The 70,492-nt window shown below is 54.8% G+C and overlaps 1 protein-coding gene across 7 annotated transcripts; it reads right to left on the bottom strand.

The window, feature by feature from the left end:
* Positions 1-21,292: 21,292 nt before the first annotated feature.
* LOC106839652 (serine/arginine repetitive matrix protein 1-like) lies at positions 21,293-56,250 on the bottom strand. 7 transcript variants are annotated; one of them, XR_006530414.2, is made up of 7 exons: positions 56,126-56,250; positions 53,501-53,603; positions 52,569-53,284; positions 46,291-50,901; positions 46,029-46,197; positions 37,347-37,422; positions 21,293-21,664 (listed from the first exon to the last, which is right to left on the bottom strand). XR_006530414.2 is itself a non-coding variant. In XM_070514330.1 (6 exons), the coding sequence occupies exons 3-6, from the start codon at positions 46,337-46,339 to the stop codon at positions 21,545-21,547; spliced, it is 414 nt and encodes a 137-aa protein (XP_070370431.1). In that variant the 5' UTR covers positions 46,340-53,284; positions 53,501-53,603; positions 56,126-56,250; the 3' UTR covers positions 21,293-21,544. The 7 variants fall into 7 exon arrangements, 2 of the variants coding, with proteins under 2 accessions (XP_070370431.1, XP_070370432.1); XR_011504796.1 differs by having other exon boundaries at positions 50,788-50,901; XR_011504794.1 differs by having other exon boundaries at positions 46,291-53,284; positions 53,463-53,603.
* Between the last annotated feature and the right edge of the window lie 14,242 nt (positions 56,251-70,492).

Genomic DNA, 70,492 nt, shown 5'->3' with positions numbered 1-70,492 from the left:
CGTACCCCTGGGCTTCTCTCACCCCCACCTACCCCCTGCTGACTGGCTGCACACCCCTCTCCCAGGCTCAGTTTCCTCATCTGTGGCTCGAACCCCTCAGGGCTGCTGTGAGGACTCAAAGGGTCAGGAAGGAAGAGCTCGGCGCAATCAGCCCTCAGGCTCCTGTCCTCCACCTCCACCCCTGCATGGACTGCTCAGACCTCTGGTTCAGGATCAACTTGGGGAAACCAAGGCCCCAAGAGGGCAGGCAATCTGCTGGTGGCCACCAAGCAGTGAGGAACAGAACCACGACTGGGGCCCGTCCTGCTGACCTCTGCCCTCTCACCCTGGGCCACTCAACCCCTGCCACGCCCACTCTGCACACCTATGGCTGCAGGACCCAGGAACGACCCCCACATACACCTTACTGTGGCCCCGGAGCCCAGGGCACACATCTGTCTGTCTGTCCACCTAGCAGCAGCCCCAAGAGACCAAGGGCAGGTCCCATGGGTCAGCGGCTCAGCTGCAAGAACGCTTAGTAGTCCCAAACCCAACCTGCTGGGTGACCCTGGCTGGTGGCTGTCGGGCACGCTTTCCCATCGTCAAATGGGGACATGGTGAAAGGAAAGAGAAGTCTCGGGGGCGACAGGACACAACCTCCAAGGGCCCCTGGTTCCTAAAAATTCCTTCGTTTCCAGATGGCATTGTCTGCGGGGGCTCCCAAATCCAGATGTCACTCTTGGCGTGAACTCCTTTGTGGTGGAGCCTGGAGTCATGATGGGGAGGCCGCTCCCAGCACTGGCCCCTTGCTCAGGCCACCTGGGGGTCCCACAGGCTAGACCTCCAGGGCCAACCTGTGTGCCTGCTTGGCAGGGGCTACCCTGGGCGACTGGAGGATGGACGGAGGACCCCTTGTGTCCCAGCACCTGCCAGGCCAGTGCCAGTGGAGGGGCAATGGGACGACCTCTCAGCTAAGGCCAAATGGAGAATTCATCACCAAACAATCTGCCTGCCCTACAGCAGGGACTCCAAAGGCCCATGACGGCGCACACGCTCACGCACAGTCAACACGCACACACATGCCTCACGGGGTCCCCCGCCCCAATCCAACCAGAGGTCCTTTATCTCCATTGACAGGGAAGAGAGGCAGCCCCCAGGCTGAGGAGAATGACCATCAATGCTGTCCCCACCTTCCTAGAAAGAGTTTAAAAAAACATAATACAAACCTTTTTTCTTCTGAAAGAAAAAAGAGAAACTTAGTATTAAATGACATACTGGGTTATGACATCACGCCACAAAAAAGGTGAAAGATCAAGACAAGCACCTAGTTCCTCTGGACAGCAGGGTCCCCGGACACAGGCACACGGCCCACTCCAGGCCGCCGCTGAGCGGTCCCCGCATCCACTTCCTCCCCACCCCCAAGATCACCGGCATCCGGGGAGCTCTGATGGCGTCCAGGGACCGGGTCAGCCCCGAGTTCCAGCCCAGGTGAGGCTGTCAACCCCTCTCCCACCTCCCTTCCCCGCCCGGCCCACCCCCACAGATGCCCCTAGCGCTCCAGCCCCCAGGCCTGGCGCACGCTGGGCCTGTTTCTGGGCCATGCAACACTCCCAGGCAGCTGACGGCTACTCACCACTCAGGTCCGGGTGTGTCCATCCCTCCCGCCGGCGGCCGCAGGTCCAATTAGGGGCCTCTGATGCAGCCCCCCGCCATGCTGCCCCACCCTGTGCTAGGGGGTGTGGGGGGAGCTAGGCTAGCAGAAACCTGAAGTCTCCCCCTCGCCCACCGGGGCGCCATTCCCACACCCCCCACACCCTGCCCCCCACACCCAGGCCCTGCTGCCGGGCCAATGGGCACCACTAAGAGGTGCTCTGGGCCCTAACTGGGACCCTCATCCTGGCCCCTACGCAGGGTCTTCCACAACAGAGGATACATTTCTGAAACGCCTTCAACCTAAGATTTCAACAGCTACCCAGGCAGCCAAAGCCCAAGGGTAAAGAAGAGCAGCCCCAGAAAAGAGAGGACAGAGCAAGCGTGGCCGGCCTCGGCGGCGGCGGGCCAGCAGGTTAATGGAGGCAGGAGCACGGAGAGGGCAGCACCTTGTTCCGACCACTTCCTACAGGCGCTTCTCAAAGCGCGGCCCTGGGCAGTCACTGGGGAGCTTGTCGAACATGGAGATTCAGGGCCCTGGTGCCCGGGAGGCTGGAGAACCACCGCCAACCGTGTGTCACATACTGTCCACCCCTCGGAGCTCTTATATATCCCCAAGGGCATTCCTGAGTAGGTGAAAGGCCTTCCTTTGGCTGACACTGAGGCCTCCCAGGACCTCAGTCTTCCCTGTGTCATGTCTTGTTCTGACCCACTTGCCCCAACAAGGGCACACACAACATACTCCCACCACTCCTGAAGTCCCCCTGCCTTTGTTCAAGCTATTCCCTGCTCAGAAAGGCCTTCCTGAACAACAAGGACCTCCTGATGCTGTGAAGGATAAAAGGTATGAAGATGGGCAGAGGGGGGAGGTGCAGGACCGGGGTGGGGGATGGGGGGTAAAGAAGGGGTCAAGAGTTAGGAGGCAGGGGAAGGGAGACGGAAATCCAGCCCCTCCTGTCCCACTCTAAGGGCATCACGCTGTGGGCAAGGCCTCCCCCTACGCTGCCACCCCATGCGTGTGCCTGGGCTGGCTGCCATGGCTGGTCAATGGGTTAATGATTCCAGTAGCACAGGGGCTTGGCACAGGTCACCTCCCACCATGCACAGGACCTGAGTTAGTGGGGGACACAAAAGACGAGGGCCATGGCACAGGGGGACACTGGTCTAGTGCCCTCAGGCACCCAGCCTGGGCAGGGCAGGACAAGGGGAAGAAGGGGGCACCTGCTGACAGCCTCTGGCTCAGGGAGGCCGGACCCAGAGTCGGGAATCCATGGGAAGCTGGGAGTGTCTCCAGACCCGGTTTAGGGAGAGAGTAAGCAGCCGCCTGTGAGGGGCCTCAGCCTCCTGGTCATGAAAGAATCCTGGGTAGAGGCTAAGGCCCCTCAAGGAGACCCTCCTCCTGTGGCAGTGGGAAGGGTCAGCCTGCTCTGTCCAAGCCGCGCCCCCCAGTCCTGGGAACAAAGGGCACGTCCCTGCAAAGCCTGCCCATGTGTCCTGGGAGCTGGGTCCCCTCAGAGGGCTGCCTATGGGAGCACAGCCGCAGCCCCATCAACAGCAGGCAAAAGCCCCAGGGCCGGCCCTATCTCCATCTCTGGCCTGTCTGCTCATGGCCACCAAGTGCCCAGCCCTGGGGAGTATCCCACAGGGGACCCAGCCTTCCCTCTGAGAGGGGGGCCTCAGAGACGGCCCGGGGGCTCCGGCCCTCACCTCCAGGAGCTGGGGAGCTGCAGAAGAGAGAGAGAGGAGCTCGCCAGGTGGAGGCGGGGCAGCAGCAAGCTCGAAGACGTACCCCTGTGCAGCCGGGGGTGCAGAGGAGGGCCCGGGGGCTGCGCGAGGTGAAGGGGTGAGGAAAGGCATCTCATAGGAGCTGGGTAACTGCGCATCAGCTCCTGTATGAAGCCGTTCTCACCCCCCACCTACTGACTACGGCCGCGACCCTCCTCCCGGAAGCATTGTGTGCACCCTGGATGGCAGGTGGGACCTGCCACTAGCAGCTGCTCTTGGTTACAGCAGTGACGGTATGGGACAGCCAGCCCAGGCGGCACTGCCCGCCGCTGGGGACCTGCAGCACGGTGGTGCCTGCGCGCCTCGCCCGGCCGCGGCCTGTCGCTGCCTCCTCTGGCCAGGGCCTGGGTCTCCCTTAGCTGGGCTCCACAGGGAGGCCCCAGGAGGCTGTGGAGACAGGCTAGGGCATGGAGCCTGGGGACCCCAGGGGCAGCAGACCTGAGCTGGCACAGGAGCTGTGAGTGGGCATCAGGGGCTCGGATTTCCCCCCTCTGCAGCTTTCTACTCCCGGGCACTTTTCCTGCCTCACCGTCTGTGTCAGGACACCTCTGGGAAGCTAGTGAGGTGTCACTGAGCCCAAGAGGAGCTTAGTTTCCCTGAGACAAAAAGCAGCCAGGGGTTGCTCAGGGTCGGAGGACGGGGGAGGGGGAGATGGGGTGACAGGTAAAGGCTACAGGATAAATGACAGAACGACTCTAAAACCGAATTGCTGACGGTTGCCTGTATCTGTGAATAAACTGAAACCACGGACATGTGCACTTCAGGGGCTGGACTGCGTGCATGCAGATATCCAATAAAGTTGTTTTTAAAAAATAAAGAGCTTCCCTGGTCCCTGCCCATCTTTCTTGACCACCGTGCCCGCCTTCCCCTGCTGCAGGCCTCGCCACAGACTCAGCAGCCACCAGCACCATCAACACACTCTCCCACAGATGCATGGCCTGGCACACGGTAGGTGGTCAATAAAACCGTTATTGCTGAATTAATGACTTAATGACAGAAGATCCCCTAAACAGCACATGGAAGAAAAGCTCCAGGGTGCGGAGTTCTGGCCCTAAGGGACAGGAGGGGGGAAGGCAAGGGAGGGGGCGAAGGGCTCCATGTGACACGTGGTGGGGAAGGGGCTCCATGTGACACGTGGTGGGGGAGAGGCTCCATGTGACACATGGTGGGGAAGGGGCTCCATGTGACACGTGGTGGGGAAGGGGCTCCATGTGACACGTGGTGGGGCGAAGGGCTCCATGCGACACGTGGTGGGCGAAGGGCTCCATGTGACACGTGGTGGGGAAGGGGCTCCATGTGACACATGGTGGGGAAGGGCTCCATGCGACACGTGGTGGGGGAGGGGCTCCATGTGACACATGGTGGGGAAGGGGCTCCATGTGACACGTGGTGGGGGAGGGGCTCCATGTGACACATGGTGGGGAAGGGGCTCCATGTGACACGTGGTGGGGCGAAGGGCTCCATGCGACACGTGGTGGGGGAGGGGCTCCATGTGACACATGGTGGGGAAGGGCTCCATGTGACACGTGGTGGGGAAGGGGCTCCATGTGACACATGGCTGGGGGAGGGGCTCCATGTGACACACGGTAGAGAATGGCTCCATGTGACACGCAGGCATTGGAGTGGCTCCATGCGACACACTTAAGGGAGAGCCTCCACGTGACACGTGAGTGAGGAGGGCTCCATGTGACACATGGGTGGGGAAGGGACTCCATATGACACAAGGGTAACGGAGTGGCTCCATGCAATACACATAGGGGAGGCCCTCCATGTAACATGTGTTGGGGGAGGGCTCCACGTGACACATGGGTGGATGAGGAGCTGCATGTGACACATGGGTAAGAGAGGAGCTCCATGCAACATATGTAGGGGAGGGCCTCCATGTGACACGTGAGTGGAGACGGCTCCATGTGACACAAGGGTGGGGAGGGGCTCCATGTAACACATGAGTGGGGGAGGGGCTCCATATAACAACTGAGTAAGGAGGGACTCAGTGTGACACACGGGTACAGGGTTTAGTGTGACAAATGGGTTGAGCAGAGGCTCTATGTGACACGAGTCGGGGTAATAAGTGTAGCACATGAGTGAGGCAGGGACTCAGTGTGACAGGAGTGGGACAGAGGTTCTATACGGCACATGAGTGGGAGAGGGACTCCATGTGACACATGAGGACGGGAGGGGCTCAGTGTGACACATGAGGGAGGGAGGGGCTCTGTATGACACTTGAGTAAGAAAGGGACTCCATACGATACATGAATAGAGAAGGAGATCAACGTGACACATGGGTGAGGGAGGGGCGCGTTGTGACAGGGGTGTGGGAGGGACTCAGTGTGACACATGAGTTAGTGAGGGGCTCTGTATGACACAGCGGGAGAGGGAATCCATATGATACGTGATGAGGGGAGGGGCTCAGTGTGACACACGAGTGAGGGAGGGGCATATTGTGACAGGGGTGTGGGAGGGGTTCAGGGTGACACATGAGGGAGGGAGGGGCGTGTTCTGACACAGGGGTGTGGGAGGGGCTCAGTGTGACACATGGGTGAGGGAGGGGCTCTATATGACACAGTGGGAGAGGGAATCCATATGACACATGATGAGGGGAGGGGCTCTGTGTGACACACGAGTGAGGGAGGGGCGTGTTGTGACACGGGGTCTGGGAGGGACTCAGTGTGACACGTGAGTGAGGGAAGGGCTCTATATGACACAGTGGGAGAGGGAATCCATATGACATGATGAGGGGAGGGGCTCAGAGTGACACATGAGTGAGGGAGGGGCGTGTTGTGACACAAGGGTGTGGGAGGGATTCAGTGTGACACATGAGTGAGGGAGGGGCGTGTTGTCACAAAAGGGTGTGGGAGGGGCCCAGTGTGACACAGGGACGTGGGAGGGGCCTGTTGTGACACAGGGGTGTGGGAAGGGTTCAGTGTGACACAGGAGTGAGGGAGGGGCTCTATTTGACACAGTGGGAGAGGGAATCCACATGACACATGACTAGGGGAGGGGCTCAGTGTGACACGTTGTGTAAGGGAGGGGCATACTGTGACACAAGGTTGTGGGCCACACTCAGTGTGACACATGAGTGGAGGAGAGGCTCTATATTCCACATGAGTGGGAGAGGGACTCTATGTGACACATGAGTAGGAGAGGGCATGTTGTGACACAAGGATATGGGAGTGACACATGAGAGAGAGAGGCTCAGTGTGACATACTGGCGTCAGAGGGGATCTATATGACACAAGTGGGGGAGGGGCTTAGTGTAATGCATAGCTGGTGAGGGGGCTAATGTGACAAATGAATGGGGGAGGGATTCGGTAAGACACATGATGGGGGACAGTGGGAACACGTGAATGAGTGGGGGATCTGGCGTTACAAATAGGTGGGGGGGTCTTGGTGTAACACATGAGTAGGATAAGGGCTCAGTGACACATGACTGGGGGAGTGTCTCTATGTGACACATGAATGGGGGAGGTACTAGGTGTTGCAATGAGAACGGGGCTCATTGTGGCACACAGGTTGCGGGAGGGGCTTCACGTAACACCAGTGAGGGAGGGGTTCCATGTGACAAATGAGCAGTGGGACTTGGTGGGACTTGGTGAGCCAGGTGAGTGAGAGAGGGGCTATACGCGACATATGGGTGGGCGAAGGACTCAGTGTGACACATGAGTAGGGGAGAGACTGTAACACATGGGTAGAGTAAGGACTTAGTGTGACACATGAGTGTGGAACTCAGTGTGACACAGGGGTGTTGGAGGGGCTGAGTGTGACACATGGGTGAAAAAGGTATTCTATGTGATACACGAGCGCAGGAGGGAGTCTGTGTGACACATGAGTGGGTGAGGGACCCCATGATACCTAAGCTGGTGAGGGTCAAGGTGACACAAGACTGAGGAGGGACTGAGTGTGATGCATGAGTGGAGGAGGGAGCCCCAGTGTGACACACTGAATGTGACACATAGACGGGGGGCAGATCAGTGTGACATGTGGGTGCAGAAGGGGCTCAGTGTGATGTAAAAATGGTGGGATTCAGTGTGACACAACTGGGGAAAGTCTCTATGTGACACGAGTAGAAAGGGACTCCGTATGATACCTAAGAGGAGGAGGGACTCAGTGGGACACAGGAGGGAGGGAGGAAGGGAGGGGTCAGTGTGACACATGAATTGCGGGGCTCAGTTTGACACATGGGTAGAATAGGGGTTCTAAGAGACACGTGTGGAGAAACATGAGTGGGAGGGAGTCAGTGTCACACACAGCTTGGGGAGGAGCTCAGAGTGACACATGAGTGGAGCAAGGACTCAGTGTAGGACATGGGTGAGGGGGCCTGTGTGTGACACGAATGGGGAGCTGTGTGTGACACAAATGAGACATGAATGGGGAGGGATTTTCAGTGTGACGCAGGAGTGGGGGAGGTGCTCAGTATAACGCATGGGTGGGGGAGAGACTTCATATGGCACATTGGTTGGGGGGTCTAGATGAGACATGAGTCAGGGAGGGGATCCATGTGATACACGAATAGGGGACGGACTCTGCAGAACACATGGGTGGAGGAGAAGCTCTATGTGACACGAATAGGGAAAGGACTTGGTGTGACACAAAGGTGGGAGGACAGACTCTGTGTGACACATGAATGGGGGAGGGACTCAATGTAACACAGGTGGGGAGGAGCTCCATATAACACATGAACGAGTGAGGGACTTAGTATGACACATAGAGTACAGGGTCTAACGCATGGGTGGAGGATGGGCTCCATGTGAGCCATGAGTGGAGAAGTGATCCAGTGTGACACATGAGTGAGGGAAGGGGCTCAGTGTGACATATGAATAGGGGAGGGGCTCTGTGTGACACATGGGCAGAGAAAGGACTCCATGTGACACGTAAGTAGGAAAGGGACTCAGTGTGACACATGAGTGGGGAGTTTGGTGTGTCACATGCATTAAGGAGGTGCTCTGAGACACACGAGTAGAAGTGGGCACAGTGTGATACATGAGTGGGGAGAGGATCATCTGACATATGAGTGGGGGCTCAGTGTGACACATGAGTGGGGAAGGGCTCCAGACGACACATGAGTAGAGGAGGGGCTCAGGATAACACATGAATGAGGGAGGTGCTCACTGTAACACATGGCTGAGGAAAGCGGCTCAGTGCGACACATCAGAGTGGAAGAGGGGCTCAATGTGACACAGGAGTGAGGGAGGGAGTCGGGGTGGCATATGGGTGGGAGAAGGACTCCATATGATACGTGAGTGGCAGAGGTCTCAGTGTGACACTGAGGGGGGATTCAGTGTGACACGTGATTAGATAGGGACTCAGTATGACACGAATAGGAGGGGGACTGTATGATTGGAGGCAGAGGTTTAGCATGACACATGAGTCAGGGAGGATTCAGTGTGACATGGGTGCAGAAGGGGCTCAGTGTGGCCCATGAATGGCAGGTCTCAGTGTGACACTGAGTGGCAGAGGGACTCAGTGTGACAGAGGAGTCAGGTAGGAGTTCCATATGAGACATGAGTTGGTGAGGGGCTCAGTATGCACATGAATGGGGGAGAAACCCAGTGTGATACACAGTAGGGAAGGGATTTAGTATAAAACATGAGCGAGGGTACTTGGTGTGACACATGGGTGAAACAGGGGCTCTATGTGACAGAGGGTCTCTATGTGACACATGAGTGGCGAAGAGGCTCAATGTAATGTGACATAAGTGGGGAAGGGACTCAGTGAGACACACAGGTTAGGGGGTTTCAGTGTGACACATGAGTGGAACAGGGACTAGGTGTGGCACATAGGTGGGGGAGGGGGCTCTGTGTGACATGAGTCGGGGAGAGGCTCCATGTGACACATGAATGAGTGAGAGACTAGGTATGACACATGAATAGGGGAGGTGGTCAGTGTAACACATGAGTGAAAGACAGACTTAGTTTAATAGATAAGTAGGGGGAGGGGCTCAGTGTTACACATGGTGGAAGAAAGACTGGATGTGGCACAATAGTGAGGAACATACGTGTGACATGAGTGGAGTAGGGGCCCCATGACACATGAGTAGGGGACAGACTCAGTGTTGCACATGGGGGGAGGAAGGGCTCAGGGTGTCATGAGTGGGGGGACTTCATGTGACACATGGGTGGAGGAGGAGCTCAATGTGACACACGGAAGGGAGGAGCAGATCAGTATGACACAAGTGCAGTAAGGGGCTTAGTGTGACACGAGTGAGAAAGGAGCTCTATGTGACATGAGTTGGGAAAGGGACTCCATGATACATGAGTAGGGGAGGGGCTCAATGTGACACATGAGAGAGGGAGGGACTCCATATGATACGTGAGTGGGGGATGGGGTCAGTGCGACACATGAGTGAGGAGTGCTCAGTGTGACACATGGATGTCACAGGAGCTCAGTGTGACACACAGGGGGAGGGACTTGATGTGACACATGGGTGGGGGAGGGGCTCCATATGACATATGAGTAGAGGATGGGCTCAGTTGACACATGAAGAGGTGAGGGACTCAGTATGACATCTGGGTGCTGGAGGGGCAGTGTGACACATGAGTAGGGGAGGGGTTCAGTGTGGCCTATGGATGGGAAAGGGACTAAGTGTAATGCTTGAATGCAAAGGCTCGGTATAACACATGGGTGGAAGAGGGGCACCATCGGTGGGGAAGGGCTCAGTCCTCCTCATGACTAGGGGGAGGGGCTCTGTGTTATGTATGACACATGAGTGTGGAAGAGGTTCAGTGTGACACATGAGTGGAGGAGGAGCCCCATGGGACACATGAGAAGAGGAGGGGCTCAGTGACATGAGTGGAGGAGGGGCTCATATAATGCATGAGGGGAAGGGCACAGGGTGACACATGAGTTGGGGGGTGGGTGTGACACATGGGTAGACGAGGGGCTCCATGTGACACATGAGAGGAGGAGGGGCTCAAAGTAACACATGGCGGAGGAAGGGGCTCAGTGTGACACATGAAATGGGAGTGACTTCATAATGATGCATGAGTGAAGGGCTCAAGATGACACAAGGGTGGGAAAGGGTCTTAGCATGACACATGAGTGGGGCTCTTGGTGGACACACAAGTGAAGGGTCTCCACGGGACACAAGTGAGGAAGGGACTAAGTGTGACACACAGGTTAGTGGAAGGGCTCAGAGTGACATATGAGTGGAGAGTCTTGGTGAGACACATGGGTGACGGAGGTGCTGTATGAGACAAGTGTGGTGGAGGAACTCTGCGACACATGAGTAGGCAAGGGACTCCATATGATGCATGAGTAGGGGAAGGGCTCAGTGTGACACATGGGTCTCACAGGGGCTCAGTAAAACACATAGGTGGGGGAGGGATTTCATGTGACACAGAAGTGGGGGAGGGGCTCAACATAACACATGGATTCAGTGTGACCCATGAGTGAGGGAGCAGCTCAGTATGACATAAGGGTGCTGGAGGGGCTATATGTGACCCATGAACCTGGGAAGGGCTCAGTGTGACACACAAGTGGAGACGGAGCAGTGTGGCACACGGGTGGGAGATGGACTCAAGTGTGACACCTGAGTGAGGGGGCTCAGTATAACACATCGGTGGAGGCACTAGAGGGGCACCATGAGACACAGGAGTGAGGGAAGACAGTGCTACTCATGAGCAGGGAGAGGGCTCAGGGTGACACACGAGTAGGGAATGGACACAGGTGTGACACATGAGTGGAGGAGGAGCTCAGTGTAATACATGAGTGAGGAGGGGCTCCATGGGACACAAGTAGAGGAGGGGCTCAGTGTGACACATGTTCAAGGAGGGGCTTGGTTGACACATGAACCTAGCAGTGGTTTTCACCCTCAGGAACATCCCATGAACATCCCACTGAGAGTGATGGGCATCCTGGGGTGAAGGTGGGACACCCAGGGGGCCACCTCATCCTACCAGACCCCAAGGCAGTCTGCACACACCACGCTAATTCTGATTCAGAATCTAATTAAAACAGGCAACTAAACAATCCCAAAAGTTACAGAAGTTCATGCACCAAAAGTACAATTCCAATTAGCTAACCTGAAACTTCTCCTGAAGACCACCAAGGTCCCCTAAAATTGAGTCTACTCCAATCCGTGAAGGGGACCATTAAGACAGCTGAGGCACCGTCAAACCCAACAAGTCCACACCCCCTCTCCCTAGAACATCCACAGGGTCTTCATGGACACTAGAGGGTCCCATATCTGGGCTCTCCAAGACCTAGAAATTTCCAAAATGGTTATCTGACAACCAACACTTGGCCAACCAAAAACATTAAATCTGATAGACAAAGCAATTCCCATCCTTGACCACCATCATTTTAGAGAACAGAAGTTCACTGTAATAGCCCCAAAGTAGAAAAGACATAGCTCAGATTCTTACAATGGAATAAATTTTGCTTTACACAAAATTCACTGGCTTGTCCGCTATGTTCTGATTTTACCCCAGAAGCATGAACACTCCTTCACAGACTGGGCCCACCCCTTCCTCCCCAGCAACTCTTCCTCCAATGTGGTCTGACTCTGCATTGAAACCACTCCAGGCCTGAACAATGAGAAGTAAGGTCCTCTTCTCCCCAAACTTGCCCTCTTTCATGTCACGTCATTCATTCATTCATTTCAACTTTGATGGGAAGAGCACAAAATTTGTTCCTTACCCTCCATCTGCATTCTGACATGTGACACTCAGGGACCCTGTCTGAGCATCAGTTTTACTCGTCTAGAAAGGGAATGACATCAAAGGATCTGGGTAGGACTGGATGATCTCAAACAAGGGGACAGCAAGAAGACTGACCCAGAGCATGGGGTGCAGAGTGCAAGCAGCCAGGCTCTGGAGGGGCAGGAACCTGTCAGGGGTTCAGGGGCAAGGTCCCAGTGGGCAAGCTGGGAGGCCCTAGGCTCCTGGCCCCATTTCTGAGATGTCAGCTACCAGCAGGTAAGAAAGAGGGCACATGTGACCTCTCCTTCCAGACCCCACTCAGCAGGACCTTGACCGAGCACCACCACCCCCTGCCCCCATGCAGTCAGATTTGCCCTTCTCTGCACCATGTCTGCAAGTCACCCTGGGCCAGGCTCTCTGCCATCCGCCGGCTCTTGTGCGTCTCCCCGAGGCGTGCGTTCCCAAGGGCAACGTCCATTTACTTGATGCCTGGCACAGAGCCTGGCACACGGGAGACCTTCACCGAATGTGCAAACGAATGAATGAAAGCCTACCATGTACAAGGCCCTGGAGGCCAGAGGGAGCCCCGAAGCGAGGATGACGGAGGTGAGGCAGATGATGGATGGGTGATGCCCAGGTCCACCGTGATAGAGATGAGATGCTGTGCCCAGGATGACACAGACTGGACGGACGTGATGGGAGCCAGAGATGACCAGCCCAGGGGGAAGGATGGACCAGGTCCTGGGACCCAGTAGTTGCAGGTGACGGTGAAGCAATGCTGGGTGATGGAAGCCATGATGATGGAGCCCATGGTGACAGACATGCATGAGATGGACCCCCAAAGTCTAGAGGGAGAAAAAGAGGGACCCAGGACCCACGAGCTGGGCCTGGACACCTCTGAGGGTCAAGGGGAGACATAAATCAAGAGCCTTTACAGTCGCAGCCCAGCCCAGCATCCAGCTCAACACCCCCACCCTGCCCACTTGCATTAACAGAATATCCAGAACATAACAGAATAACATGTGCGAAGCTCAGAGAACAACTACCAAGCCCGAGAACCTTGCCAGCGAGGAAGCGTGGATGCCCCAGAACAGGGGCAGCAAACATCTGTGCTTGCACATCCCATACAGGAATTCTGAAAAGCCACCCACCTCCCCCTCCTACAGTCCATTTTTTAATAGGCAACAAAGCTCTCATATCAAGCTTAAAGAGTTGCAATGATACAGCCTCCTGCATATCATAATACATATGTGACATGTAAAACTGTCTACTTTTGTCAAAACCTCAGAGCTGCAGATGAAGCTCACTCGATTTGTCCACTCTCAACCTCGCTGGCAAACCAAGTGAACGTGACAGAGTTTCATCAGAGAAAGTCTGACGCCATTTGGGGCACTTTTCAATCCAATCCATCCGTGCCTATGCATTTCAAAGACCAACGGTGGGAACTGACCTGGATCAGGCAGCACCTGGGCCGAGCGCCATCGGGAGCACAGGCTTCCTCCAGGTCCGAGGTTCTGTCGTCGGTGTGGTCCTGAGGTCTCCGGCCATCGTCACCAGCTAAGAGATGCCCCAGGCAGCAGCGAGGGAGGCTGGGGAGGCTGGGCACAAGGACCCTCGCTCAACCCATTCTTGTCCCTCTCCATGAGGTGGCTGAGCTTCTACTGGGAGCTGCCCCAGAAGCTGGGGTCTAAGGGCTGGGGCAGGGCTGGTTGGAATCCCAGGGAAGAGGGTAGGAGATGGGGGGCCATGGGAGGGGAAGGCTCCACTCCAGACACAGGACGGGGTAGACCAGACAGAGCTGCTGAGAGGGGGTGTCGGCAGCGCGAGGGGGCAAGATCCCCTACCTGTGACAGCATTGCCAAAGAGAGGAAATGGGGATGGGGGTGGACAGTAAAGGGTAGAGGGTTGGGAACCAAGGCTGCCACTCTTCTGCCCAATGCGGCAGAGCTGGACACAAAGATGGGCTGGAGCACAAACTACGGGGGGCTTGTGGCAGAGGTGACTACGGGGAGCGGGTCTCAGGAGAAGCAGAGGTGAATCCGTGCTCAGGGCGTCTGGGGTCAGAAAGAAACCCACTCTGTCTCTCACTTCCAGTCGCTCTCCACCAGCTGCCTCTCCCACACACGCATGCACACACAGGCGCAGACTGCACGTGCATGCACACTCACACACGCACACACACACAGGTATGCACACCCATGCACATCCAGGCAGGCACAGGCACACAGCCACCCCCTGACCCAGGCCAGGGACACCCGTCCCACTGAGCCCTTCCTGGGCCAGGACAACACCGGAGCCTAACCTGGGCCAATCACCCAACACCAACATCAGGCATCTACCTGGTACTGGGGGCTATGTGGCAGCCGTGGTGAAGGGGTGCAGATTAATCCCTGGTCCAGGGGTCCCAAGCTGCAGAAACCCTCTGGAAGCCTTATGCTTGCAGGCGACATGAGTACAAGCTGCCGCGGTGGGGGGGGGGCGGGGGTTGGGCTAAGGCCTGGCCCTTTGGAGTCACAGTCAATTCTAGGTGAAGGGAGGCAAGTTCCAGCCCCAGTAATAATCCCAGGAGGCCGGGTCTGGGGTGCACCAGGGGGCTTTCCTCCTAGCAGTGTGGCCTCTGCTTCCTGGGCATTGAGGCCCTGGACCATGGTATCAAGGAAAGGCCCCTCTTGGCCCCAGGAGGCTGAATCCCAGAACCCCATGGGCATACGAATGTCCCCAGAATGGCCTCTGACCCGCTCCGAGCCCAGGGTCTCCTCCTCCGACATGGGGTGACTGACGAGCCCCCAGACTCACCGACAGGCACACTTTCATCCATTCCTTGCACCATCAGCCGACACCAAGCAAACATAAAGTGCTTTGTAAAGTGCAGGTATATAGGCAATGTTCCACAACACCCTGCCAGCCCCCACCCTGCCCCCCACCCAGCCCACCCCAGGACAATTTGAGAACCCTCAGTGCAGGTGAAGGCAGCTAGGGAGCTGTGGGCTGTCTGGGAAATGCACAGCTATCAAATCAGCCTAATGTCTCCCAGGGATGGGGGGGTCCCCCTCTGCTGACTATTCCAGTAACATCTGGCTTGAATTTGGCCTGACTCTCTGGGCCAGTTGGCTGCTGTCCTGCCCCCCACTGCCCTACCCATCCATCTTCCCACCCACCTCCGGGTGGGCTCAGCCCCCACAGAGGGCCTTGCTGCTATTGGGACTGGCTTCCCCAGGGGCCCTACATGATTGCTGGCTCAGGGGCAGGGCAGAACCCAAAGTGTCCCCCTAGAAGCACAGGGAGGCACTGTCTCCCATGGCTGGCTCACGAGAACAACCCTCTGGTGAGGAGAGCTGGAGAGCAAGCTTTCCACAGCCCGCCCGCCTCGGCCTCACTCCAGCCCCCAGCTCCCAAATGGCGGCCATGGGTGAGGCCAAGAGGGGAAAATAACAGTCATCCGGAGAAAACTGCAGCCCAAGGCATCTCTCTTCCCAGCTTCCTCTAAGAGCTGAGCTGGGAGTGTCAGGGAAATTTGGGGCCCACTCAGCCCCTCCTAGGAATGAAGAAGACCATGATTTTCCTCCCCTCACTGATTGCCCCCTCCCTGCCACTGATCCATTTTGCCAAGTGGCAGGTACTCACAAAGCGTGAGTGGTGCCCCCATCAGAGAAGGTCCCTCCAACAAACAGGAGGACAACAAAGTGAGTGATGGGGAAAATGAGGCCCTGAGGGGGAGAGTCAGAGACAAACTGGCTGGGCCTTGCTCCCCAGACTCCCAGGTAAGGTCCCTCCTGCCACCTCACCCCCACACCCTCCAGAGCATCCTTGCTCCCTCTGATCTGGTCTTCTAGCATGGCGCTGGGGCTGGACTGGGCTCCTGGCAAATGGGTACCACCACAGTCTGCACACGGAGGCAGGAGCTCTGGTGCCAAGCCTTCCCACTTCTGCTGTCTTGACGGGTGACCGCAGGCAATCCTCTCAGCCGTCCTGGCTCTTCTTCAATCTCGGTAAAATCGGAAGCAGCCTGGAGTAGGGAATAGTGCCGTGGCCTCCAGAGAGAGGTCTGGTCTTAATGGGCATCAAGGAACCAACCTATCTCTCGACCTCAGTGTCCACATCTGTAAAATGGGAGAGCCAACTGGGAGACCACTTCGGGCCCTATGCTGCCACCACAGCAGCCCCACCTGGAACTTAGTCTTTCTTACTTGGAGGGCAGGGGCTGGATCGAATTCAGCTTTTCCTCCTGGGTCTCAGCACAATGCCTAGCACATGTCAGAAACATGTGAGAGCTCGACGACCTTCCTGGAAGGGGCTGGAGAACAACCTCTGACCTATCTCACTCAAGTCAGGGGGCTCTGCCTGACGATCCAGAAGTTCCGTCCTATCCTTCCTGCCACTCCTGTGGCTCTGCTTTGAGCCTAGCTCCCTGAGGCTGATGTCTTTACAGAGCAGAACTCACACTTTCTTCACACACATCACAAGCCCAGCTCACCCGTTTTGCATTTGGCCTCAGAGTTTGTTGTGAGGGCTTCTAGGAAATCAGCAATGAGTGAGTCTAATAATTGCTTGTTCTTGGAAATCTCCTAAAATAACTTGGCCAAATGAGGGTGGGGCGAGGCAGGCCAGGCAGTCCTCTAAGATGAATTTCTCCTCCATCCCACCCCAGGTCTCGAGTTCCAGTTACTCATCAAAGAAGTTTTTGTGTGCATAGTTCCAAATTCTAATGAATTTCCAGGAAATGTCACCAAAATGATGTTGGCATTGCTAGGATGTGTTTTTCAAGAACTCTTGTTAGCTGCTCCCTTTTCCTGCAGATTCCAACTGCATAAACTAAGTCAGTTTCTGGGATGTATTATTGTAGCTGTGTGCCTGAATGGCATAACTGATGATATCGGATTCTCAGAACCTCCTGGTCTCGAGATTTCAGAGTCAGTACATCCAGAATAATACTCAGCAGCCTCTCCTCCAAAAGTCTATACTTTTCATCGCTTTGACGCTAGCTACCCATGACCTTCTTATGGTTTCCGAGCAAGTCAATATATTTGGCCTTATTTCTTTAATTGTTATCTCTGTCTGGCTTAGTGGATGGTCTGGTGTCAACCAAGTTCCTGAAAGACCACAGGTACAGTCAAGGTGCTTGGGGCAGGGTCCCAGCCCAAGACGCGGCTGCATCTCGGAAGCTGCCATTTTGTCCCCATTTATTTGAGGGCCTCCTTTGCCGTCCGTACCATCTTCACACATGTCGCAATGGCCTGGCCCTCTCCCAGTCCCAACCTCGATGAACTTCCGTTGCTGGAAAGAGGCAACCAGACCTGAGCAGCCCCAAGGTCGCGGCTTCACGCCGGGCTGGCGAGTGGGCGGTTAGCACCTTCCCCTGGGAGAGGAGCTAAGCCGCAGAAACAAGCTTGGGTTACATTCCAGGGTCCAGCCAATTGGCAGCCCCGTGGATCAAGGCTGGTGTGCAGCCAGTCATGAGTCCAGCACAACTAAAAGGCATAAAACAGCACTCTGCTACAGAGAAACATACTCATGCACAGGCTTCATCAGCGATGCCCCACCCACAATCCACGACTGTGCTCTCCCTAAGACTCTTCCCTCCAGCCAAGAGTCCCCACTCCACATTGTTCCTTATGTATCTAGAACCCAGCCTCATGCAGGGGTCAAATGCTACCTCCGGGGATGCTAGTCAGGAGCACTGCAGGCCATGGGTGGAGAGCAGTGTCCTCTGCCATCTCCACTCTCAAGTCAAACCTCAGCCACACCCAGTACGGTCCAGCCAAGTCCACGGTCTTGAGGCTGTCTCAGCAGTTCTGCATGTCTGAGCTTCATCTGAGGCTGGAGCTGGGGTCTCAGCTCTGGAACATCAAGAAGGCCTCTCATCATGGACATTGGAGCTTCACTGGAGGCTGGAGCTTGGGTCTCGGCTCTGGAACATTAAGGAGGCCTCTCATCACGGACATCAGAGCTTCACCAGAGGCTGGAGCTGGGGTCTCAGCTCTGGAACATCAAGGAGGCCTCTCATCACGGACATCGGAGCTTCACTGGAGGTCAGAGCTGGGGTCTCGGCTTTGGAACATCAAGAAGGCCTCTCACCATGGACATCTGAGCTTCACCAGAGGCCAGAGCTGGGGTCTCGGCTCCGGAACATCAAGGAGGCCTCTCATCATGGACATCTGAGCTTTACCAGAGGCTGGAGCTAGGGTCTCGGCTCTGGAACTTCAAGGAGGTCTCTCATCATGAACATCTGAGCTTCACCAGAGGCTGGAGTTGGGGTCTTGGCTCTAGAACATCAAGTAGGCCTCTCATCATGGCCATGTGAGCTTCACTGGAAGCTGGAGTTGGGTTCTCGGCTCTGGAACATCAAGGAGGCCTCTCATCATGGACATCTGAGGTTCACCAGTGGCTGGAGCTGGGATCTTGGCTCTGGAACATCAAGGAGGCCTCTCATCATGGACATCTGAGCTTCACCGGAGACTGGAGCTGGAGTCTTGGCTCTAGAACATCAAGGAGGCCTCTCATCATGGACATCTGAGCTTCACCGTAGGCTGGAGCTGGGGTCTTGGCTCTAGAACATCAAGGAGACCTCTCATCATGGACATCTGAGCTTCACCGGAGGCTGGAGCTGGAGTCTCGGCTCTGGAACATCACGGAGGCTCTCATCATGGACATCTAAGCTTCACCGGAGGCCGCAGCTGGCGTCTCGGCTCTGAAACATCAAGGAAGTCTCTCATCGTGGACATTGGAGCTTCACCAGAGGCTGGAGCTGGGGTCTTGGCTCTAGACCATCAAGGAGGCCTCTCATCACGGACATCAGAGCTTCACCGGAGGCTGGAGCTGGAGTCTCAGCTCTGGAACATCAAGGAGGCCTCTCATCATGGACATCTGAGCTTCACCAGTGGCTGGAGCTGGGATCTTGGCTCTGGAACATCAAGGAGGCCTCTCCATCATGGACATCTGACTTTCACTGGAGGCTGGAGCTGGGATCTCAGCTATGGAAGATCAAGGAAGCCTCTCATCACGGACATCAGAGCTTCACCGGAGGCCGCAGCTGGAGTCTCGGCTCTGGAACATCAAGGAGGCCTCTCATCATGGACATCTGAGCTTCATTGGAGGCTGGAGCTGGAGTCTTGGCTCTGGAACATCAAGGAGGCCTCTCATCATGGAGATCAGAGCTTCACCGGAGGCTGGAGCTGGAGTCTCGGCTCTGGAACATCAAGGAAGCCTCTCATCATGGACATCAGAGCTTCACCGGAGGCTGGAGCTGGAGTCTCGGCTCTGGAACATCAAGGAGGCCTCTCATCATGGACATCTGAGCTTCACCGGAGGCTGGAGCTGGAGTCTCGGCTCTGGAACATCAAGGAGGCCTCTCATCATGGACATCAGAGCTTCACCAGAGGCTGGAGCTGGGGTCTCGGCTCTGGAACATCAAGGAGGCCTCTCATCATGGACATCAGAGCTTCACCGGAGGCTGGAGCTGGAGTCTCGGCTCTGGAACATCAAGGAGGCCTCTCATCATGGACATCAGAGCTTCACCGGAGGCTGGAGCTGGAGTCTCGGCTCTGGGAAATCAAGGAGGCCTCTCATCATAGACATCTGAGCTTCACCAGAGGCCGGAGCTGGAGTCTCAGCTCTGGAACATCAAGGAGGCCTCCCACCATGGACATCAGAGCTTCACCGGAGGCTGGAGCTGGGGTCTTGGCTCTAGAACATCAAGCAGGCCTCTTATGATGGACAGCTGGGCTTCACTGGAGGCTGGAGCTGGGGTCTTGGCTCTAGAACATCAAGGAGGCCTCTCATCATGGCCATGTGAGCTTCACTGGAGGCTGGAGCTGGGGTCTCGGCTCTGAAACATCAAGGAGGCCTCTCATCATGGACATCTGAGCTTCACCAGAGGCCGGAGCTGTGGTCTTGGCTCTGGGACTTTGAGAGAACCCTCATTCTGGATGTCCAAGTTTCATCAAGGGCTGGAGCTGGGACCTCAGCTCTGGAACTTCAAGGGGGCCCTCATTCTGGATGCCTGAGCTTCATGAGAGGCCCGGGGTCTGCCCACCAGAGTCAGGACTTTCCTGTACCCTCAGCACCATCTTGGCTGAGCATGGACTTATCTGGGTGGGGCACACTCTGGAGGCCCTCTCCTCATCTCACTGCCTCCTGGACCATCACTCAGCACCATAACATCTCCAACTCCATCAGGGCTGAGGTCAGGCCTCCTTGGCTGGACATGGCCATGGTCCTCAAGGTGGTTCTTTCTGTTCACAAAGTGGCCATGCTCAGCCCCATACATTCATGACTGGACTCACCTGTAGTTCTCTTGAGGCATTCCCCCGAGGGTGTGGAGGGGAGGAGGGGGAAAAGGAAGGAGAGAGGAGGAAGAGGAAGGAGAAAGGAGGAGGAAAAGGAGAAAGGAAGGAGAAAGGGGGAAGGACAGGGAAGAGGAGGAGGATATGGCGGTAGTGATGGTGGTGGCTTTGACGTTGACGTTGACGGTGACGTTGGTGGTGACAGCAGCTTTCCCTTCCCACTGGTTGCATGTCCACCTCATCTGCTCCAGCAAAGCCAGGAGTGCCGACCCCAGGACTCCAGGTGGATGGAGGTCCAAAGTTCCTTTGTCCTTCCCTCTGGCCCATTCAGCCCCAGCCACATGCAGCTGGCCACAGCCTGACCTTCCTGAGCCGGGGGGTGGGGGTGCAAGGCCCGGTGCCCCCTCCCACGAGGCGGGGGCTGGGTCAGAGGCTCTACCTTGGCAGCCCCCTCAGGGCCCGCTCAGTAACCATCTTGTGGGATGAGTGTCAGCCCTGTCGCAGCCAGGCTGGACCCTCTCCACCATGCCCTCACTATCCGTTCAAGCATGGCGAGTGCTGGGCCAGGCCCAGGCCAGGGTCCGGGAGCGTGTGAGGAGGGAGAGGAAGAGTCGCCGCCCTGGGGGCGGTGAGCTCAGCCCAGACTTCCTCTACCTTCCCACTGCACTCCTTTCTGGAAAGAACCCTGGCATCCCACGACCGGTCAGAGGAGTAGGAGGGGGACCAGCCCGAGGTGGTTCACCGGATGCATCAACCTCCAGGGCCAGCTTTGCTTCGGGCATCCATCCATCCCACCAGCCTGCCCATTGCATAGGGGACAGGCGGCTTCCTGGGACAGGAGCTGGCTCCCCCAGCCCCACCCCCAGCCCTCACACTGCCCGAGGTGAGGGGAAGCCCCAGCAAGACAGGACACCCGACATTCACCCTCCTCATATTAGTAGCACATCCATCACTGTGTTGGTTAAGGCAAGAAACACATTTATTGAGAGCACAATCGGGTGTGCCAGGCCCCAGGTCGGGCCCTTCTGAACCACATCACATGCTCCTCACAACAACCCTGTGAGGTAGGTGTCCGAGGAGACTTCACAGATGCGGACAACGAAGGCTCGGTGGCTCCCCCAAGTCTCAGGGCTCGTGAGGGGCAGGCAGGGGTCAAACTCGTGTGTCTGACCCTCAGATCAGTGAAGTCATCAGTCAGAAGACGGGTGGCTACCGGAGGGGAGGCGGGGAGGGTGTGCCCCTCCTCGCAGGGGGCGGCCCGGGTCCAGAGTCTTTGGGTCCAGCCTGTCCCGCAGGAACGTGTGCGGGGCGTCCCCGTGGCTGTGGAGGCTGAGAGAGACACAGGTGCGCATGAAGGCCCCCCGCTCCTGGTCGCACTGGCTGACAAGAGTCCTCATGCAGACAGGCAGGCCGGGGGGGCAAGGAGAGGAGAGAGCCCATCCGCTGAGGAGACGGGGCACTTGAGAGGCTGGGCAATGCGGGGAGAAGTCCCCGGCTCCCCAGCAGCCATGGGGGCAAGGGGAGCACCCAGCCACCAGCTCCTGCCCATCCGCCTAGCGCCCCTCAACCTCTGGTGTCCCACCCTCAGCCCTGCCCTGGTCTCCCCGACCTGCAGAGACTTCTGGAAGCGTAACCCTAGTCCTGACACCCTCCTGCACCAGTAACCTCTGAAGGGTCTCACCTCGCTAACCCAGAATCCCAAACTCCTGGCCCTTGTGCAAAGCACCCCAGCTCGCCTGCCAAACCCACAACCAAGTCAACTCAGGTGTTTTCTAAAATATCAGCCTCCTCCTCCTCTGGGGGTTCCTAAAATTCTCCCCTAGTCCCCCCACTTCGGCCTCAACCCCCTCCCCTCCAAGCCCGTTAAATGTCTGCATTTACAAGCAAACCCTCCCTCGCTGTCTCCCCGCAGCTGGTCCCGGGTGCTCCCCTGACGCCCTCCACCCCACCCAACAGCCACTTGGGCCACCACAGTTCCAGGGAGCACAGGGCTTCTGTGACCAGCGCCCACAGGCTGCAGGGCACGTGGCCAGCCCCAGGGCCCACCGGGAGGGCAAGGGACAAGGGCACCTGTGTACCAGGTAACAAAGCATTCATCTTCACAAAAACAATCTCCCACTATAACTGGGCCAGGTAGATGTGACTATTTCCAGGTTGCAGGTGAGCAAACTCGCCCAGGTCACGCACATGGAGGCAGCAGGGTGGCCTCGAACGCAGACCTTGATTCTCGGGAGCCAGCCTATGGGGTGTCGTGAGGCACGCCGCCGCCGGCATGGTCAGCACTCACCACCATCCCCTGAGTGGACTCTGTCAGTCAGCACCCATTCTACAGGCGGGAATACCAAGGCTCAGCTGGTTCAAGGAACCTGCCTGAGGCCACTAGGCTGGCAAATGGTGACACCAGGACCAGAAGTCAAATGGGCGAGACATCCAGAGCCCCAGCCCAACGTGCACCCACGCACTGTTCTTTGGGGGGGGGCAAGAAGGGATGAAAAGGACCCAGGTCTGGGGTCTGATCTCCCCTAGTTTGCTGGGTGCCCATGGCTGCATCCGAGACTCGGCCTGTGCCTCACATTCAGTGCTGATTGTCACGAACGGTGGTGAGGACAAAGACTTTTCAGGTAGGAGACCTCCCCTCCCCAGGACAAGGGCTCCTGAGGCCCCAGCCGGCCTCAGAGAGGGCGTGGGTGTGACCAGATGGCCCTCCGACTTGGGAAATGTCAAATGCCACCTTGGGAAATGTCAAATGCCACATTATCAAAATCTCTTGGGCCGCAACACAAACATTTTAGCCCAAGAGAAGTTTTATTCAGATATACATATTTCCAAAAACGTGCAGAAGACCCATGTTTCTGCCAGGAGGGGCCCTCCTGGGGCTGCCCTCCGGCCCCGGCCCTGGGCTGAGGCCCTGCTATGGGCAGAGGCCCTCAGGACTGGCCTGAGGAGGCTTTGCTGAGAAAAACACACCGTTCCTCTCAAAGAAACATGTGTGGACTCCACGCATACCTCAGCCAACAGTCAATCCACCTCTTCACACCCACTAAAAACACACCCTCATCTGTCAGTGAGCATCTATTAGGCGCCTACTGTGCAGGAAGCAGGGCTGTAAAAGGTCCGAGGGGCACAGGGCTCAGAGTAGCGATGGGGTTCAAGGGCAGCCTAGCCGTGACCTCACCGAGCCTCCACTTTCTCACCCGCCCTCAGGAGATGGGGACCCAGCCCTGCCCATGTCAAGGGGACACCGACGTGAAAAGACTGGGCACCTGAAAGAGTCCGTCATCTGCGGGCCACACACAGGCTCGGCCTTCAAAGAGCCCAGGGCCTTCGGGGAGCAGACACCTGAACATGGACTCACCATCCCCTGGGAGGAGGGCCCTACTACCTGTCCTCCCGTGGGGCCCCTCAGGAGGACCGAAGTGAGGCCCCCTCTGCTTCAGACAAGTTCCCAGGACATGGGATGGCCACAGTGTAGATACCAAAGGGGACAGCGCAAGGCCCCCTCAGCAAAGCCCAAGGGAGGGAGCATCAGGGAGGCTGTGCTGGTGCTCCAGGGGCAGGCAGGGCCGGCGCAAGGGGTGAGGGCCGCTCATCACAGTGACACTCAGGATGCAGGCAGATAGGAGTGTGGGCCACAGAGATGCCCAGCGCCTGCCCACAGAGGCTGTGAAAGCCAGAGGCAAAACGAGGAGGCCAGTGAGGGAGGGAGGGGGCAGAGCGGATGCCCAGCTCAACCCCACCTCAGACATAAGGAGGGGGTGTTACGGTAGAATGCTGCTCCCCCACCCACAAGACAAGGGCCAGGGAAGGACTTCAGGGGCCTCGGGGAGAGACCCCGATCCACACTGACCCTGTGGGATGTCTCCCGAGACTTCTGCCAGAGCCAGGGCAATACCTTACGGAAGGCGGCCACATTCCGACATCCACCTCGGACCCTGCTGAGCTCTGGAGGAGTGTGACCCCTCCTGACACTGTCAGGCTCACGGTGGGGACGGGGACAGCCTGGGACGGATGGCAACAGCAACTGGGAGGGCTTGTTGGGTGGGGTCGAAACAACACCGGCTTTCCATGCAAGACCATTGAGTCCCCGCTCTGACACCCACTCTGACCCCCGCTGTCCCTGATTCTCAGTCTGCAGGTCTCTAACGCGGGCTCCCACGCCAAGGAGCAGGGAGCCCAGGGGGAGAGTGTCATCAGCCTCGCACTGGGTTCCGGGCCCACGGGCGGGGCAGAAGGCTATTCCTTCAGCCACAGCCAGGGAAAGAAGGAAGAGGGGTGAGAGGAAACTAGGGGCGCAGGCCTCCCTCCTACAGGGCAGAAGAAAGAGTTTTAGTCCCCTGGGGTGTTACCCAGAAGCCCCTCCTCAGGCTCTCTCAACGGCCCCGCCTTCCGCCCCGACAAACCACACCCGGGCCTCTACAGACGTTTGCAGACAGGGCACCAACAGGTACGGCAAACCCAAGGCAGTCACCCCAGCCGCTTCAACCTGCACGTGCGAGCCAGCAGCCCAGGGAGGGGAGGGAAGGCTCCCAGGAGGAAGAGCCATCACTCATTAGTCAAACCAGCGTTCACCCTGGGCCCGCATCACTAAACACTGTAGACCACTCAGCGTCTGTCTTACACGGTCCAGTGACCGTTGGAAATACAATCTTAGCATAAGATTACATGCTGACTTTTTATTCTCTTAGAGACAACCCCTGACATCTGACCATTCTCAATAAGAGCCAGCATTTCATTAGCAATTTAAAGTTTACCCAGCCCGTCACCCTCACAACAACCCTGTGAGGTGAGCTTTCTGGTGACCTTCAGCTTAGAGAAAAAAAGACTGAGGGTCAGAGAGGAGAAGTGACTTGCCCAACACCGCACAGTTCGTCAAGTGGCCCCAGGGTCTGCCGGATTCTAATTTCTAACACAAAAAACTGACTCGTTAATCAGACAGCTCAAGTTGCACCGCATGACACCCACAACAAGAATCCTGGTTTTCAAACAACAAACGTCATACAAAAGTCCATAAGATACAATACAACGATTGATAACAGGTTCATCAGGAGCAAAATACAATCTCTTAGTAAAGATCATAAACATCCACCGCCGCATTTGGTTACAGTTTCATTATTTGACCATCCACAAGTCTATCCATTCAACAAAAGTGGAAGGCAAGCCCTGCCACTGGCCTGGGACTGTGTCAGGCACCCAGGCTGCAGGCATCAGAGCCCCGATGTTGTTAGTTGGGGAGGGGCTGTGCAGTGCCTTTGATGACTGGTGCCTAAGATTTGGAGGGAAGACACTGCTAGGGGGTATCTCTTGTGGAGGGACGTGCCTAAGTGCTGCCTACAGGCCAGACCCAGGTGCCTCCAACCTTTCACAAAGGTGATCATGAACGCGTACCCCAGGGGGTCCAGGGGCGCTGCCCAAAGAGAACTCATGCCCCAGCATGAAGGTTCATGCCAAAATTACTCCTCTCTAACCTTACACTGTCATACAAATTTAGCATTCTGTCCCCCAAGATCCCCCTGCACGTTTGGCAAAATGATTTCCCACCAACCTGCCCAAATCAGGCTGCCCCTCCTGGCCTTTCATCCTGCCCCCAGCACTCCCCCGGGGGCACGCGCCCGCCTTTCCAACATCACAGTTCAAAATCCTGGTTACATGATCCTCACAACAGCCCTGCGAGGTGGGTGCTATGGTCCCCCCACAAGACAGACTCAAGCTGTCGCCGCAAGTTCAAACCACACACGTTTGTCCAACCCCAGGGTCCTGACTTTATCCACCACACTCACTCTCCAGTGTGATGAATAAAATGTGGAGCCCCCAAGACTACGCCCTGTCCCACGCAGGCAGCAGTGAGCTAAACGAGGGCCCTGCCTGGCCCGGGACCCACATGGGTGCTCAGGGCTGCATCCAGAGGCTACAAACTGCCATGCGCCTCGAACACCACGGTCTGTCAGCGGATTATTCTGGGCAGACCCCCACACCAGGCATGATCTTTGTCATCCACAAGAGCAATCATCTCCCCCAATTTTCTCTAAGTAGAGCCCAGCATTAACTAATCTCGAAAGGGACAGGAATGGCTCTAAGACCGCCTCCAAGCAAGATCAGGGCATTCTAACGACTTGAAAGCCTGCTCTCGGCCAGAATCCGCTGTCATCTCAGACCTCCCAGCTCTCATTCTGGCCTCTTGAGGATATGGGCTATGATTTCTGAGCACCCAGGAACACAGTTTGCTGATTACTAATCAACCTAGTTTTGTAAGGAACAAAGTGAGAGAGGGCAATCAAACTTGGAACAGAATTCGCATCTAGAAGTTGCAGTTGAATCAAGGGTCTTGCCTTGTTCCTGACACACAAACATGGCCCCTTGCAAACATGCTCATCTTTTCTTTGAAAAGGAGATGTCGGAACGAGTCCTTTGAGCCAGCTCTAGGATAGCACTAGTTGATTTCGAGAAATGTTGACTGTGAGTGAACGAATGAAGGGATGAAGGGGTGAACGGATGAGTTACAACCACTGCCATCTGGTGGAGGAAGCGGACAGGCCGAAGGCAAAGCTCATGGCAGGGACCATGCACCAGGCAGGGTGGCCTGGGGGGACATCTCCGCTCACGGGTGGGGGGTTGCTCTCGGACCCTGGCCTGGATCCGTTGGGGTGCGTGATGCATGGGAAAGCGCCATGGGGAGGAAGCTATGTGGGTGACGGTGGCAGATGAGATCCAGCTGGGACGTGCTCAGAGCAGTGACCCCGGAGGAGAAAGCTACAAATAAGGGCGTTCGCCTCATGACCACAGCCCATGGCGCTACACAGCCCGCCCAAGATGGAAAGGTTTGCTTTCAGGAAAAGGAGAGGCCAAAAGCACCAGGTCAAGAAATGGAGGCCAAATGCAAGGATGGATGGATGACTTAAATTAATGCTGGACATCATTGCTGGCCTCCCAAGCTTCGATGCTGGGGTCAACACGTGGGTGAGTAACTCTGATGCAGGCAAACAGCACTCAGTGCTATAGTAGAGGGGTCAGCGGCAAGCAGCGGCCCTCTGCTGAGAGAGGAGGGTGTTCTAGAAAGCAGGGGCTAGTCCTCCATGGGTAATGCACCCTCCCAAATGGCCATGATGACCCTCGAGCCCTGCCAGCTTTGGAGTGGGGCATGAGGGGAAGTCTGAGAACAGCATGGGGTGCATTCTGCTCCTGGGATCGCAGAATTTAATTGGCCCAGCTGAAAAAAACCGAAGGAAGATTCTGCATCAGTCCTGATCCAACATGTCCCATTAATCAATGAGACCCCAAAGACCACCACGGAGGCCTCGGGAACATTTGCTCACACATCACAGGATACCGGGAAGACAAAGGGCAGCAGATCGCCTCACCTGGTTGCCCTAAGAGGTGATAAATGGTGGCGCATGGTTCTGGCTTCCTCAAGGTGCAATGCGGGGGTCTGGGGGGGCTGGGGAGTGACAGGGCTGGTGGGAAGTCCACTAGCTAACTATAAAAGACGCTGGGCACGGCTGTCCAGACCTTGGCAGGCCAAAGAGATATTCCTGTCCCACAAGAGTTACAGAGGGTGAGGTTAGAGTTTATAAATCATCAATACACGAGCCCCGCCAAGGGATGTGACCTTAAAATGTCACTGGTATGCCAAATGGAAGATGTCATCCCCACCAACCCACTTCCCAGGGAGAAGCAAGGCTGTCTAAGCCAATGCCACACCCACTATTTGAATCTCCTTAAAACTACCCTCATCAAGTGTCTGCCTGGCCTGCTCTTTGAATGCCTCCAATGACGGAGGGCTCACTACATCCCAAGGACACCCATTCCATCCTTGACCACTCTCATCAGAAAGCCATGACCCAATGGACTTGGACAAACAGTTCACAGAAAATAGAATACAATTTGTTAACAAACATATGTGAGAAATTTCAACCTTCATTAGTAATCAAAGCAATGCAAGTTAAAATGACACAAAAATACTTTTTTAACAGAGATAAACTAGCCATATCTTAACAAAATGCTAATACATTGCTGGACATTGTAAAATGCTGAAAGCCTTCTGAAATTAGTCAATATTCATACAGGAATCACTGGCCTTTCACTCAAGAAGCTCAACCCTAATGCATTCCTTCATTCACCAATCCATTTATTCATCCATCCTTCCAGCCTTCCATCCACTCATCCATCAGCCAACCAGTGACCCACTCACTCACATCTTCATCCATCCTTCCATCCACGCACACATCAGCCAACCACTGACCCACTCACATCTTCATCCATCCTTCCATCCACTCACCCAGCAAGCATCTATTAACATCTACAACATGTTGGGCATTAGAGATACAAAGATCAATTCAACAGGCTCCTTGCCCTTAAGGGGCTCACAGTCTAGCAGGAGAAACTGACACGCCGTGAAGCAATGATCACTTCTGGGTGCAGGAAAGTAATTTGTAAGAAGGAGAAAAAGTGGGTGTGCTAAGCCATTAGCTGTGGCATAATTTATAAGATTAAAAAGATGAGTTATGCATAACAATAGCAGGTTGGTGTTGCAAATGATGGCAGAGCCACTCAATGGGACACAACGCAGCCAGTGAGATGATGACGACTACGGAAGAAAGAAAAACGCTGACAACAGAGCAGTAAATGGAAAAGGCAAGACGCAAAAAAGTGCATGTGGTGCAGAATGGCAATTAGGTTCAAGAAATGGATGCTCACACACACAAAAAATAGATGTCCACTGAAAAATCAGTGTGCCCACAGACAAGGATTTGAAGAGGTGAAAGATGGGTGACGTGTCAGGGTGATGGGTGACCTCCTGCTCTAGGGCACGTGCCATCCACACCATTTACATTAAGAAAACAAGGGGGCCCTTGGCCCATCGGCCCCAGAGACCCAGGCTCTGTCCTCCACCCTCTGGAAGGTCAGTCCAGAGGCCAACCTTCCAGAGGAGGGAGTTTGGAGTCAAGGGGAATCCAAGGAGATCTGTAGCTCCTGGTGTCACCAGGGGAAGGATTTGTGCTTGGGGTGCATGCAAAGGTCAAAGTCAAGAGACAAAATTTGTCCTTGTTTTGAAAAATTAAAAGAAAGAAACCCACACTTAAGATAGGCCCTGAGCAGAGTGGAGCACTGAGACCCCTACACAGACCTCGCGGGTGGGGCACAGGCAGAACCAGCCTGGGGGGGGGGGCCTGGCTTCTAACCCTGGCTTCTGCGGCCATCAGGAACTCTGTCCTGAATCTCAGCATCCCAGAAATGGAGACCCCTAGAACGTCAGATCCCAGACTCTTCAGAGCCAAAGACTCTGAGAGCCCTGAGTGGACAGCCTCATACCCTCGGTGTTCGCAAGAACACAGAACTCATCTGACCCCAACTCACCCACCCATCAGGGCACCGGTCTGTCTCCCTGGAGCTTCTCCCACTGGCCCATTTCCAGCCATTGTGACCCGTCGACAGCCCCTCAAACGTTGGGAGCAGGCCCCCCTTGGTTTGCTCCTGTTCCTCCAGATTTCCTCCAGGCACATGTGGCTGGGCCTCCCTCCATTATATACCCAATGTTAAGTCTCCCTGAGCCCCAGGGGACCTCGTAACCAACCACAGAGGGTTCTTAGGAAACACCCTCCCAGTCTCTTCCTGCCCCAGGCCCCTCCCGCCCCCACCCTCGTCCACACAGTGACACCGGGGATGGTTGGGGGGGGCTCCTCAGGGACCCCGTGTTAGCAGGCATCCCCACAGGTAATAAGTACACTCCCAGGCTTCCGGCTGGCCAAGGCAGAGTGCGAAGCCCCCAGACTCCAAAAGAAGAGAAGAGCAGAGCCCTGCCGCCCCCAGCACCACATCGGGCCCATGTGACCTTGCTCACATGGCCCAGACACGTGGTGCTGGAGGCACGGAAGGGCGGCTCCTGACACGTGAACTCCGTGTCCTCCATCTTCTAAATGCCGTTTTCTGGTTCGGGGCCCACGCTAGAAGCATGGGAGTCACTCCTGATGCCCTCTCCCTCCCTCCTCGAATCCTGTCTGCAAACCTATAGCTTTGATGCCTGTGGCCCCCACTTCACGCCCTCAGCATGCACCTTCAGCATCGCTGGTGGGGACCAGAGCAACTGCCTCACCTTGCTGCCTGTGCCCTCCACCCTCCCCGACACTCCCTGTTCCCACCCAGGGTCCAACGTCACTCCAAGTGCAACCCCCCCCTCCCCCGGGCCACATAGTGTCCCCACCTCCCCCCTGCCCACCAGAGAGGTTAGCCCCACCCCCACCCGACTTCCCTCGGCTCCACGTGCTCCCAGCCACGGATCCTGGGTCCAGCCAAACTGGCTCCTCCTGCTCAGGGCACTTGCTAAGAATCCAGTTTTTTATTTAATGTCCCAAACAGGAATTCAGAAGTTGAGAGGAAATTTGGTCCTCGTTTTTACAGACAAACACAGGCATACCACACACAACTGCACAAATCCTGTCCACTACAGAGAAGAGACTGGACAGAAGAACCAGGGAGTCCGTGGGGTCCAAAACGCCAGTACAAACGCTCCCCAGACCCGCCCGCAGCCCTGGGAGGGCAGGTCAGGAGAGAGGACAATTCAACACACGGGCAGACGCGCCTGCCACCGAAATACACAGTACATCGGAACACAGGCGAGGAGACAGGAGGCCTTGAAACGGGCTCTGGGGAGGCCATGTCAAGGGGGCTGGGTCCCGAGACCACTTCTGCAAACCTGGGCTGAGGTGCCCCTGCCCCGGGCCCCCCAAGCTGTGAAGGGCAGGCGGCCGCCCTGTAGAAGACCCGGCTGGGTGGGGGGCACCCGGGCACATTTCAGAAAGTTGCAGGAACAAGGTTTCCGGTGATTTGCCTCTGGGCGCCTGGGTCACTGGGCTCCTGGGTCATCTTTCTCAGGTGCTCCCAGCCACTTTCTGGCCTGCCGGCCTTCCTCCCGCAAGGCCCCTGGATGGGAGTGGCACCACACCCAGGATAGCGCAGCGGGCGGGGTCCACCCACCACCCAGGGCCTCCTGCTCCCTTGCTCTCTGCTGCCCCCTGGCGGGAAAAGCCTCCCTTGCAGGTGACCCACGCCCAGGGAGGGGCCAAGACACCCACCTGGCCCAACACCCCTTGTCCACGCAACCTTCTGCAGAGCCCAGGGCCGGAGCTCGTCCACCTGTCCAGGGCTATAGATAGGGCACTGCCAAGAGGCAGGAGACCACTTGCCCCATGACCAGTCCAAGCGGGGAGCTGATACCATTCCGGGTTTGTGGGTGGGGAAACTGAGCATGAGAGAGCAAATGATGCGGTCCAAACAGCCAGGAGGTGACAATGGCGCTCCAAGGCCAGGGTCTTCCTAAACCAGCTTCTCCCTGCCAGGTAATGTGTGTGTAACAAGCACACAAGACGACAAGAGCCATTCCTTCTGGTACCCACTTCCTTCAGCTGGCTAGAACACAGGGACCACAAAACAGGAAGGAAGACCCCTGCTTCCCTCTCTTCCTTCCAATCATCCAGCCCTCCTTCCTTCCATCCTTCTTATCTTCCTTCTTCCTTCCTCCTTCCCTCCTCCTTCTCTCCCTCTCTTCCTTCCAGTCATCCATCCATTTCTTCCTGTCACTCACCCATTCATTCGCTTAGATTTGACTCCTTTACTGACGCACTTCCGCTCAGCTTTAAACCAATCACAGCCCTTGGTTCACGAAGATGTCCCTTCACAAGTCCTATTTATTCGTTCGTGTATTCTTTTTATTTCTTCCCAGATTTCATCTTTCTCCCTTTCTCTCATTCTTCTTTACATTCTCTCATTCTTACATCTCAGGTTCCCAGAAGGATGAATCCGGATTCGCACATGCGACATCCTCGTCCTTCATCCGTGCAGCTCCATCTCTCATTCATTCATTCACTCACTCATTTGTCCTTTCTTTCTTATTTTGGGTATTCTTTCACTTTTTAGTCTCCTGTGAAATCATTATATTAGCCAAAACCCCACGTGCCCAATAAACATCACTGGCCCGTTATTTATTTGCAGTTAGAATCTTTCTTCCCTGCGTTTAGTCACCTTTTACACATCAGGATTTATTCTTTTATTTATGGACCTCAATTGCATATATTTTATTACAGTGTTGGAAGATGCAGCCTTGTCTTACCGGGCCGGGTATTTCTTCTGTTTTTCATTTACTCTTTGAAAGGTGCATTCACCTATTTCAGGAGTATATATGTCAACTAATGATAATCGCTGTTCAGAAGACCTCTGTTAACTACCCATTCGTCACTTTGGGTGTTTGTTATCTTTCCTTTTTCCATTTTTGCTTCTTTTTATTCTCTCCATTTGCCCTTGCCCATGGACTGGATGACCTCATCCATCTTTCCAATTCACGACGACCTCATTCCCAACCCTAAATTCCTGCTCTCAGACACGCCCGGGGTTGGTCACCTCTTCATTGGGTGGGGTTTCTTCCCCTTTCTCTTTCACTTAGCTTCAGCCTGCCTTTCTTCATCTCTTTCTCTAACTCTGTGATGCTTTTTTTCTTGCAGCACTTCACATGCACGGACCTCAGGTGCCTGGAGTGAGATGACTGACAATCCCATGGGCCACCCCCTCCTGGCTGTTCCAGGCATTTCCATTTCTAATTCAGTCATTCATGTGTCCATTCATTCTTTCTGTCACCCTTTTATTTCAGTATTTATTCTTTTATTTATGGACCTCAGGTGCACAGAACTGGATTAACCCTAATCTGTGGTTGCCGGAGCCTCCTCAACACCAGTCCATGCGGGGCCCCCTTTTGTTTGTTAATTTCATGTACTGGTGATTGATTAAGGATTTATTTAACTCTCTCAAGAGCCCAGTTTTGAGCTCATCATAATTCTTGGCTCATGATGCCTTCTCGTCTTTTGCTAGTAGCACGCACGCTCTCTCTCTCTCTCTCTCGTATATTCATGTATTTATTTATCCATTCAATATGTTTTCATTGCTTATGTCCACCTTGTCATCATTTTCTGTGTCCCCTCCCTCCTTGCTGTCTCTTTTTTGCATTCTTTTATTCTTACAAGCCTCAAGTGCAGAAGAGAATTAATTAAAATCACTGTTTCTCATTCATTCATTCACACAGCCATCCTCTATTCTTTCTTTTAGGTATGTGGTTTTTTTACTGATGAACCTTAGCTCTTACTATTTATCGCACGTAATGAATAATATTGTTCATTATATTTAAATACTTATCCAGTGTGGGCCTTTTCTTCTGCATGTCTATTTTAATTTCTTTTCCTACATCTTTCTTTCTCCCGGTCTTTTCTTCAACATTTCAAACTCCTTTTCTTGTGTTTGCATGGAACCCATGCATTTACTCTTTCAGCCTTTTATTGATGGTATTGTTTTTATTATTTATAAACTTCAAGGCCACAGATTTTAATGAATATGGGTTATTGGTGCTAAACCAGTCCCCTCTCATACACTTGTCTGACCTATTATTTATTGTCTTTTTTATTTCTCTTTTTTTATTTTGAGTCTTTCCCCATCTTAATTGTTTTTTCCTACCAGTCTTTCAACCTTTCTTTCTTTCTTTCTGGCTTTCATTCTCTTGGAGGTCAGGCACCCGGGATCTGATGAACCCTGACCCCCTCTGCAACACCCTCCTCATCAGTCAATGCAACTCTTTTTACTCATTCATTCCTTCATTCAGGCATTCATGCATCCATTCAGTCTTTCTTTCTATTTAAATAATTATTTTTACACTTCTAGCTGGCAGGCAGGTGCACCTAATTGGATACATGATAATCTATAGTCAATGGGTCCTCCCCTCCCTGGCCCCTCTGAGGTCCGCCATTCCATAGTTCAGCTCTGAACTGTGTCCTGGTTGGGCGGGTGGCCACCCATCTCAGAGGCACAGATGTGAATTAATCAGTGTGCCTGGTTCATGCTCCCACCCCTCCTCATTCCGAGAACAGCTCTCTCTTATACTGTATTTATCTGTTTGTTTCTCAATATATTACCTTTCTTCTTCTTTCCAATTCTCATTGTTTTTCTCTCCCACTCTCACTCTTTCTTTGCTGCATCCTTTCATTCTTTGGAGCCCAGTGGCCATGGACTGATGAATCCTAATGCCACTTGCCAACACCCACCCCTGGCCCCTGCAGCGCCATGCCTCATTCCTTCCTTCCTTCCTTCCTACTATTCTTCCTGCCTGTTTTCTTTCTTCTAATTAGGTATCTACTCCTCTATTAATGGAACTGGGTGCTCAGATTTTGACCAGCTACGACCCAGTTTGTGAGGGTCCCTTACGAGCAGTCCTAGCCTCACCCTCCCCGCAGAACCACCCATCTATCCATTCAGTCCTCACCCCCTTTTTATCCTTCCTTTCTCTCTTTTGTTACAGCTTTCCACATCTCCTCCTTTCTCAGTGCTTCCTTCATTCTCCTGGAGCTTCGGTGCCCAGATGGGATTAATTACAAGCCTCCCAGCATGCTCATCAGGAGCGCCTGCGGGCCAGGCTCCTCCCCGTTACTCATCCTGGCTTTGTCACTTTAGATTCTCATTATGTGTTTATTTAGATACTTATTATTTATTGATAGTTCTGTGATTTTGAGAATTGGGCTAACCATATCCTTGACCCATGACAGCCTTTTACCACCACTGCTACCGTCACTTCCTTTTATGTATTTATTTATTCACTCATGAATGTATTTCTAGACAACCTTTGTTACTGTTTCTCCCATATTTCTCAATTTTTATTTAGATATTTTATTCTCTTTCTTTCATCCTTTCACGTAACAGACTTCAGCTCATGGCGTGCTCCCATCTAGGTCCAGGTATTTCCACTGCTCGCTCACCCATCCCTTTTTTTTTTTTTTTTTTTTTTGGCTTTCTTTCATTTCAGTATTTATTTATTAACGTGTGCCCAGAGTTAGAAAACTTTTGGTTAACGTTAACTCTCATCTTTGGTCCACTGGTCCTCTTTCATTTTTACCTCCTTTGAATTTTTTCTGTGTTTATTTTTCTATGCCAGGAGCACGTGTTTGGGTCAGTCCTAATGCTTAGCTGGTAATGACCCAGCATGGCCTTCCTTATATATTTACTTATCTCCTAATTTTAAAAAAGTCATCTTTGGGCTGGCCCCGTGGCTGAGTGGTTGGGTTCACACGCTCTGTTTCGGCGGCCCAGGGTTTCGCCGGTTCGAATCCTGGGCGCGGACATGGCACCACTCATCAAGCCATGCTGGGGCAGCATCCCACGTGCCACAACTAGAAGGACCCACAACTAAAAAAAATATACAACTATGTACCAGGGGGCTTTGAGAGAAAAAGGAAAAATTTTTAAAAGAAATCTTAAGTCATCTTTCTTCTTTCTATTTATGATTTTGCTTCTCGCCTCCCCCTTTCAGTCACTCGTCCCCTCTCTCTGGCATCTTTTCATTTCAGTGTGCCTTTTAATCTCATCCTCACCATTGGTTTGTGGGGTTTTTCACAGTTACTTCCTCTTTATTTTTTTAATTTTCACTTTTTTGACACACAAAAAGCTGTACATAATTAATGCAGACAACTTGATGAGTCTGAAGGTAAGTTTACACTGTGAAACCGTCACCACAATCCACGTCACAAACTCATCCATCGCCTCCACAAGTTTCTCCCCCTCTCTTCTCTTATTATCATCACCATCTTTTATGATAGGATCACTTAACATAGATCTTAACATAAGATCTGCCCTCTTAGCAGACTAAGTATACAGTACAGTATCGTCACCATGGGTTTAGGCATACTTCTTATTCTTTCTTTTACTTAGGTTTTATTCTTTTATTGACAAACTTTAAGTGCTATATACTTGAATAACACGTTCCTTGGTCCATGATGATCTGATATTGCTTCCTGTGTGGCCCTATTTACATACTGATTCCATATTTTATTGATTTATATGTTGATCTCCTATATATCAAATTGGCTCCTGTTCAGTGCTTGCTTACTTCTTTACCTATTTATTTATTCATTCCTCCATGCTTTCATTCATTCATTCATTCATTCACTATGTGAACCGTGCAACAGATACCAGCAAAATGACCTCCTGACAAGAAAAATAGAACACTCACAATATCTTAGACCCTCCTGCTTCCTCTCACTGCGTTAACCACCAAGGTGTGCACAACCCACAGTCTTTAAACACATACACGTGACAGATGCAGGCACAGGCAGAGTAAATGTTCGGGCAGCCAGACCCTCCCGGGGCTCCCGTCCTAGACAAAGCAGGGCAGACCTGCCATTAGGGCCAGATTCCCCAGACCCCAGGGCAGGGCAGGCGCTTCCCCCCGGACCCCCGTGAGTGGCCATCCCATGAGAAACCTGTTTCAAGACCCTTGAGTACACAGAGACACACACGTTGTACACGGTCTCCCCGGTGGGAAACGACGGACATGGAGTTCATTTTTAAATAGACGGCTTTGTCTGTAGCAATATAAAAATATTTTGGCCTTTCAAGGCAAATACAAAAGAAACGACCCATTACCATTGCTGAGTGTCTCAGTCCCAAACAATAAAGAACTTGAAGAGGTTTAGCCGGAAACTTTGAAGACAGAAAATCTGCCCATTCTGTTTTCCAGACATTTCAAGGGGGTGAGCGAAGGTCATTGGAGCTCGAAGCCCATTTGAGAGGCTGGTCCCTCGGCCCGCGCTTTTCCTTGGCCCTTTGAAGGGCCCCCCAGCTCACAAGGGCACTTCCATCCTAGTCTGCCCTGCGGCACAAGAGCCAAAGGGAGACTCGGTAATCAAAGGGCCATTCATTTAGAGAAGTGAAAGAGAAGAAATTCTTTGGGGGTCCGGCACTCGAAGCCGCCTATAGAATTCTTTTGCGACACAGACAACACAAGGATGCTGGGGGTCCTGCCTTAGAACACAAGCCCTACTTAGAACATAGTGAGCTCGGCTCGCCGGGCACCCACCTCCCCACAAGCGGACCACTGACCAGTGTTCTCCAGTCCCTCCCACAAGGCTCGCCTGGCGGTGTGCTCCAGGTGGCAGCTCCCTACCTTCAGGGACGAGACCACAGATGTGCTGCCCACACCCCAGAAACTTACGATTGGAAAGCTGGACGGTGCTGGGATCACGCGTCCGAGGTCCCTTCCCACGGAGGATTCCGAACGACGGCTTCGGCTGGAATGAGAAAGCACTGGGTCACTGAAATAGAACCTCCCCCAAACGAAGCAGGGACTCCCCAACTTTCAGCAAGTGTGGAATTGGCGAAACCAAGGGTTTTTCTTCTCAACACACTGGCTCACGCAGTCACTCACCTGCCAAGCTCCCCGCCCCAGCTTGAGCTACAGGTGGAGTGGCCGGGGGCAGGTGCAGAGGCATCGAACGTGGGTCCCCACTCAAGAGTTTAGGGTTGGTGCTCCCCATGAGGCTAAGTGCTGTTTCGTGGAACCCAAAGGTTTAGGGCCCCAGCACAAGTGAGAGCTGAGCTGGACACCAAAGGGTGGGCAGATGGCTCCCTAGAAGGGCATTCCACCATGAAGGAAGGGCACTGCGAGGCACAGCCAGGCCAGCATTCACAAGTGCTCAGGGAGAAGCTAGTGGTGCGATGTGGTGCGAGCGTGGGCCTGCTGGGCAATTGGCCGCAGCTGAGACTAGAGAAGAGGGCTGTGGGCCACGCTAAGGCTTGTGGGGTCTTTCACAGGCCGTGTCCTGAAGCCACAGCACACGTTTCATCAGATGGAAGAGAACGGTGCCTGAGCCGACATCTTCACTTCAATAATTATGTACAAATTTTAATCAGCACCATGAAAAGCCGTGACCAGGCACACCAAGCTTTTAACTTCAAGCATCTGCCTTCAAATCTAGAAAAACTGAGGTGAGTAATAGTAGACACATGTCACTACAAATCCGTCAAAACCCACAGACTGTGCAACACAGAGTGACCCCTACTGACATGAATGATGGACTTCATCTCATGGTGAATCAAGACTGGCTCATCAATTGTACAAAGGTGCCACGCTAATGCAAGACGTGAACGACAAGGGAATGGGGTGGCGGGACATGGGAATTCTCTGTACTTGCCACTGACTTTCTCTGTAAACCTAGAACTACTCAGAAAAAAAAAAAAGCCTGTTCATTGAAAAAATATTTTTAAAAAATGAGTTGATTTTAAACAAATGTACAGTTTGACCATTTTTTTGAACACGTGTAAGTAGGTGTGGCCAAAAGGCAGTCTGCAGATGCGGAGGTGTGAACAGCACTGTAAGGTGGTGAGGGGCGGAGTCAGAGACCTGGGCAAGAATGGGAGGGCACGGGCTGCCCCCAGGCCTCCAGGGAACGCCAAGGAGGGAAAAGGCCCGCTCCAAACCCCCGCCCTGTTCTAAGCCACTGGGATCCTGCCACCACCTCTGCCCCTCGGTCCCCAGTCGAGTCACTCACCGGGGCGCCCAAGACCCGGCCAGAGCACACCTCCTGCTTCCAAATCCTAAGACTTCCTTCCCTGGCCTTGAGCTTCCCAAATACCATTTTCCCCTAATTAGTTGACTTTATAATCAAGAAACAAAAAGTCTGTAAAAAATAAGTGTTCATTAAGCAGTTAACAGCTCCTGGGGGACTAAGGGATCTCTCTGGTTATCTAAAAGCTCTGAGATGCCCATTTCGTTCTGGATACCATCCGAGATAGTTTCCAGCCCTCCCCGGAGCCCGGGAGTGCCTGGCATGGCCCTCTCATCATCACCACGGTCCTAAGGTGACAAGGGGATTCTAGACCCTGAACAACGCAGCAAGACCACAGGCTCCGCCACTTCCCAAGGGAATAAGGGCTGGGAAAGTACTTTGGGGTGTCGTTCTGCTTTGGTTCTCTTCATTGTTTTAACGGGACTGGGGAAATCAGCTCGGGGCATCTGGGGTTTGCCTGCTTCTGCCCCAGGGGCACCATGAAGCCCTGGAGTGCCTGATTGTCCCTGATGAACTTTTGTGCAGACCACAGGCTGCTCTGGGAAGACACAGCCCGGGCAAAGTCGTGCCTGGGTTTCCACGCTGCGTGCACGAGCCCTGGGTTGGCCGGGATGTATTAAGAACACAGTGCCGGGCTGGAATCGGAACAGATCTCAGCAAACCTGCAGAGATGAGTCACTGTCTGGAACCCAAGGAAAACACAAGGCCTCCTTACAGGGTCCAGAGGAACAACGGCGAAGACCTCATAAGCGCGTGCACTGAGCTCATGATCCACGTAGGAAGCGCTGGTGGGCACCCCAAAAACATCCTCCACCGCCTACAAGAATAGAAAATTCTAACTCTGCATCTCAAGATTTCAAAAGTTTCTCTTTTCTGGAGGAAAACAGGGCCTAAATGATCTGGCCTGTCTTCGGTACAAATAACTTAGGGATGTTTGGAAAAACGCAAAAGGATTATTTTTAATAAAATGGTGATTTCCAGAAATAGAGCCTGTAGTTTACAGAAGTAATCAGCCTCAGATCTCGAGCTTCCTACCTGTTGAGCGAAGACCACCCTCTTACAAATTCCCCCCCACAAATGCAAGCTCTTTGCGCGCAGCTAATCTCCTGTACCTTTGTGAAGGCCGGGGCCCTGGACATTACAGGGCCATTTATGAAAATGGGAGAGGTAATTGGGACATCTTTTGAAATCAGGTCCCCTCCGCCTTGCCAGCCCCACCAGCCCTCTAATTTCAGTTGGCCGGGCTGTGGAGGATGTTTACATATGCTTCTTCCTGGAATTTCACTCTTTGCTTCAGGAGTGGGCAATTAGAGAGAATTAGGGCCTATTTGGCGTATGTTTACCGTTAATGGAGAGAGTGGCAGAGGCAGCCCCGGGAAAGGCAGGCTGCTGGTCTAATTGAAGCTGGCAATTTCTCGATTCCTCATTTCAGCTCGCAGGTATTGTAGCAACCAAGGTCAGAAAACAAAGGCTGCAGCCCACCGTGGTAACAGCCGGGTGCAGGCCTGACCGAGGGTTTTGTGAGCTATTTATTCCCGCACACTGAAGCACAAAGAGAGAGCTCGAGATGTTTTCAAAGCCGGGGCTGCACCAGGCAGCCAGCACAGGCCTGGTTACTGATCACTCTTCCAGAAGCTGCCACCCTGACGGCTCCTGTAGGAAATTCTCAGCCGAGCAGGCCACGGCGCCAACGGAGGTGTTGCCCAGGGTCTCGTGACCAAAAGGCACGGGGTGAAGCCACCAGGGATGGTGCGGCCAGCCACACCCTCCTGGGACTGCGGCCACGGGCCAGTCTCATTACACAGTGAACGCTCCACAGCCCAGAAAGGTTTTCCAGGCCTGGCCGGCGGCCCGCCTCATTAAAAGAATACCCCATAAAACACGATCCTTGCCCCACCGCACGCAGCAGCCCCTTGGCGCTCACTCGGGGCATGAGCGACTGTAGGATCTGTGTTCAGAAAAAGCTAGCCATGGGGACTGGCTAATGACTTCGAGCCCAGCGCCCGTGCCGGTCAAGCAGGAGCCGGCCACAGGCAGTGGGCTTCACAGCCAGGACCTGCTGCCTCGGGGTGGGGTGCCAGATCTCTTAGGTCTCTGGTTTCCTCATCTCTGAAGGAGAGGGGGTTAGAAGGCAGTGGACCAGTGATCTCCGGGCCCCCACACCCACTCTAAAAACCTAGCGAACAAACCAACCAACTAAGCACAGATGACCACTGAGGCAGCCAGAAGGAACCAGAGCTCCACAGGCCCTCAGATGACCCTGATCCTGCACTGCCCATTTCACAGATGGGGAAACTGAGGCCCTGAGGGCTGGAGACAGGGGCCAAGGTCACACCCACCGTTGGGGCTGAACGTGGGCTGGAGCCAGGTCTCCAGAAGGCTGCTGCCTGACTCGAGGCCCAGAGCACTCGTTGAGAACTCTCTCTTCTGACTGACAAGCCCAAGGAGTGGACAGTGTGCCCTGCCCCCCACCAGGAGGCTAATAGGGGCCCAAGCTGGACACCTAGGGACCTCCGTCCCCTCCTCTGATGAAACAGGATCCTTGCCTTCCCAGCACTGACATCCTGTGCTTCTCCTGCCTCACAGAATACGCAGAACTGACAGGCTACTGCCCCGTTTTACAGATGGGGAAACTGAGGCCCAGAAGCCAGCAGTAACACAGATTTTTGGCCAAGATGGAGAACTGGGACTCTTTCCTCTCATGGCAGGGACTTTGGCCGTGGTTCCTCCAGAGGGGCGGGAGCCCTCCAGGCAGTCTGGAGCAGTGGGGTCGCTCAGGGCTGCCCCTGACGCTGTAGGCTGTGCTGACCGCCCCACTCAGCCTCTCTAACCAAAACCACCAGCCCCGGGGATCTCCGAGCCCCCAGCCCCCATTTCTTAACCTGGTAGGAACGACTCTGTCTCCACCCACAGGATGGCCCAGAGAAAGGGCCGGAAAGGCAGAAGCAGCCACACAGCTGTGGCCCTGGACGGCCAGCACAGACGTGCGGTCAGTCCTTGGCCCTCTAACTGTCCTCCTTCCCCAACTTCCCATTCTGTGTCCTTGGCCCCATTCTGTCTCTTTGGCCGTCCCTCGGGCATCAGGCCCAGTTTGATCAAACCCTTGTTTACAGGCACAGCCACTCTGACGCTTCCTCCTGAGAAACTGGCAGAAAGAAAGCCCCAGAACGGAGGAGCACGAGCAGGTCCAGGGTCACGCTGACGGGGTGGCTGGTTAAGCGCCATTGTGCAGCCTCTTGTCTGGGCCTCGGCACTCCCGACACGCACACAAGGGCAAGGGGCCCGCGTCAGCCCCGGAGGGAACACACACACACACTCCGCTTCAGAGGAAGGTAATTGAGGTTTTCGCCTTTTCATCTGAAGAAAAGGCACCTTCTATTGAAAGAATGTATTCACAGAACCTGGGAAAACTCATCTGCACTCAGCCCTCCCAATTATCCCCAGGTGGCTGGACTCCATGGGGGCCCCCCACATTCCTTTCTGCCTGCGTCTTTGTTTCCATCTGAAACGGCCCTGGGAGCTCCCAGGCTAAGAGTCTCCTCCTTAAGCCCCTGCCAAAGACCCTATTCACTGTGCCGAGAAGCCAGGCAAAAGGTGGGGGGCAGCCTTCCTTTTCCCGACTCCCGGGGTGGGGGACTTAAGAACTCTCCATCTGGATTTTTTTTTAAGCCCAAAGAAATTGGAGAGCAATTAGGAGAGTCACGACTACCCCCTCCACCATCCTCCTCTCCCTTAATGAATTCCTCTCTCACACACATCCCCCCAAGGTGGGGCCTCCCAGGGCCTCAGCTCCCCAGCACCTGCTCTGCCCACTGGGCTCCACGATCACCAAGGACTTTGTTGCGAAGGGAGCTGAGAAGGCAAATATAGATATGTCCCGAGAGTTTCTCACCACAGTCAGTTCCCAAAAGCGTGGCTAGGGGGATCAGCTTTCCACAGTGAAGATTATGATACGGGACCAAGTGTCTAAAACCGAGAAGGCACTAGAAATTCCAGGATGCATGGGCACCTCAAACTTGGGCCTCTCAGGCACCGGGCAGCTCACCTTGGCACAGATAAGGCGTCCCTACACCTCTTCTGGATCCGAGTGAACTCGGGACCCCTCTCCCTGGCACTTCTGTTCTGCTGCCAGGCCTGCAGGGTGCCCAGGAGGGGACACTGCTGGGGGCAGGCCTCCTCCCAACAGAGTCTCAAGGGCTCCCTCCATTCGCACCTTCCCTGGCTCTGAAACACGGACTCATTCCACGCCAAGGGGGCGAGGCTGCCTCTGTGACATCCCTTCCCTCAAGGTGCCCCAAAGCACCTGGCTGCCAGGCCTCGAGGTTGCCTGTTGGCACCGGACACTGTAGTGAGAGCCTTCCCCACCTAGTCTCATCTCTCTCTTTCAAGACAGGAACCCCACACTTGAGATGGCTTCATTTGAAAAGATACAACTCTCTTCCAGAATCTTCCATCGGCTCAAACTGGGTATGGGAGACCAGGATATACTTCCTTGTTCCTTCTTTAGGAGAGGGGACAGGGTGACAAGCAGCAGCGGGGAGGGGGACCTCGTTCTTGGGACTCACTCACTTGTTAAATTCTAGTCTTCTAAAAAGAAGATGCTCCCAGTGCCCCAGACTTTCCCAATTCAGCTGACAATGCCAGTTTCTACACTGTCCACTGTCCTTTAACCCTTTGGGACCACAATCCGCCTCCCTCTGCATCGCCTTTCTCTTTTGAAGGGAAAATTCATTAGCAAGCTCATTAAAGATGGGCCCTTTTTTTTCTTTCTGGAAGTCAGATTGCTCATAAAAAACACATTTCAGTTACTTCGTGTAAATGAATGAACAAGAAACACGTGCATCGTGTTGCCCTCACGTCTTGCCAGGTTTTGACATTATTTGGAGAAATGTGCTTACAAATACATTTGGGGTTTGAATAACAACTCAGGAGACACAGGGTCAGGGCCCTAAAAGCTGCCATCAGCCCCACAAGCCACCTGCAGGTGGGAAAATGCAGGGGGAGCGAAGGGGCCGGGTTTTCCTTCCCATGAGCGCAGAGGCGAAGCTGTGCTGGCGGCTCCCTTCCCCACCCACCCAGGTGGAGGCAGGTGGGACAGGCGGCCAGCTTTCAGACAAGACCACCACCTCTTCCCCGACATCTGTGCCCACCCAGAAGCGCCCAGCTGGAGGCGGGCCCCAGGGAACAGCCTAGCACAATGAAGGCCTCCTGCCTGTCTTGCCCATCAGGGTCTCATTTCCACCCCTTCCTGCTCAGGGATGGGCCAATCCATCCAAAAAGAATTTTCCTGAAAACAATCATTTCTTTCATCACTTGAGGACGGCCTTTCTGTAATTCCTGGGATGATCAACTGCGAGGCTGATTTATGACGTTACGTTTCGACTTCTTTAATTGAGAACTTGATCTATTTCTATCTATTTTCTGCTCAGTAACACAAAAAAATGCGAAATACGTTGTTTGCCTGAGACTGAACATTCACAAGTGTCTCTGAAATAGAACTCGGCCCGGCCCATCCACTGAGGAGGGGGAGGCGTGGGGGTCAGCCGTCTGGGACGGGCTGGGGTCTCGCCTTCACCTTGACTCTGCTCCTCGGCTCAGCCCACCTTGAGCGTGTCCTGAGCTGCCCCTGACGAAGTGTCTAGAAGCTGTGCAGACTAGCTGCACAGATCTTTCTGGTAAGCTCCGGATACGACACCCCCCCAGGCGTCCCGCATCCTGCCTTGTGTAAAGCTCCCCTCCCAGGCTTCTTCCCACGTCACTGTGTTTGCAGGGGGCTCAGCAAATGCCAGCTACGAAGTAAATATCACAGGGCAGAGCGTTCCCGGTGCCCATTCCTAGGCTGAGCCCTGGGCACACACTCCCCACCTCGACCAGCTCTCCAGAGAGCAAAACCAGCAGACAGAGGCGAAGCCCCGGGTCTGGATATCGCGGCCCCTCTCTGCCTGCACTCACGGGTTTTGTTTAAAAATCAGATCCCCACCGCATTTCCATTTCAGGGGAGAAGGGCAGGGCCGTGCAAGAGCTGTGTCAGAAACCTCCGTTTGATGAAAGAGCATCATGGAAGCTGTACTGGAAACCCAAGACCCCCCGGGGAGGGCAGGGGTCCAGCCGCTCTGCCCCCCGGGGCAGCAGGCTGCGAAAGGCTGAGCACCCGGGGGCAGGGGCCCAGCTCTGGCACAGAGCTCGTGCATCACCTCCTGTCTCAGAGACCCCACGTGTGAGTGTCGAGGGGGGGACGTGGCACTGGACCAAGGGAAGTGCTGGGGCCCACTCGAGGCTCCACACATGTCCGGGGAATTGAATCAGCTTCGTCCCCAGCCTCCAGGGATTTCTCTCTCCCCTGGACCAGCCTGGCAGCCTACCTGCACTCATTCACTCACCCTAGTCGCTACTCCAGGAGCATCAGATGTGAGGCACGTCAGACACAGAGCCAGCCACATACTAGCACAGCCCCACCCAGTTGTGGACACCCCACTGCCCCTCCAAGAAACTAGGGCTGGACCCTGCCACGGGCTCAGCCACTGGGACCCCAGAAAGGAAGGTACCTCAGCTGAGCCTCCTCTCCTTCCACCTTGCATAGCTGCCGCACAGGCCACATCACTGTGTGGGACCTCCCAGGGCACCCGACTAGACCCTCTGGTCCTTAAGGCAAAGCTGGTCTTAGGCACCCCAGAAGAGCCAACCCCGAGTCCCCACGGCCCCATGAATGCATCTTCACTAAATGAACCGCAGACAGACAAACGACGAGTCCTGGGGTGAAGCGTGTGGCTGTAACCCTTGGCTTTCTTCTTCTCTACCATTAGTGATTTCATTTAAACAAACAAAAACATTGCCATCTCACTGCCATTTCAGGGGTGAGGAAAGAGGCCGAGAGAAGAACCCACTCAGAAACCACTATTTGATTAAAGGACATCGTGAAACCCCCAGGTGGGAGCAACCAGCACGTTCTCGGGGACTGGCATCACCATGGCTTTGGGAGAAATGTTTTTCTAGCTAGGGCAGGGCAATACACCCCAGTTCACTTTATTAACATGCTCAGCAAAGCTTTGTTGACGACCTACTAAGTTATAGGTCGGTTCTCAAGGAGGCGCCTTACTTACCGTGCCGGGCCACAGTATGCCGTCGCCCCAGGTGGCCCCCACGCTCGCTGGCTTGGCGAGGCAAGGGTCTCGGCTCCAGGCAGCTTCCAAACCCCCAGACCCCCAGGTGGTATAGAAGAAGTCACCCTTGGCAGCAGCCCCTCCCCAGGTTAAATGTGCACATTCTTGAACAGAGACACAAGCTCAACCTAACAGAATCGTGGTGTCCCAAGAACGCAAGAAACTCACCCCAAACCAGGAGGTGGCGACGGGCACAGGGTGGGCGTGAGGCGCCAGGCGGCCATCAGGAAGGACGTGGTCCAGGGTGGGGGTCCTCCGGGGGTTCTTCCATCCCTTCCGTCCAGTTCTTCAGCCGACCCGACCAGGTTGCAGCCCATGTCCCAAGGACGGGGCCGACCTTGGGGAGGGACAGAAAGTTAGAAAGATCGAAAGACAAGCACCCAAGAAAAACCACCAACACCCCAAGAAAAAGCACAGAGCCCAATCTCACCTGTGGTGTGGTTGTCAGTGGAGGGAGGTGGCTCGTGGGGATGGGCCATGGGCAAGGGATGCAACAGGCCCAGGTGGCAGCCCCCATGAGCCCTGGGGCAGGGCACAGCCCAGGACTCACAGGGACAGGGCGGCAATACGGGCAGGCCATGGGTGACTCCTGTTAGGACACGACGACAAGGGATCTGGATGGAGGGAGGGGACAGGACAGGTCTCGCTGCATCCCACGGTCACTTAGACCCTAGGAAGTCAGTCCCACGGCTGGAAGCATTTGAGGATGGCTGGGGGAGGTGGCCTGACAGCAAGGGCTTGTCCCATGGACACTGGGGACCCACTGGAACCCCGGGCAGCACTGAAGGGGAGGGGCATTTGGACCCATAGCAGGGCAAAAGGCCAGCAGGCGGGAGGTGGCAAGGCAGCAGGCAGGCCAGGTAACCACAGACGTGGGCTCAGCAAGGAAAAGCAACCCGTTAGGCAGAGGGCGAGACAGCAGAGCCCAGGGCATGAGCCAGGTGACTCGGCACAGAGAAGGGGGAAGTGGGCCAGGCTGAGCAACAGACTATGGCAAGCAGAGCCTCAGGTGGGCAGTCCACCTGACCGGTGGAGAGCCAGGGGAGGGGCCGCCAGGCAGAGCAGAACAGAGCAGGTGGGCAGCCGGCAGAAGCGGAGCCTGCAGAGCTCCCCCGAGGGTCCTAGCCATCTGTCCTTTGCATGAGACAGGCCCCAGCCAATGCCTGGGGGGCAAAGGAGCTGGTTTTAGCCCCGGTGAAGGAAGGCATCTTGGAGGGAGGGGTCCAAATCACACACCTCAACTCAAGAGGGAGACCTTTGTGGCCAGAGCCCGAAAGGACACACACCACACTGTCCTATATTCCCACCTTGGTCCTGAGTTCAGGGCCAGGGGTCCAGGACAGTCATCAGCACTCAGCGACAGGATGGAGTGCGGGAGGCAGAGAGAGCAGGCGGGGCTGGCTCGGACCAGCGGCAAGCACAGGCAGTCTGAGGTTCCTCTGGGGTTTGAATTAAAGGTTCCAAAGGAAGGCCAGCCAGGCCTGCCCCTCGCACCGTCCTGCATGCCTACTACAGAGCGGGGAATCCACCGCTCCAGCGCCTGGGACAGCCGTGAGGCCGCCTGTGGCAGAAGCAACCCCCCGGCCTGCCCTCCCAGGGGTGGCAGAGGCCATCAAGGGACACGCTAGCGTGGCGGGTGCCCAGCCCGTGCCGGGCTGTGGGCTTGCTGAGTAAGGATCAACTGTTGAATGACGGGATGAACGCATGAGTGAATGAAGGCGTGAGACCAGCAAGACCCCACTCAAACGGGGCTGAGGATGGGGCGACACCCATTCCGCAGTCAAAGCAAACGGCCCCTCCACCCTTTTGACCTCAAACTCCTTGCACCCCGATGCCTCCCGTCTAGCAGCTCAGGTGTGGTGGCCGAGTTCCTTCATTGACTCACCTGTCCAAACAGACATCCCACATACTCTTACTGAGCCCCACTTTTTTGCCAAGCTGGTACTGGGACACCCCAAGGAGGTGTGGGCTGGCCTAGGGTACCCCCAGAGGATGGGGTTAGGACATGATGGAGAAGCAGGGGAGACGAAGGGGAGATGAACAGAAACGGAGGCAGGAAAAGCAGAAAAACAGAAACTCAGAATTGGGGGCATCTCCTGGCCTCACTCCTCTGGTTTCCCATCTGCTTAAGCTGCCTCCTCCCACATCTCCTGAGCCTCCAGGACTGACTTAATGATGGATCTTGAGACCAGTGGGCTCCAGGGGTCAGGTGACCAACACGGGAAGCTTACAGTGGGCTGGAGATGTGGTGCAGGGGTCCTGAGTCCACAGGCAGCTGAGAGCCGCGTCCATCCCAGGCATGAAAGGGGTGCCACAGAACCAAGAAGGCAAGTTAAAAGGGGCAACCCCCCCACTCGAGGAGGCAATCAGCTCAGATTCTCTGCTGGTGGCCTCAGGAAAGTTTAAGACGACTGCCTGCTTTCCAGAAACCCAAGCAGGAGTCCGGCTGGGAGTTTCACCATGTGGCAGGCGCTGTTAGGGTCCCGGGAGTAAGCACACCCTGAAGATCCTGGCCGACTCATGCCTTCCACCCCCTCCCCAGGTTCTCAAATGCTGGCATATTAATGGCTTTGGGGTTCATCTTTTAATTATCAGTGGTGTTTGAGGGTGGGAAGGGTCCTGTGATTGTGTTCCTATTTAAAAGTCCTCACTTAGCAACCCCAAGAACTGCTCTTCTTTCACTCTTCAATGACTGCGTGGGGTAGTGGGGTAGGTTTCTGTGGGATCACCATTTCAGAGGTGCTCCTGGTTCCTAATCCGGGCGACCTCTGGGTCACCTCCACCCAAAGGGTTGGAATCACCCCACCCAGCCACCTGGACATCCTTCGAGATTTTTTTGGGATGTTGGACAAGAGTTGGTTTTGCTAACTTGGAAAACATGTCTAATTCTGACCCATGATGCCAGGGAACCTTTAGCCAAGAGATAAGTTAAGGGAGGAAGTTTTCTACTAATAAAATTTTCTGGCTCCAACCACCTCGCTTCTCCCTTAGTTTTTTTCCACTTGGCTGAAGGTCTGGCTAAAGCTGGAATTAAAGTTTAATTGGAGTGATCTGATCTTGATTGATCTGCCTTGGGGTGAGAAATGTCCACAACTCGGGACACATAAGGGCAGACTCGAGGCATACCTGCTCTAGAGACAAGAATGGGCTCTGGGGAGTTCAAGGATCAGGACAGAAGGGGGATTCAGGCGGGCTGCAGGACACATGGGAGAGGGCGACGTTGGGGCGTGAAAGGAGCGTCTACAGGTTCTGATGCCCGATCTGAGCTGTAATGTTCCCTCTGGCACTTGGCTCTCTGAGTGATCCTAACACACTGCTGGACTCTGAACCTCTCTAACAGCATTCGGGAGCCAAACATGGACCCTAAAGCACACCCTTCCAGGGGGTGGCCCTCTGGGGCACCAACATCCATCCATTTCTTGACCTAAGTGGAGCATCCCATGGGTGTTGACTTTGTGAGAATTCCACCGGTTCTACCCCTATGACATGGCACCATTCTACCTTTGGTAATCTTGAGTAAGTGTGAATGTTCAGTGGTCCTGGAACAAGTCAGGTGCGTGCCGGACGGGGAAATGTGTGCTCTCGGTCCTCAGCCCTCGGAGAAGGAACCCAAGAGGTGTGACTCGCCCTCACCCTGGGTATAGGGTCGAACAAAGAAACTTTCCACAAAGCAGCCCTATCTGCAGCCCGCTTCCCAAAGCTGCCTTCAACTTTCAACCCCGCTCAATGGACTGCTCGCAGGGATGGAGGCAAAGACTTAAAGGGGGAGCAAATGAAACCTCAGCTCCGGCCCCAAGATTAGAAGTGTGGGCAAAGAAGCGAGTGGCCCTGCCCTGTGGACGCCAGTTCACCTCATTATGATAATCAGTGTGTTTTTCCTTTGCAGACAAAGAAGGCTCCTTATGAGACGAATATTGGAATCCAGCGGCTACCTCATTAACGTCTGCAGCCTCCTCCTTGACAGGGCCTAAGATTAGCCCTGTGTTCATTAAGGGAAAAGGGCGGAAAGTGGAATAAAACTGAAAAACACAGCTGGGGGGAGGGGTGGGCTCTTTCTGTCGGCCATTCATTCATTGAAAGACTCCTGTGCACCTTGGGGATTTAATCACCAGCAAAGGGGGGGCAGGGGGGTCTAACCAGGATGCAGGAGGTAAAGAGGTTAAACTTGATAGAAGGAGTTAAAAACCCAAAATGGGGCAATTTGATTTGAAAGCTTCCTGGGATTTGTCACTGGGATAATCAATTTAAAACCTTTTTCCTGTTTACTTTCTTTCAGCCGAAACTGAAAACCTTTCTCTGGATGTCTTTTTTGGTAGATTTTAATATTCTCTAAATCTCTCCCCCCTACTTTTTTGTCTTTAGTGGGTTTTTCTGTAAATTCTTTTCTTCTTTCTCTCCCACTCCCCCCCCCCGCCCCGCCCCTCTCCACCTCTTTCTTCTCGCTTTGGTCCTCCCCATGGGAAGGGTTTCAACCTGTAAGGAAATCTAATGGGGACTCCAATTGTATTTTCTCCTGAATACCTGATTGACTTTATTTTAAGTCTTTCAAATCGTCTCTGGTTCTTACCTGCAAGATAGCCCACCTCACCTGCCAGGTAAAGACGATTAACCCTATTTTACAACTGAGAAAAAGGTGGCTTGGGAAAACTGACCTACCCCAAGGCCCCAGCACTAAGTGGGCTAGCCAAGGCTCGAACCCAGGGCGAGATGGCAAGAGGCAGCTTCCAGACATTGGGAGATCCGGATATGCAAGTTTCTGGGAAAACTAAGAAATGAGGGAAGCCAGGAGCAGGTGTCCCCGTGAGGTCTACAGGGAGTGTGTCAACAGAAGTGAACCGGAGCCGAAAAGCTATGTAAGAGAAAGAATGAGTCCCTGTGTCCAAGAGCCAGACACATGGCCAAGGTGAAGCTCCAGAAAAGTTATTACCTTAGTGAGAGCCGCTCGATGGAGTAGAGCAAGTCAGGAGGCAGTGGGTTGAAGAGGAAATTGGAGGTGAGGAAGGAAGACAGCAAGTGAAGACAGGCCTTTCGAGAAGCTTGGCTGCGAAAGGAAAGAGAGAAACGGTAGTGGCTAGAAAGGAGGACAGAAGGGACCTGGGAGGCTGTGGAGAGAGCAAAGTTAGGAATTCAGAGGATAACCGATGGTGGGAGGTCCAGGGCTGAGATAGGAGGGACCAGAGCAGAGGGCACCCCTTCCTTTACAAGGTGAGAGGCACTGGGGGTACACATGTACGGTGGGACCCCAATCTGAAAGGCCGCTTGATGGCTCTGTTCCCCTAGAAGGTGCAGGCCAGCCCCGGGCCGGGACAGGGAGTTGTGAGGTTCAAATGAATTAACGGTTGCCAAAAAGGGCTCTGCATACTACAAAGGAGACAGAAACGGTCACCATAATTACTCACTGGTAGCCGGACGCTCAATTTTACAGCCCACTCCAATCTCACCGGGGCCTGGACTTTCACTGACCATAAATTATGCGTCCTTACATTAAGGATGTAAAAACCAGTGGTAAAAGCTCCTGCCAGCCTCTGGAAGACAAAAGGTGGCCTCCTAATAGCCTGGATTAACTCAAAGCAGATCTCCGCCCACTTCATTTGTCACCTTCCAAGTCATCCTTCCACCTTCATTTGCCACATAATCCAATCAGGCCCTTTCAGATGCCTGGGAGCTATTGTCCACACCAAGCTGGGCTTCTGCAAGGCGGCCTGAGTTGTTTTTGTCTTGTCCGGACAAAACTGGTTGGCTTAAAAGGGGACGAAAGAAAGTGCTGGTCAAATGAGGACCCCAATTAGCTTCCAAGAGACTGTTTTCATCATCTTTGTATCACATCCCAGGCCTGGTGTGCTGGGCATATTGTCAGGGTTCCAGAAAATGTTTGTTGAATTAATTCCGTTTTTATTTCTTCTGGAATTTACTTATGGAGTGCAAACACACACAGCACCTACTGGGTGCTGGCTGTTACTACTGCGGGAGAAGAGGGCTGGGCATGTGAAGGACGGAGGACAGCCTCCGGGGGATAAGTATCTCGCAATTTCCACAGCAATTTACAAAGCACTTTCATAGCAGTTACATCATTTGGTCTTCAAAAGCGCCCTGTGGGGTAGATAAACGCGGAGGTTTTTTTTTTTTTTTTTTAATCCCCATTTAGACCATGAAAGGAACTGAGACTCGGAGAAGTTAAGCGACTTGTTTAAGGTCACACTGTTACTGGGAGGTGGAGCCAGCACAGGGTACCAGCTCTGGGGCCACCCAGACCCCAAGACCACCCTGGGCAGCTGGGATTTCAAAGAGACTGTCCCTTTGTCAAATGTCTGACTGGACGTCAAAGGGCTTTTAATATAACTCTGGGCTAGGGGGTACAGGGCGGCTACAATGGCACCCAGGATCCAACTATGACCTCTTCTCTTGCCAGCAATGTGACAAAATACTTACATCCCTCCAGCCTCGGCGTCCATCCTCACTGCCAACGTGGGTGAGCCCTATCCCATGGGAGGGGCACTCAGCTTTCATGGGTCCTCTTCCCCACCCGCCTTTTGAAAATTACTCAAATCAATGACAAATTCATTCTCATCTGTAAATGAGGCCACCTCATACACATACTCCTATGACATAGAAAGAACATTCATCTACATAGAAAGTGCTCTGGAAATGACCGCATGCATAATTCGTATTCCTTCAGGTCAGCCCAGGACCCTCTGGTGGAGCCCCTACCTGATGCAAGGAGAGCCTGGGGGACAGGGGCTGTCCGGAGTGCTGTGGGAGAACAAGTACGACAAGTGAGAGAGGTAGGAATGGATTGACCTGCCAAATTTTTTCAACAAACATTTGCTGACCGCATCCTCTATGCCCAGCCCTGCCCAAGGCTGCTTTCTCTCATTTAATACTCACAACAACCCTAGGAGGTTGCACTTCTCATCCCCATTGCCCAGAAAGGACGGGGGATCTCGAAAGAGGGGAGCATGCCTTTGGCAGTTCAGTAGCATGACATGAGGGCTCATGCTCATTCCACAAGCCCACCCTGGGCCTTGGAATCGCCAGTGAGATGCTAGAGGAGCCTCTGGCCTAGGTCCCCCTCCTGAGGAGTTCCCAAAGGGATCTTTCCATTCAGGATATCATAAGGGCAACAGCAGGGTCAGTGGAGAAAGACTGACGCCACCCTGAGGGAAGCACTCCAGGTCGCCGGCACATTAACACAGCAGAGACTTATGGGAAAGTATTCACAGAGACCAAGCACAAGCGTAGCAAAGATCAGGGGTTAGCAGCCAGTGCCCCCTCACTAGGGCACTGGTTTAAGCCTTTAGCCAAGAGGGACAGCTGGCTTGTCAGTCCTGGTCCTCTTCATCCCTCGTCGTCCTGGTCCTGGGGGTCTCTGCCAGCGGCTGCTTTGTATGCTGGGGGGATCCAGGAATCGGTGCTCCTAGTGTCCTCTGCAATTGATCAAAGGTTAGAGGAGCCACTTAAAAGCCCAAGTCTACATATTAATTAAAATTTAAATGAATTAATTACAACTAAAACTAATTAGTTAAAATTTAACATTGTCTTTTAATTGCTAATGGGTCTGGGGGCGGTGCAAGGAGGGCGGCAGGGATGGGGAATTGTGCCCACCATGTTGGGTATAAACAGCCACAGGAGGGGTTAGGTACCATGAGGTGGAGACGAGCCGCAAGCAGCTTGGCAACAGCTTGGCATGGAGAGGTGGTCCTTGAAGACAAGGCGAACGGATGATGTCATCCCTGAAGAGAGGCCCTATGGCACCGGAGGGGGCCAGATTAGAAACCATCTTAATGACCTCTAATGGCCAGCACAAGGAACAGCAGAGAGAGGGAGGGGACAGTCAGAGGGAGAGGGAGGGGGGAGTAGGAGAGAGGAGGGAGGTGGGAGGGGTTGAGAGGGAAGAGGGAAGGGTATGGAGAGAGGAGGCAGGAGGGAGGAGGGGGAGGGAACGGGAGAGAGGAAGGGGAGGGGAAAGTAGGAATGAGGAAAACGGGAGGGGAGGGGGAAGAGGAGAAACGGGAGGGGGAGGAGGGAGAGAAGCGGAAGGGGGAGGAGGGAGAGAAGTGGGAGGGGGTAAGGAAGACTTGACTGACAGGGCACAAGTGTTAGCTGTGTGCGCATGCGCAACCTGAAGGCCCGTTTAGCGGGCCGACAGCCATTTGCAGGCACAGACCGCTAGGGGGCGTCCGGCCAGCATCCAGAGCCCAAGAGCACAGCCACCTGCAGCGCGCGCCTCGCCGGAGCCTCCCGCGCCCCCGCCCGCGCCTGGCCCGCAGCTGCCAGGGACACAGCTGGCGTAGGATGGGCGGGGGGCTGCCCAACAGGTCTCTGGCCGGGGGGGGGGGGGGGCACAGCCCACCCCAGCCCATCACGCAGGGCCACCATGTCCCCTAAACGCCACGCCCGCCATCACTAGCCAGAATCCACCTGTGGACTTCGGGCAGCACTACCACACAAGCCCAGGGGGCCTTCTGCGCCCCCCTAACTGTGGGGGGGGGTCACCCTACACCAGAGAGACACTCGCCAGAAGGATCTTTCCAGAACACGATTCCACTTTTAATAAGCAAAAACAGAGAGATCTTGGTCCCGACCTTCGGTAAATCCAATTAAAGATAAATTAATTAAAATTATAAAGGGCCAGTTCTCAATACACCGTTTTCAGTCACTTTTGTGGTCTCAGGACACATGATACAAAATATGACAACCTTAGGAAATATAAAGACGGCCAAAATCGTCTAATATCATCCAGACAACCAACGACCCCCCCCAATCTCGCCTCCGTTCTTCGCCAAGACCCCTCACGATAGCGCCTAATTAACCATTTTACCAGCCCTCTTCAGCCTACTCAAATGAGCCACGTCTTCCTAAGACCCCCTAAACCAACATCAATTGAAATAAACTGATCTGCGTCCACGCTCTTCCACGACACCCTAAGTCGCGCAACCAACGCGGATCACGGCATCTCTGCCCAGCGCGAATCCTGCAGCCTCTCTTCCCCGTGAACCCTGGCATCTTAAAATATTTCCCCCTTAGGTAAATGAATCCAGAATTCTCCAGTAAATCCCGCGCACGACCCCCTCCAGCAGGAGAACAAAGGCCACCTCCCCTCCCCACCCCGCCCCCCAAAATTCCGCAGTGCCACCAGCGCCCTCTGGCGGCCAGCGAGAAAACCTTCTAGAAACCTGCCACGTAGCAACCCGCTCGCGCGCGCGCACCCCCCCTCCCCAAGCCTGCCGGCCCAGAGTGGGGAGGGGGCGGCATGGGGGGGCTTGACAGGGACAAAGGAAACAGCAAAACGCAACTTTATCAAACGTCAAAAAGCTGCAACACGTCAGAAGCTTCCAGCGACCATCACGCAACGCTGAAAAGACCCTCGACCCCCAAGTTCCAGCTCCCAGCGCCCAGATGCCCCCCGCACGCCCCCCTTTTCTGTATTTCTCTCTTCCCTCTGGATTCGTCTCTCCCAGACGCAAAGACACGGCCTTCTGTCCACCCCAACCCACCCCTTACTTGTGTTTTGCCTGCGCCCCCAATTACTTGACCCCAACAGCCGTCCTTCTCTGTGAAACTGATCCTAGGGGGCTTCGGCCAGATCCGCACTCGGGCGCCATATCTCCCCAATATTAAAGTGGTAGATCAGGGTGACGCCGAATGACATCAGTTAGCAATTTCACTCTGGAATGTGGCCGGACTCTGCTCTGCACTGAACCTGTGTGGACTCGGCTCAGGGATCCCTCGCGGACAGGAGCCTCAGCTCCTCACGCCTACGGGCCACCAAGAATCCGGCCAAAAAACTAGAGGGAAGTATGTCCGGGAGACTCTTTTTTTCGGGTGCTTTCCCCCCCTAATTCGTGGGGCATGCAGAGTGCATCCGGCGCCATATCTCCCACCATTCGTGATTCTAACGGTGGCTTCAAACACAGAAAATCTGGGTTTTGGACCCCAGCGACTGCGGTACCCTGGATTCCGAGAGGGTTTGGATCTGATTCCTCCTACTCATCTTAATTTAAGCCCCTACCACCCAGCCTACCGCGACGACTGGACAAGTAAGGGGCCCTGATTTCCCCCCCAGGAAAATGTGCCTCGAAATTTTTCTTCCTGACAGAATTTCAGTGCCGACCCTCGGGGACCAGGCGAGGTGGCCGCCTTCAGGAGAAGGTCCTCGGCGTCTGGCGTCTGCCTTTCAGCATGTCCAGGAGGACAGAGCCCAACCCAGAAGGGGGTGTAGTCATCCTTTTGCACATCCTTTTAGGCAAGGATGGCCAACCACTCACCAGGTGGGGAGATTCTCGCGTGGGCGCCCCGGTTCTCCCGAGGAGCTGCAGCCACGGCCAGCGGGCCAAGGCGCGCTCCATCCCAGCTCTCCGCCGTCTGCGCTAGGGGCTGGCTGGGTGGGGTTTATATGGAGGCGCAGAAGGGGTGGTCTCTGACGTCAGCGCATTCTGCTGCAATGCGCTCATTTCTCCAAAAGTGATTGGCCGGAAAAATGAGCCCCCCAGATTCTATGACAAATTGCTCTAGCCGCACCCAGGTTGCAGCAAAGAAGAGGAAAAAATTCTGCCGCAGTGCCCCTCGCCGCCATGACCAACACCCTGTGTTCGCTGGTGCTTTTTCCCTACGTGAGCCCCGCTCGCCAAGCAGGGTGATCGGTGTGCACAGTTTGCCGGGAGAACGGCACCGGGGATGGTTCCCCCAGGCGGGCCGGGGTAAAGCTGGGGCGCTGGGGGACGCAGAGCCACACACCTGGCTATTTCGGAACTTCTATCCGAGGATGCGGCTTAGGGAAAGAAAATGATGCTTTCTGCTTTTCTTTGGAAAATAAAATGCCCCAAGCAAGATAACCAGTATCCAAATGTAAGTCGGCGGCTGGCACCCCCCTTTTAGCCCACCCGTCCATTTCTGATTGGTTCTCTTCGACACGGCAGACTCGGCACAGCATCTTTGCGTCAGAAAAAAACAGCGTTTGAGTTCCCGGCTCTGCCGCTGACAACCTGTGTACCCAGACCCCGCAAGGTCCCTTTTGCTGCCACGGGGTCGTTTCCTCCACGTTAAGAAGGGGGCACCCCCTAACAGAGGTTGTAAAAAGAATCGAGAAATGAGCCGTGTCCCTCTAGGAAAAGTACTTTTTGAGGACGACTGTGTCCCATATAGCGATCCATGGGGTACCCCCAACCTGAGATGATCCCCCCACTCATACGCTTTGAAAACCACTCCCCCGCCCACACCCCCACCCCGCGCACCGCCTCGGGGAAACGGGCAGCGACACATGTGGCGGCAGAGCATAGCTGTGTGGCCTCGTGCTCCGGGACTTGGCACATGAGAGTTAATCCTCCACAGGTGGCGCCTTCGGCAGCTCTGCCGGGCACTGAGTGGCAGAGCGAGCAGGGCCGTCAATCAAATGTCCTCTCGCAAAGGTCAAAATGCTGTTGAAAGGGACTAAGGATCTATCTTAGGGTGACAGGTGGGTGGCAGCCGGGAGGGCAAGGATGAAGCGCCTGGTGACAGAAGAGGGGTGAGAATGAGTGATGGGTCCCAAAGGGGAAAGGCAGAGGGGCCCCGCGGGGGTATCAAGTTAGACCAGTTCCCCCGCACTTCTTGGGGGGGGGGGCGGTTCAGAGCAGCGTCAGAGCGAGCCCCCCATGCCCAGAGATCCTGTGAGGGGGCTGGAACATAGACGGGAGACTCCAGGGCTATTTGTAACCCCACAGCTAGTGACAGGAAGACGAAAATGGACCACCAGGTCACGCGAGACCCCGAGCCGTGGGCGAGAGCCTCGTTTATAGATGCACCGGTGCGCTACTGGGGAGATGTAGAGAAAGCGGACTTTAGGGGGCATCGCGAGGGGCACCCTTAACATGTCACATCATGTGAGGGCAAAAAAGAACACCCCATTTTCAGCTGGGGAGCAAGCGAGGCGCCCCAGAGACTAGAGGCCCCCAGCAGGACTCGCGAGGCTGATAGGCCCGCACCAGCCGCCGACGTCAAGAAAGCCTCAAAAAATCATGGCTCCGAGCATCCCAGTCAACAGGAGGACGTTTATTAGCCTCGGTATTAATAGCTAGGAAACAGCCGAATTGGGCTCGGACCAATCAGCGGCCAGGAGCCCCTGTCGTCAAGCCCGCGCTGCCAATCAGACGCGGGCAGGCCCGGTTGCTAGCCTGCCGGGGGCAGAGGCGAGAGGTGCCCATTGTCACGGGGGCTCCCGCAAGCCCTCCGCGCGTGGGCGGCATGCGTGGGAGCCGAGGTGGCCACCCGAGAGCGACAGGAGCTACGCACTCGGGGTCCCTGGGGGCTGTCTTAGAGACGGTGCCTCCTGGAGTCCGCCCTGCAGCCGCGAAAGGACGTGAGCTGATGCTGGCGGAGGAGCCCCCGGTCTTGGTTGGGGGGCCCCAGGGAGGCCCTGCAAGGAGAAACTCCAGGCATGCGCAAGAGCCCCTGCCGTGGTTGGGGCCCCTAGGAGGCCCTGCAAGGAGAAACGCCAGGCATGCGGAGGAGCCCCCGGCCTTGCTTGGGGCCCCTGAGAGGCCCTGCGAGGAGAAACTGCAGGCTTGCAGTGGGCCGCTCTCTCTTCAAGGTCAGGCCCCATGAGGAAGGTTGCGCCTCCCATCGAAAGCTTTTTTTCTGGGCTTCCTGGTTCCTAAGCAGTAAGCCCAACTCCCCTTTTTCAAGGTCTTACTGACAAGGCCAAGGTAAAGGACCCTGGAAAGTATGTGCTTCCAACAATAGCGCCGCGGGGTTGTATCCCAGCTCCGTTGCCTCCTAGCTGGGAGGCTGATGTCCAGGCCCTTCTCTCGGGGGGCCCCTATTTCCTCATCTGGAAAAAGGAAAGAGTTGGACAAGATGGTCCCCAAGGAGCCTTCCAGTCCTGCTCTGCTTGATTTGAATGTATACATCAGGCGAGTCAAATGTCTTCCAGAACATTCTGCATGACAGTAATTAGTATCAGGTGTATCCTGCAGTCCATGTGGTTACTTCATGCTGCTTTTCTTTCCATTGTATTTTATTTTAAACAGAACTCCATAGCAACATGTTTATCCTTCTGGCTTCCTAAAATAAAGAAAGAAAGAAAGAAAAAGATAGGAAAAAAAAAAAAAACCAAAGAGAGAAAAGACTGCTGTAAACTAATCTGTACTGAGCAGGGTTTAACCGCAATAAAAAAAAAAAAATCCATATGTTTAAATGTTTCCGTTGGCTTTTCTGGGGCTCAGAACCTAACTTCTTAAATATTTATTGGTCCAAAGCGATGGAAGAAGTAACTTGAAAGAGCCAAACCCGTGGTAATATTTGGACACAATTCGTTTCTCAGTCTGAGCGATGTCATGCGTGTTTTCCTTGCTCGAGAAGGATATTTGAGGGCTCAGATTCATATCTATAGGGCAAAACAGACAAGGAAATCCAGGTTTGAGAAGTGGCTCGCTTTCTCTCTGTGCATGCTGAAACCCAGCTCTCCTGAAGAACCCTGGAGGAGAGCCAGGGTCCCAGACACACGGCTTAGCATGCTGCCTTCTTTTTTTTTTTTTTACGTAGATATAATTCAAAGCACACATTTTTCTTCTTTTTTTAATTCATACTTGGGAACCCTCACAAGCCGTGTGAGCAGTCTCCTATCCACATGTACATACTTGTGGGCAAGTATACAAACATCTTAAGATTTGGCTAGGAAATGAAGACAGGGTCCTATATTCATCTCCCAGGCATGGGGAAATGCATTCTCTTCTCAAAAACCATACTGAGGGCTTTTACAAAACAGCATCCCCCGGGGTGCCTGCCGCTCTAAGGAGGCCTTCCCAGACTTCCAGGTACCCCTAAAATGGTAGCATTCCCCAGAGATCTTTCCAGGCTCTCTTCTTTCGCCTCCTCCCGGGTAGCAGCTGTGATGGCTGATGTTGTGGTCTTCTTAAACTCTAGTTCCAGTGCCAGCCTCTGGCAATGGGAACCCCCAAAGTCACACATCCTTGAACCCCCTTCTATCCCCCCATAGACTTCAGCCACAGTCAGAGAAGCAGCGGGGTATACAGAGGGTCCTCCTGTGAGGCTGTTGGCGGGGGGGGGGCCTGGCATCCTCAGGTACAACTGCTATTCCTCTTACAAGGTGTGAGACTGGGTGCCGAGCGGTCGAGGATTTGGGGGAAATGATCGAATAAATAACAGTCCCATCTTCTGGGGTCCCATACTTGATAGTGACTCCCAGAATGCACAGTGACCTGGCGCTCCCATGCTAACAACCCTTCTGGGACTCAGTTTTGTCTTCAAAAGAAAGTCTGCGCTTTTCAGCCTGTTGTTTAAGAACTGGGGCAAGGGGCTCGCTTCTATTTCTGGTCACTTATCCAAACACAGTTCATTACCACATTACCTGCGAGGTTGATGTCCCGGGGGTCCCTGCTGTGTGTTGTGATCCTGGGGTCGGGAGGTGGGGAGCCCCGTGGCTGGCTGTGCTCTTCCAGACTTCTCCTACCCAGGACCCCAGTGTCAGGAGCGCTCTGCTCCCCTGAAACCTGAGTTCCAGGCTCATGGAGGACTTTGTCAGATTGTAGATGTCAAAGACAAATAAAATTCAGCGCCTTTCACAGAAGGCCAAGGATAAAGCTTACTTCCTGGGAGACCGCTGGGGTTCCAGGCACGTGGATGTGCCTGACTCTGGGGGTCCCTGGTACGGGGGACACAGTGTGGGCATTGCTCTTCAAGAATACGTTTCATGACGAAAGCCAATGAAAAAGAGCTGAAAGGTAATACCCCCAAGTGCCCCCGAAAACCATTCATTGTTCTGGGTGAATAGATCTCAGGTAATTTTTCTTTTTTCTGCGTTTATGGAAATCTCTACCGGCATGTATTGATTTTATAATGTGCATTTTTTAAAAATGCAGCAATCTAAGAAAACTAACCAGCTGCGCCTCTTCCTTAGGGACCTCCAACATGAAATGTTTTTCTAATAAGTAAATAAAAATCAAGAGACTCAGGACTCCCTTTCCAAGTAGCTCAAGGCACAGTCCGGGGCCAGGGACATTCAAGCATGGGGTGGGTACAGGGGCCGGGGGCAGCCCCAAAGCCACGCCTGCCTTCTGGAAGCGCTCTCCTCAACCTACCCCAGAGGCGAGCTAATTCCAAAGTGGTAAGAGAGTGAACTGTAATGGTTTCATTCCTCCGGGAGGGACCAAGAGAAGCCCACTGACGAGGGGACGAGGCAGGCCACTGCCACGAGTTGGGTTTTGAAAGTCGCATGCTGACACCAGGAAAAGGTGGCCACACGGCACGGCCCTGCCCACCCCCCCCCCCTCGGCTTTGGGCGTGGGCTAGCCCCAGATTCACGCGAGGGGTTTTCTTGGCCCAACTCCATGGAAATATTTCCTTCGAAGGAGCGAAGAACTGCTCCATTCAGCTGCCTGCGGCTAGGGAGGGGGCTGGCTTTTCCGTGTTGACAGAGAACTGCAGAAGCCTGGGGAGGGGCCCCCCAGGAGAAAATGTATTCCAGGTAGAACAGGACTGGAAAGTTTGCCTTTTTTTTTTTTTTTTTTTTTAACTAAAAGATCGCTGACGGTTGAAAAACTGTCTCCCCACCCAAGTGGCTCCAAGAGAAGACATTTGTACCAGATTTCAGTGAGGACTCCAGCAAGGACTTGTCTTCTTAATGGCAAAGGGAAAGGGGCCGATTTCGAGCACACCTTCAGTTTCAACATTCGAGGTCTGGATCCTTCCAGAGCCCACAGTCGGCCTCCCCTCCCTGGGCCAAGCCTGGTGATGTCTGGGTCTCAGCGCTCACCCAGAAGCCACGAGCTGACTCGGGGAGAGTCAAGGGCACCCAGGAGACTCTGCCTTTAGAGGCCCCATGCACAAAGAGGCCGTGGGCAGGGGTTCCAGGGGGCACGCAGTCTTCCCTAATTCACCCTAGGTTGCCAATGTCCACGTCACAGTCGGTGCCCAGAGGAGGGCCCCCCGCAGACATGGGACCCAGCCCCGTAGCTTTCACCAAAAAGCCAGAAGGACCCACACTCCTGCCTGAGACAGGGCTCAGAAGCTCGTCAGCCAATGAGAGGCCACCAGGGCTTGGGGGACGGGGGCAGTGTCTTCACCAAGAGATGGGACGATGCTTCCTGGTGCTATCCTGGGGGTGGAAGGAGAGGAGCAACCAGCCGAGGGCAGAGCAGGGCATGCAGATGGGTGCCACTCTGTGCAGCAGCCCTGGCTGCCTCGAGTCGGTAACACCCGGCACCTGAATCGTGGGAATGACAGCCCCGTAATGACAACACTGACTGCTGGCTGCCTTTCTCAGCTCATGGGTAGACCAGCTGTCTTGACTGGTGGTGGATGGTTCAGGCCCTCAGATCAGACCTCAGGTGCATGTCCACTTGCTACCTGTGTGGCCTTGGGTTAATTGGTTAACCTCTCTGAACCTCATTTTCGTGATCTGTAAAGTGGAGGGAAAAGACAATAAAAGGGGGGGGGATGGCAATGTGTGCTGTATTCACTGTGGGTCCTCGGCTATAGGACATGGAGGGTGGGTGAAGAGACCTTCTTTGTTTTTCGAGCTCTTTGCATTTATTTTATAAGAAGCGTAAATTCATTTTGTAATTTTTTTTAAAAGTACATCCAATATATATGCTAGGTCAGTGAGCAAAGGCCCGTGCTGTGTACGCCCTGTTGCCCTGCCCATGATGCGTCTGTGCCCTTCTCGTGTGGGTGGGACAGTCTTGGACCCTGGTTTCTCCAAAATGTCAGGAGCTTGGCTGCTGCCCCTCACAGTTTTGGGCGTGGGCTCTGCCAGTCCCCACAATCCCAGGGGCTCTCTGTGGACTGGGCTGGCCACCCTCCCACAGCCTCCTGGCCCAACATCCCCCATCCCCACCGACAAATGCCAACCCTCTTCCTTGGTATGACTTCCTGTCTTAAAGTCTGGAATGTGAGATGCAGTTTGCAAGCTCAGTGGGAAAACAGATCTTCCTGATAAGATAAAAATATTCCCAGAACTCTTTGCCTGCCTCCTCCCCCCTTTCCTGCCGTTCTCCTGTACCTGGTAGGACACAAACAGCCTGACGTCAAACATCTGGCGAGGAGGCAGCAGGGGAGGTGGCTGGGGAGGCAGACTGTGATGTCAGACCCCCCTCAAATTCTCATGCCACCACTTACTCGCAGCGTGACTTTGGGTGAGTCCCTTAGGCCTCTCTGTGTCTCAGTTTCTTCATCTGTAAAATGGGAATAGTAACAGTACCTGCCTCCCAGGAATGTAGAGACAGGCAGGAAGCCCTCAGAGCAGTGCCTGGGACCCAGCAGATGCTCAGGAAACCAGCAGCATCCTCTCACCCTGGGCAGACGGCCCCACTGCCCCCAGGGAGGCCAGATCTAATAGAGCTAATAGCCACCGTTTCCGCAGGAATGCAGAGCACAAAATCTTTGCCCCTGCCTCTTGGCTCAGGACAAACAACTCTGGGCCTGGCAGAGGAGAGCTGTGAGCCTCTTGGTCCCAGGAATCCCAGGACAGGGACGGCAGCAAAGACCCTGAGCGCAGCCCAGGTACCTAGGTACCCTGTCGCATGTGCTTTGTAGAGCCACGATGCAGCCCCAGCCCACCAAAGACTTTTGTTTCCCCCTCTTCGAGGCAACTTCACCATCCGGGTCGCTGGGGGTGACTGTGGGTCACCGAGGATCATTCCAGAAGGCCACCGCCAGTCACCGCGGGTCTCCGGGCCTCGCCTCCGTCTACCGATTTGCTGAGGCTTACACTCTGCAAACGCTTCGCCCTCCGAGACACAGCTCGGATGTTCAACATACCCTTTAGGTGTTTGCGGAAAGGATGAGCTCGAAGGCGCCTGCCTTTAGGTAAATGGAGCCGCCCTTGCACATTTGGGATAAAGAAAAGCAAACAGAAGCCAGCTTTCCGAGGCCTGCTTGCTGCCTCCGGCTCCCAACCTGAAGACACCTTCACCTCTGTGCACTTTCAGGCCGGAGGGCTTCAGGAAGGCCACTGGGACCCCTGACCCTTTGAGGAGGGTCCTGCCCACGTTGCCTCCCTGAGGCTCCCATTCCCTCTTGCAAAAATATGAAACTCAGGACTCAGGCTGCAGGTCTGCTCTGAACACAGAATAAGACAGGGTAACAGGCTGTTAAACCCACAAAGCCTCCCGCATGATTTGGGGGGACCCTGAGGGTCCACATCCACGGCTGGGGGCATCAAGGCTCTCTCTGAGCCAGTCACCTTGTAGGTGGCACACAGACTGGGGAGCCAGGCCCAGCACACTCAGAACGGGCTGACCCCCAAACATACCAGCTCAGGTTTTGCATCTTTAGACTGAGTGTCAACTTCAAAAGGCAAATTCTAGATAGTTTTATTCATGCATTCAGTCATTCGGCTCGAGAAACACTTACTGGGTGCCTGGGGTTGGCACTGTCTTAGACGCTAGAAATAAAATGAACAATGATGGACAAGCTCCCTGCCTCCCAGAGCTCAGGGGAGCTGGGCTGCACACCTACTGTGTGCTGGGCTGAGCTCCAGGATCTCAGGTGGACAGCATGCTCAGTCCAGGCCCTGAGATGAGGGAGCCACTCCCGCCCTCCCTGGGAGGAGGATTCAACAAGTGGAGAATTGTCACTTAACCAGAAGAGAGAGCCCAGTGGGGGCTGGGCTGCCATGAAAGGCTGGCACCTCTCGCCTGGTCTGAGTATCAGGAATTCTGGGCCCACGTCCTTTCCCGACAGTCTGGCCTTATGTACATTTCCCAGAAATTCTCACTGTTTACTCTGAGGGGCCTCCCCACAGCAGAAGCCGGTCAAATCCTGCTTTCGGCTGTAAGTCACCTTCTGGCGGGCTCAGGGCACAGACATCTCAGAGCATTGAACATATGGCCACGTGGCCACCCCGGGGATCCAAGCAAAACTGTCTGGCTGCCCTTCCTGAGCTGCCCCTGAAAGGCCTCAGTGTATACCCTGGCCCCCTGCTTTGGGGGTTCACCCGGGGCCCTCACACACAACCTGGGCAGCCAGTGAGACCCAGGCCCGGCCTCAGGCTGGTTTCCACAGCCCATATCTCCGCTCTAATGTGGAGAAATCTGAGGGGATCTGGGCTGAGGGGGTCAGGAAGTGGCCGGGGGCTGTATATGAGCTGCCCTGTCCGACCAAGCTGGAAAGGAAGCCGGGATGAGGGTGGGGGCAGGAGGTGGAGAGAAGAGAAGAGGGAAGGGGGTGGTGTTCACTGGCAAGCCCACTTGAAGTCCCCTCTCTGGGTCGGGTTTCCACAAGGAAAGAGCAAGTCCGTGTGGAATGGGAAGGCTCCTTCCTGTCCCATCTCACGGCCTTGTCTGAGGACGTGCTGACCAGCCCCACCTGGAATGACCATGGCTGAGGAAATCTGGGCCATCAAGGGGGCCAGAAGTAAGGCCCTAACTCCTGAGAGAGGCCCGTTCTGTTTCCGCATTCCAATCATTGCCGTCTCTTGTTAGAACATCGTTGTCGGGTCCGTGTGGTCCATAAAGCAGGGCTCACTGGCAGACCAAGCACCCCCAAATGCACCCCCAAATGAATACAGCAGAAGATGGAACAGCTGCTCCAGAACCTGGTGGACATGCTGCCCTCGTGCGTGCGTGTGCCACGTCCCACCCGGTGGGCAACATGGGCTGGGAGAAAAGGCGGTCCCGGGGCCTGGGGTCACATACCCCAACAAAGGCTGCCTCGGCACAGAGGAAGGGAGCCCTGACCCACACAGCTGGAGGAACCTGGTCACTCCGGGCCTCCCCAGGATCCTTGCACATCCTGTGAGTTAAGAGCAGGATTGGCGTCCAGGAAGGCGGCCCCAAAGCCCCAGGACCTGCTGTGTCCCTCCCACCCAAGAAATGCGTAAGGGTCTGTGCTGGCCCAGAAGACAGGAAGCAGCTCACCCCGCAGCCTCTTGGGGATAGTCCAGGGCAGGCCCCCAGCCTCATGGCGGGTCTCAGGGAAACAGGGCTGGGCGGTTGGCAGGAGTAGGTGCCACGTTGCCACATGTTAAAGGCGATGCTGGGCCTGCAGTTCGAACCCCAGCAGAAGGCAATGCAAGGCAGAAGCAAGATGTGAAGGACTTTACCATCTGCTCCCGGAGCCCCTTGATTCAAGTCAAGATGGCCTCACCCCAAAGTCTACACGCTTGGCAGGCTGGGGCAGGGGTCCCCGAAGCAGGATCCAGGATCACGCCACCTGGCAGCCCTCAGGTAGAAGTCCTTGCTGAGCAGAGCACAGGTGCAGAGATGTGTTCACACTTGAACACTTGTTCCCTCTAAATAAAGTGAAGATTCCATCCCTCCTACTCTGTACCAGGGTCTGCTTGCCCCCAGCAAGACCGTGTGCTCAGGCTGTCTTTGCTTTCCTTTCTCACTGGGTCAAGTTCAGCTTTGTGACTGTCCAGCATCCCTCACACCAACCTGCAGCCAGGGGTGATGGCCAGTGGGACTCTGGGTCCTAGAGACCAGCATCCCCCCAAGGGGGTTCTGCAGAAGGTACAAAGGATAATGCTTGATTTGGACCACATCAAAATGACCCTGCAGGACTCTCATTTGTTTTTTAAGATCTACGTTCTTTTTACTAAACTATTGAAAGACGTGCCATTGAATGCCGCCCCCACCCCACCATACGCAGGTTCTCACATCAGCTTTACGCTGTGTCTGCGGTCTAACCAGGCACGACTTCTCTGGAAGGCACTCTGGCCGTACAGACCAAGCATTTAAATGCACGTGAGTCTCAGCGCAGGCTTTTTTTTCTAGAAATGATTCCTGCAGAAATGATTGCGCAAGGATAAGAGGATGCAGAGCAACAGAGGGTATCTGGTATGGAGCTGTGGTCCATCCACAAACTGAAAACAAGGCTGACTGTGTACTTCCTGTGTGCCGGGCGCAGGGCTAAGGGCTTTCGTACCAATTAATGGCTCATCTAATCTTCACCCAAGAGGAAGGTACTCCATATGCCTGTTTACAGACAAGGAAACTGAGGCACAGAGAGACAGCTAGTGAGAAGCACGCCTGGGATTTGTGCCAGGAGGCACCTGTTGGCCCTGTTGTGTTGTTTTCACATGGCTCCCGTCCCCCACCCTCACTAGGCAGGCAGAGAACACGCAAAGGTTCAGGGCCACACGACTCTGGCCACATTCTAAGCCAAGCAGGTGACAGAGGACTCCAAGGAGGTTGGGGGGTCACCCGGGTGCAATGTTCCAGTCTGGACGTTATCTATCTCTCCCCTCCAGATGTGATGAGGCCCACACGCCGCCCCCATACTTGGCATGGGAGAGGGGCAACTCTGAGCCTGGCCAGCATTGTGGGGTAGGGAGCCCCACACAGAAGTCAGTCTGAGGTGCCCCTTCGTAGAGGAACTTTGGGTCTCTCGGTTTCCCAGCTTGAGAGAAAGGCCTGCAGCCGTTCGTACCCCAAGTCATCAGCAAATACCACGGGGGGCATGACGTCGCCCTGGGGTCATTGACCAAGCCACTGTGAGGTGCGCGGCACACAAGGAGTCACGGTGATGCACGGTGAACCCCAGCCTGGCGATCCGAGTGGTGTCCAATGCTGTGGAGCTGAGCATCTGTGAGGGTGTACACAAGGGCCCCACGGCAAGGGCAGCAGGTGTTCACACACCGCCAACCGTGGGACCCTGGGCGGCGACAGCCATCCTGCTGAGCCACAGCATGGCATGCAAGGAGGGCGACCAGCAAGCCACAGCGCTCCAGCCAAGTGACCTCTGGACAAGGGGCTGAGGGGCTGGGATTCCTGGTGCTGCCCAGGAGAATCATCGTCTGATTGGGGCAGATGCTGAACACGGAGACAAATATAATGTAGCAGCGCCAGAAAATGAGAGTAAAGAGCCCATCGTCTTTTGTCGGCATCTGTGAAAGTCAACTTGCAGCAGGTTTCAGCATTCCCCGACTGTGAGCCTCTCAGGGGCCCACGAAAGGTTCCTCATCACTGATTTGGAGCCTATAGCATTCAAATTACCCTATTTTCTGGCCACCGAGCAGCCCAGTAATGCATTGGCACGTCCCAAAGTCCCCTTTCCATTTTCTCAGAGGATGAGCGTGTCCAGCAAGAAGTGCCCACGGGGCTTCAGGCGGTCTTGGGGTGAACTGTGCAGGTGCCAGCCTCCTCGGAGAGTCCGAGACCCTGAAGCCCGTTCTTCCGTCCTTGGGGCTGGGCAGGGGAAGGGGGAAGGGCAGCCACAGCCTCACCCTACCCCCACCGCAGACCCAGTCATTTGCAAGTTAACAAGACCCGGGTGGGGGCCTGCAAACTCCCACTGGAGAGCTCTTCCCCTTCTTAAAGGAACAGAGCAACCCAGGCTGGGAGCAGCCCCGAGACAAAGACCACCACTCCTTGGGGAGTTCGTTCGTATCCAATCACCTCCCAGGCTAAGTGGCACCCCAAATTGCTCCAGGCTGGGAGTAGAAGCTCACAGATCCCAGAGGCCGTGCAGGTTCCACGCTGCCCCCTGGAGCCTGGGAAGGGGGGGCTGCCCATCTGACACCACTGTGAGGAAGGCTCTGTGGGGGTCCCTGGGGAACCAGCACAGGCCTCCTCTTACAATTTGTTGTGATTTGGGGGATCACAGTATGGTCCTGTGTTTTTTTTTTGACCCCCAAATCCCGAGCAACAGAGCTGCCATGCTCCCCTTTCACGCATGCCTTAGTGGAGGTCCCAGGAAGCCCAAAGTTTCACCTAAATTCTCAGTTCTGATGTGGCAGCACTAAGATGAGGGCCAGTCTGTGGACAGCCAGGCCGCTTCCCTCACTCCTCCCAAGGAAGTCGCTGGCTTGAGAAGGAGATGTCAGGAGATAAGGAGCGTAGCAGCTGGGCCTGGGAACAGCGGGGAGTGGTGGGGCCCACCGTGCTGGGGCTTGCAGGATAGTATCTCCTGGCGTCACTGGCAACAGGCCAATGTCAGTGGTCAAATGTCAAAAGGAAAAGGGCACCACTCAGCTAGCTGGAGCACTTCCTGTGCTTGCTGTGTGCGTAGGACCAGAGGTCTGCTCGACCAAGGTCATGACTGAGGCTGCAGAGAGGCCCGGGGCATGGGGCAAGGCTGGGGCAGAGAATTCTTCAAGGGTGACTTCTTCACCGAGAGTCACGAGTGTTGTGAAAACCTCATCCCAGTGAGACAGGAATTTCGGGGGCACAGACCCTCTTCCTGGTGAACCCCGGTTCCTCCCCCTCGCCAGCCTCTCTGTCTCCAGACAGCCTGTTGCCTTCCCTTCCGGAAAAGCAGGACCCAGGGCTCTGCCCAGTGCTGGGGAACAAGAATTGCTCGTCCTCAGAATAACACAGGACTTGAGTTCCTGCCCCACGGGGTCCAGGAAACAGTAGAGATCCATCTCAGGGATGGAGTGGTGTGAGCGTGCAAGCATGTGCGTGTGTGTTGGGGGGAGAGTGAGGCTGGCTGCAGCACACAACACAGCTCAGGCTTGTGCCTGCAAGAGCATGACGCCCAGCATGGCATCATGTCTAAGCACTGACAGGACCCCCAGGATCTCCCCCTCCACTGCTCAGGCAGCCCAGAGGGCTGAAGTCTGCCTGGGAATGGGAGGTGAGGCTGTGCACCATCCAACTCCACCATCCCCCACCAGGGCTGGTAATTCACTGGTAACCAAGAGCCTTGGGGGAGGGTCAACCGAGAGTCAAGTATCAATTCCTCTTGAAATGCAGAGTTTCAGCTGGGGAAGGTGCAGAACAAGGGCCTGGAGCAATTTTGCTGCAGCCTTTCAGCAAATACTTGAGACTGTGCACAACGTTGCCCAAGGGCTGTAGATAACCGAGGACCCAGGAGTCGTGGGGCCCATGAGATAAACCGAGAGAGTCGTGGAGACCCATGAAATCGTGAACCACGGCGAATTGTGGTGAATCACAGCGAGCTGTGCTGCAGAGAAACACATCTAGGCGAAGAAGGGCAAGGAAGCCAGGGCGTCAGGGCAGACCAGGGTGGCAATTACGGCGCTGCAGGATTACGTTGCAGTGGACCGCGGGCAACTGGCGGACCGCGGGTAACTGGCGGACCACGGGCAACTGGCAGACCGCGGGTAACTGGCAGACCGCGGGCAACTGGCAGACTCGGGCTGGGCAAGTGCAGTCTCCTCTCACAGACCTGCCAATTCCTGGCAATCTCTGATTTCAGTCTGGGGCATGAAACATCGTGCTGGCTCCCAAGTCACCCAGCAGCCCACCCTCAGCACAGCCGGTGCTCTCTCTGTTCAAAGGGTGGACCTACAGGTGCCAAATCTCCTTAGTCCCCAAAACTCGGTAACTCGGACCCCAGTCCTGAAGGAGAATGGTGCCACAGATCTCATCCTCGGGGCAGACCGGGGCAGACCCCAGTTGCTCAGGCCACTGCAGGGAAGAGCCATTTGCAAAAGTGCAGGACCTGGTAGGGGGCAGCTCCACCCTGGAGTTCAGGAGAAGAGTTGGTCTTTTCAACTCTAGCCAGTCTTTCTCTTCTTAAAGGAACAGTGTGTCCCCAGGAGAGCTGTATAAGGAACAACTCTGAGGGTGAAATTTACCGAGTTCTGGGTGGGGAGGTCAGTTGCCACTTCTTGTCCTCTCACTCACCCTGCGTGAGGGGCCCACAGAGCACATGGAAGACTTTTAGGAGCAACCCAGGCAATGCCAGTCTGGTTCCAGTGCCCTCCTCAGGCACAGAGAGAAGCCAGT

The sequence above is a fragment of the Equus asinus genome, chromosome 7, assembly GCF_041296235.1.
Source record: "Equus asinus isolate D_3611 breed Donkey chromosome 7, EquAss-T2T_v2, whole genome shotgun sequence".
NCBI classification, from domain to species: domain Eukaryota; kingdom Metazoa; phylum Chordata; class Mammalia; order Perissodactyla; family Equidae; genus Equus; species Equus asinus.
The sequence above is the reverse complement of the archived record's forward strand: the minus strand, read 5'-3'. Positions and strand labels throughout refer to the sequence as shown.

Bases quoted from the DNA above. Each gene is read 5' to 3' on its own strand.
- LOC106839652 (XM_070514330.1), bottom strand. From the start codon at position 46,339: ATGGCCCATCCCCACGAGCCACCTCCCTCCACTGACAACCACACCACA. The intron at 46,198-46,290 runs GTGAGATTGGGC...TCCCTCCCCAAG, and splicing joins CACTGACAACCACACCACAG to GTCGGCCCCGTCCTTGGGAC. The intron at 37,423-46,028 runs GTGAGTTTCTTG...TTCTCATTCCAG, and splicing joins TCGCCACCTCCTGGTTTGGG to CCGAAGCCGTCGTTCGGAAT.